We start from the raw sequence: 72,089 nt of genomic DNA, 5'->3' as shown, positions 1-72,089 counted from the left end.
GGTGAAGCATATGAACAGACACTTCTCAAAAGAAGACATTTATGGAGCCAAAAGACACATGAAAAAATGCTCATCATCACTGGCCATCAGAGAAATGCAAATCAAAACCACAAGGAGATACCTTCTCACACCAGTTGGAATGGCGATCATTAAAAAGTCAGGAAACAACAGGTGCTGGAGAGGATGTGGAGAAATAGGAACACTTTTACATTGTTGGTGGGACTGTAAACTAGTTCAACCATTGTGGAAGTCAGTGTGGTGATTCCTCAGGGATCTAGAACTAGAAATACCATTTGACCCAGCCATCCCATTACTGGGTACATACCCAAAGGATTATACATCATGCTGCTATAAAGACATATGTACACGAATGTTTATTGCAGCACTATTCACAATAGCAAAGACTTGGAACCAACCCAAATGTCCAACAATGATAGACTGGATTAAGAAAATGTGGCACATATACACCATGGAATACTATGCAGCCATAAAAAATGATGAGTTCATGTCCTTTGTAGGGACATGGATGAAGCTGGAAACCATCATTCTCAGCAAACTATCGCAAGGACAGAAACCAAACACCACATGTTCTCACTCATAGGTGGGAATTGAACAATGAGAACACATGGACACAGGAAGGGGAATATCACACACCGGGGCCTGTTGTGGAGTGGGGGAGCAGGGAGGGATAGCATTAGGAGATATACCTAATGTTAAATGACGAGTTACTGGGTGCAGCACACCAACATGACACATGTATACATATGTAACTAACCTGCACATTGTGCACATGTACCCTAAAACTTAAAGTATAAAAAAAAAAAAAAAAAAGACCAATGGTAACATCAATGACTAAAGTTTTGGTCAATCTCTCAAAATTGAGAAAATGACCAAAAGGGGAAATTGTTAATCTGTATTAACATAAAGCTGCCTCTGTACATATTTAAGCTCAGCCTAAAGGTTTTGTTGTACTATAACAAGTGGAGGTGTAAACTGACCATAGCTCACACCCATGCCAATCACTGAATTTTGTCCAATTAAATGTAGCCAACTACTTGAACTGTATTCAAATAACACAAATGCCAAGCTGTAACCAATCCAGTTGTTTCTGTACCTCACTTCCAATTTCTGTACATCATTTCCTTTGTGTTTTTTTTTTTCTGTAAATCTTCTCCCAACATGCGGCAGCACTGGAGTCTCTCTGAATCCACTATGATTCTGGGGTCTGTTGGATTTGTGAATTGTTCATTGCTCAGTTAAATATTAAACTCTTCTAAATTTAATTCAGCAGAAGTTTTTTTTTTTTTCAACACTAGTCTGTTCTGTTAGTTTAGGTCTCTGTTTTAATGTTAACACTGGTCAGCTGTGCCAGAATTCCAATGAGAGGAAGGCATAATGAGGCATGTTCAACCACCTATTCCCATCATGGCCTGAACTAGTGTTTCAGGTTTACTTTAGAATGCCTGTGGCCAAGAGGAGGAGTTCATTCAGTTGGCTGTGAGGCTTAGAATTTTGTTCTTGGATTACACACTCATAGACTTGTATTTGGATCTACAAAAAAATGCTTAACCCAGTGCCTAACACAAGTTAAGCTATCAAAAATTATACTTATAAAATAGAAATTAAAAATAAATTAGAATATCAAGTGACTGTACTCTTATAACTTTTTGTGTGTTGTTAAACAACACCTCTCCACCTTTCCCCGTCACTCGTCATACACAAATTAAAATACTTTATCAACTGTTTCCAGCAGCCTAAGGCCACATTTTTAGGACAACCCAGCCTCCTTTTTGAGTTACTGTCTGGGAAAGCTCAGGAATGTCAACAAAATTTATTGCTTGTTCTTATGAACACCTGATAATAGGCCCCTGATCCGCTTTTCCAGAGCATTTACTAAAAAGGTTTTAGTAAATTGTGAATCCTTCTTCTGTCCCTCCGAAATGTATACACAACTCTTAAAACTCAAGAATGTCTTTCTCAAGAACCTGAAAAACCATTCATTTGATGTTTAATCATTAGGAAGGATGGGGCTGCCAGTTCCCGGTCTCTGTGGGAGAACAGAATCCTAACTTTGATAATTACCTGCTGGCAGACACAACTGGACAAATTGCATTTAGATATGAACCAATACTTTGTAATTTTTCACTTGACTACTGAGCTCCTGCTCACACTCCTCCCTACTCCCCTTATTCTCTCTTGGAAATGCCTAGTCACCACTGTAAACATTGAAGTTGAGTTCAGTTCATATTGGACCATCTTCTCTCTTGCAATAATGTATTACTGAATGAAATCTCTTCTTATCAGTTTAACTAGTGTTTGTTTTCATTTGTCTTTGACAATTGTCTTCTCTTTTCTATTTTATAATTGAGTAAATTCAGATAATTTAAGAAGTCTTTTAAAAAGGTACTATTATTCCTTTTTACAGATGAGAAAACTGAAGCAGAGAATAATCAGTAATTTGTCAAAGGTGATACAGTTAGTAGGAGATAAACATTACAGAAACTCGTTTGTATCTAATTGCATGATGTGGGACTGGATGATGAGGTTATGGAAAAAGTATAACCTAATGAATTACGTCCACAGGCACAGGTCGTAATGAATTACAACCCAGACTGCCAGGGTCAGCTCTTCTAATTTTGCTTGTTAGCTGACTAATCTTGGGCAAGTTACTTAACTGTTTTGATTCGATTTCATCATCTTTAAAAGGTAATATTAACAATTCCTATCTCATAAGATTGTGTAAAACTCCAGGGCTTATTTATATAAATCACTTAGAAAAATATTTACCATATGATACGATTTGGCTCTGTGTCTCCACTCAAATCTTATCTCAAACTCTAATCCCCACATGTCAAGGGAGGGGTCTGGTGGGAGGTGATTCGAACATGGGGGAGCTTTCCCCCATGCTGTTCTCATAATGCTGAAGGAGTTCTCAAGAGATCTGGTTGTTTGATAAGTGCCTGGTATTTCCTCTGTACATTTCTCTCTCCTGCTGCCATGTAACACATGCCTTGATTCCCCTTTGCCTTCTGCCTTGACTTTAAGTTTCCTGGTGCCTCCTCAGCCATGCAGAAGTATGAGTCAATTCAACCTCTTTTCTTTGTAAATTACACAGTCTCAGGTAGTATCTTTACAGTAGTGTGAGAATGGACAAATAAACCATACATGTGTACTCAATGTATTAACATTTTTACACCATTGCCACTATTGTTATCCTACCACATTGTTATTTTATCATTATTTTTTCTCTCTTTCTAGTTTGTGGTAAAACAAATGAATCAGTTTAAAAATTACTTACAAAACAGCTTCATTATTATGTAGAGTAAGAGGGTAATTAATCTGGACATTTTCAAGATTCTGAACTTTGGTAACTGGCAAAGGTAACTGGAACTTGTGTTATTTGAAGTTTTGACTGATGTAGGAATGCCACTAGATGAAAAGATGATTAATATTTCAGAGATAAGAATAACAAAGTTTCCAAATAAACTCTAGAATTTCAAGACCAAGGGAATAGAGAGAAAGCAATCTTATAGAAAACGCTTTTTAGCATTCTTAAGGCAAAGTCCTAATATATCAATAGGCATAGCAGAATACAGGTCAGCATAAAATATTTATTTACTTGAGATTTTTCCTATACTGGCACTCATGGGGTATTCTTCAGAGTAAGTGAATGCTTACTCTCTCACTGTGTAGAGAGAGTGAAAAGGAGAGACAAATAAGTAGAAATAAACAATAGACAAATAAATAGAAATCAGTAGTGTCTCAAAGACCTGGTGAAGATCCTCTTCCTAAATCACAGGGAAGTTCCTTATGGTGGTGTCTAAAGGAGGCTCAGACAGTCCTTGTTGCTTTCTGTAAGACTATGCACATTCCCCTGAATTGGAAGAGAAGCAATCACTATAGCTAAGCTCAGGGTCACCGTGGTTCCTTGGTCTCCCAGTTTAGATATTGGCTGTCAGGGAGATGTCACATGCTTTTAGACAGCCTTGTAGTTATAATGAGGAGAACCTGCATACCAGAGGGCAAATGGAGACAAGTTTGTCTAAGTGCACATGATAATAGGAACTTGAAGCCACCTCCAATGATATCAGTAGTACTAAGAGATTAGATGATCGAAGGTTAATCCAAAGGACTGTCCACCTCAATGAGAAGTCTACAGTGAGAATAATGAAGGGTCGTGACCCTCTTTTTAGTTCACAATGCCATATAACTGAATCTATTCCAGGGAAAAAAAAAGAATGGGCAAAACCTATACATGACAGAGTTCAACTTTGAATTTATAGATAAATCATAAATTTCACATAATTTACTTTTGTCATGATAGAATTCTGTCTTCATTAATTAAGCTCAAGAGATAAATAAAATTTAGTAATAGAAAATTTAAATAAATTGAATTGTCGAGAACCTTGATTTGTGGTTAGAAATGCCTCCTTTGCTTACTTATAATCACAAATAAATCGTGTCTTCACCGTTTTCATCCCAACTACTCAACTGATGTGATTGGCCATCTCTGCAGGGAAATATGCTCTACTTGATCACAGAATGCCATAAGCTGCTCAGTTAAATCACTTTGAACTAACAGTATTTTCCTCACAATATAATATATTCTTCCTGTGCTGTGACTTCCTGGTGCTGGTTTTCTACTTAACATCATGAAAGCGTGGTCATGTTAGCCGACTTCCTGTTTAATCTTTAGAGATATTGTGTGTTATTATAACTGACAGTAGTCTAAACACGTATTATTACATTAGGAATGAAAAAAAAGAATAACATTTATTGAGTTATTTCTTACAAGTTCTTATTATAAACTTTTCACCTACTATGAAAGGCAAGTACTTTTATCTTATTCTACCAACGAAGAAGCTAAACTCAGCAACATTAGTCTTGCTAGCCTATGAAGTAGAGTTAATTTCAAACCTATGTTTCCATAATCATGTTAGGCATTATTTACACTACAGACTAACTTCATAAGTAGCTGGGGACTGACCTTGATCCACATTCTCCTCAGGGAGAATCTGTCCTTGTTTCCCTTATACAATATTGAAATCAAGCATGGAGTAGATTCCTGGGCCCCAAATCAGGCCTATTGAATCAGATTAAGTGGCCACAAGGCCTGTGGATCTGCATTTTGTTCACACCTCAGGGAATTATTTGTGGGTAAGTTTTTAACATTGCATATTGTTCTTTAACAGATAATTTGAGATGAAAAATGGATGAGAGAAATTAAAATTTGTGAAGCTTTTATATTTTCCAAAATAAGACCCCATTTATTCTTAAAATAATTACTAAAATGTTATTTCTGCCACTACAGAATTCACGATCAATAACTAATATTTTAAGGTTGAAGCAAACAAAAAAGAAAACTACCAGAAGTTCTTGAAGGAGGCCACAAACTGTGAAATTTTTGCCACTACTCCAGCTCTTTTGGTGTTACGGTACTTTGAGATGTATTACACCATTACTATTTAATCAACTTTTAGAACTTTTGCAAGCCTAGTGTGGAAAGATTAAAGGTGGTTTTTATCAGAGAAAAAAATGCACCTTTAGCAAATGTGAAATATTCACATAAGAATTCATTAAATTAAACTTTTTTCATTATCTCAGCTATAGAAACTTCTTCCTGTACTTGATCAATAAATCTGTTATTTAAAATTTAATGATTATCTTTTGACTTTTCTCTACAAAATATCATTCTGATTAATAATTATTAACTTATCTCCCTCTCCAGCATCACTTGTTATTTGACTCTACCATTAGCAAATCTGGTATATAATTATTTTTATAGCTACTTACTCCCAATGGATTCTCCTAAGCTATTTTTTTACATTAAGAATATTTCTTACATAGAAATAGAAGTGGATAATTATCATGTATTTACAGATTAAGTTAATTCTCTGAAATTTGATTATTATGTGAAAATACTTCTGCCTTTATTATAAGTTGATGACTATAACTATTTATATATAATCAGAAAGCTTAGATATAATAGAGAAAGTCATATATAAATGTTGCTATTTATTAATATTTTCTCTCTTTATCAAAGTTATATGAGATACTTATAAATAATTTCACTAGCAGTCAGGAGAAGAAAAGTGCTGTTAGTTTGATTTAGGGAAAAAAGGAAGCCTCATGAAAAGTACAGTTTCAACTTGACAAGTACAGAAGGGGATAAATGTTGTTTTACAAAAAATAAAAATAAACTGTAGGATGAAAGCAAACAGATGAACAGTTACAAATGAGCAATCATTGGTTATTTATTTATCTGAAACACAGTGGCAGAAGAAAACAGTGAGAAATTATACAGGAAATATAGATTGAAGTCAGAGAATAACTTTCTAAGGAATTTGTATTTGACTCTTCAGATCAACATTACCACTAATTGAGCACCTATGGAGTCTGCCTTTGTGATAAGCACATTCTGTGTATGAAATAATGTCCTCAAATATCAGAGGTCATCTGCCTATTAATCCAAGACTTTGCAATTAATCCTTTTTATTCTTTCAGAGTAAATGGAGAGTAAGAATATTTTTGAAAATAATTACACATCGATTTCTCATTGTTTATCATTGCAACATTCTAATTTTATTGCATAATCAAAATTATTCAATAAGTATTTTTGTTATATATAAATGATGTGATTGGGTATACATATTTTTATATATATATATAATACATATTTGTTTTATATACCTATTTAATATGGTTTGGCTCTGTGTCCCCACCCAAATCTCACCTCGAATTGTAATAATCCTCACATATCAAGAGCAGGGCCAGATGGTGATAATTCATTCATGAGACAGTTTCTCCCATACTGTTCTCATGATAGTGAATAAATCTCATGAGATTTATTCTTGTGAGTAAATGGGGTTCCCCTGCACAAGCTCTCTTGCCTGCTGCCACCATGTAAGATGTGACTTTGCTCCTCATTCACCTTCCATCATGATTATGAGGCCTCCCCAGCCATGTGGAACTGTGAGTCAATTAAACTGCTTTTCTTTATAAATTACCCAGTCTCGGGTATGTCTTTATTAGCAGCATGAGAACAGACTAATACAGTATTATACATGTTTACATAACTATTTTATATATGTATATATATATACATATAATATACGTGTGTGTGTGTGTGTGTGTGTGTGTTATGAGATCAACTTTTTGTAGTCAAAATTAGTCGCAGTACTGTTCAAATCTTGAGGGTCCAGAAAGATCAATTGGCTATGAAAAATTAAGCAACTAGTTAGTATTAGTGCTGAGATTAGTTCTGAGATCTTCTGACACCTAATTCCAGGTTGTTGTTGTTTTTTTTTCTGTATTACTCTTTAGAACATGCTCATTAATACTGCTAATTTAGAATTGCTGGGTGAAGATCTATTTGCATTTTTAAAAGGCTGCACTATATTGTTGATGCAATTTATTATCATGAAGAATAACTCTAACCAGGTTAATGAAGTTTGCAATGTAGATTTAATTGCCAAAAGTAAATATTATAAGTGTTAAATTAATGGCTTACTTGAAAATACATATTCGAAAGGTCTTTGATGTCAACTAAATAAGTGTTAGTTAATCTTGTTTTTTTGCTCATTTAAATAGAAAAAGTATTAATACATTGAATAGGTTTTCATGGCTTTAGCTCATATTATCAATATTTTCAAATGTAATGAGCCATACTAAAAAAGAGGGTTTTTATTCTTTAGATACAGTGGAAAAACATTTTTCTACTAGGAAGCTGAACAAATATTTCAATCTAGGGAAATTTTACTCTTCCAACCATCACATTCCATGACATGAATTTATAGTATCTGGAGCAGCTTAGAAATCTTAATTAGAGTTATACAGTGTTCTTGAGAATAATAAAGCAATGTAATAAGCACTCACTCATGACACAGGTTAAAGATACAATTGTATTCTCAAAAGCCAACCTGAAGTAGATAAATACAAGTTTTGATTTAAATAAAATCTGTCAAACCAGTTGGCCTCCTTCTCAGAAAAGTATATATTTTACATTTCAAAACACGTGGGGAATAGTATATCTATCTCATGGAGCACCTAAATTAGCAATAGTAGTAAATATGAATATGTATCTTCATATTCCTAGGAATATATGCACCATATTCCTATGAAAAGATGAATTGTTCTGTATCATGACAACACTCATTGCAGTTTTAACGTGCCTAATCAGTAAGTAGGAGTTTTATTTTTATGATAAGTAGCCACTGGAATGATTTTTAATGCAGTTTAATCAATAAGTAACAATAACTCACCTCAATGAACATGCTTTTGCCTTCCAGCCAATCAATGAGGGCTCCTCGCTTCTAAAAGTCAAGCAATTAAAAACGGACTATCTTATGAATGCCAACCACTCAACAGCAGTCTCACTCTATACAAATGATGTCAAGTCACTCACCTCTAAAATTCTACCAATCATTGGATTCCAGGCTTTTAAAAAATTCTACAAAAAAATTAACACTGTTCTATTTGGAGATACTGTGCTTGACCAGCAAAACTCTTTCTAATTGCCTTAAATAGTACATTTAGGTTAAGTTGCTATCTTAGATATCAAATAGGATTTCACTCTTTGACAGTTTTGAAGGTTACACTGAGATCACTTTGAAGACCTTTGCTTGGCAGCTTTTTAGGGAACCCTTGAATCAAGAGGCATGCACACTGGGTTCTTTTTGCCCAATTTCCATTTTGCTTCAAGATTTATTTTTTGAAGAGTCAGTCTCAACAACAGTTTGAGCTCTGTCTTGTTATTTCGGAATTTTTAGACCAATATGTCTTAGTATAATGTCCTTAGGCCTAGAATTTTACATAAAGTAATTAGATCTTTTTATCTAAGATTTCACATGTCCCCGTTTTCTGCTGTATATCACTGCTTGTAAAATTATGTGGTTAAAATTCAAATGTGTTAAATTTTTAGTTTTTGAAGCTCTCTGTGGCTTAGCCCCTCTATTTGTGACATGATGATAATATTCTCTACTTCACAAGAGTGTTGGAAAACTTAAATGAGATACAAAAGAAACCACTTAAATTGTTACTCAGTAATAACTTTCTATGGAATTTGGGTAATAGTCTGATTTCATATAGCAATAAATTTTAGCCACATGTCCCTCTAAAATGCTGTTGTATTGGTGTCCTATCCTGCATCTGTAACTCTAGGCAAGGTTAAGGAAGACTGCACTTCTTTCATTTTTAGATAACATGTTTACACATAAAAATTGGACATTTTAAAGTTTCTCATTCTTATTTTTTTGGATTTTATTATCTTTTTTCCATATTCATTGCTCAGGCAATACACAATATATTGAGACTTAGAACTTTTATATATATATAATATATATAGTTTTATATATTTATTTATATATGTATTATATATATATATTTATATAGTTTTATATATATAGCCAAAAAAGGTGAACCTGTTAGTTAAAAATGTAGAATGCAGAAGAGGTGGTGGAAATTACATATCTAAGTTCTCAATAGATTTTTCTCAAAATGGAATGATGTTTATTTACTTAAAGTGAATAATCAAAATAAAGAACATATAGCCTTTTTTACATTTTTTTTTTTTTTGAGATAGGGTCTCCCTCTATTGCCCAGACCATGGTGCAGTGGCATGATCACAGTTCACAGCAGCCTTGACCTCCTGGGCTCAAGAGATCCTTCCACCTCAGCCTCCCAAGTACCTGGGATTGGAGGAATGAACCTCCATACCCGGCTGTTGTTTTTACTTTTGAAGAGTATTTTTGCTTTTGAATTCTATGATGGCTAAACAGGAGAATAAAAATAAATTAGTGTAATATAAGTCAAATCCATTTGTATTTACCTTGAACTATATCTTAGTTTGTAACAATTTCTTAACAATGTTTATATGAGTATTTTTGCCAATAAAGCACAAAGGAATGAGCCTATAAAATTTTGGGGCATATTACTATATCTGAAGACTGAAGTCTGGCAATGTCCTTAAGCAAAACACTCAAATATCATAAAGAAAATTATAAATTCCAAAGAATTTTCATTGTCAGAAGATGAGAATTGATATTAGATTTTCAAGTGTTTATATCAGCACTAGAAATGCTGAATTCATGCAAATTTCAAGGGGAAAGAATCACTATAAAATATATATTTTAATTTATTATGTTACCATACTATTATATAATAGTTATGCTAATTGCACATAATTTGATGTAGTATGACTTTCAAGGTAAAGTTTTACCAAGTCATTTTCCAAAGTAGCAAGTAGATGGCATTATATTACTATTCTTAATACATATGCCTAATAATAAAATTCAAGAAGAAATAGTTCTACTAAACCTTTTACTTTCAAACTCATAAGAAGAGTAAATATATCTGTTCTTATTCAATAATCTATTCACTTGAGTCCACCTGAATCTAAAGGTATTGCACGTTTAGTGATTTTTGTGAAATAATTGCTTTGTTAAGTAAAACTAATTACTTTGAGAAAACTACTTAACGTGTCAAGTAAACTCCTCAACATGAAATCAAGTTCTCTTTATTTTATGACATTTAAGACTCTTTAATGTTTTCCAGTTTATAATGAAATGTTAATCTATACTGCAATGTTCTCCTCTCACCCGAAACCATGATAAATGAACAAAGTAATTAAAACAAGAAAGGCAAATAATGGCAGTCCTTACTTCAAAGAAAGAATGCTCTTCAAACCATAACCACATTCTTTCAAAAGCATTCACAAGGGAAAAAGACAATCAAGGATTCTAGGAATCCATGTGTAGCTCTTACCCAGATATAGACAGAAAAAGAAGCAACAACTACGTAAACCTAATTAATATTTACATGCTTTAAAAGCTCCATATATTATGCATGCCCTCCCAAGAAAAGTTACAGGATCTTCTGGAGTATATTTACCAGAGAAGGGGCAATATGCCAGGGTTTTGTATTTTGCTATTCATGTTAGAAGAAATCTTAAGATGCCAAAAATATTCTGTCATGATTACCAAGAGGCACTTTCAACAATAACAAAATCTTAATAAAAAGGAAAAAAAGGCAATTAAAAAATTAAAAAAAAACCAGACGTGTGTTTCACTGAGCCTGCTGATTACTGATAACCTAAAGAGGAGAGCCACTCATTGGAAATTCAAATTTAAGTCCTCATTTTTTGTACCATTCAACATTTGAAAGTTATGCCTATTTTCTACTTTCTATTTCTAGGAGAAAAGTTAGTGACAAAAGTTGTAAAGATTTTGGTAAATTGTGGAGAATAAATGTTTTTTATTTTGTTTTTCTTTCAAGCACAATGGATCCAAAGTATCATCTGAGTTAAGAAAATAATCCAAATTCTAATGGTATAGGCTATCAAAATGCTAACAAAATTTATATATTTGTGTATACGTGTATCTGTATCTATGTATCTATATATATTTAGAGATGTTACTCTATGTACATATCTCCATATGTTTAGACATATTATCTATATAAATGGATGTTATAGAATTCAGAGGAAAAATCCAAATGCATTAAAGCAAATAGACATAATATAAACAAAAGGAAAAGAGCACTAAAAAATGATGATGAAAATGTTTAAAGTTAGGGTGGAATACATTTCCTTGGGTGAAGAAAAATATTAATTTGTAAGGTTGAAGGTTAATTTTTATTTCTTGAAAATTTTATACCTAGTTATCAAGTTGTTAAATATTCTGGTAAGGTTTTATAAATTCAAAAAAGATAATTTTTCAGTCATTCAAGCATGAAAACTTAATTGCCCATGATAAGTGTGTGTTGTATGTGTGGGAAGGCATCACTCATAACTAGCTCATGCTACCTTTGAATGTCTAGATGGTATAGCATCTGACCAGAGGATGGAAGTGTGGCAATGGCCTCATGATTATGGAATTCACTCACTGTAACATCCAGATGCAGCTGGCCTCACAAAAGCCTGGAAAACCTTTCAAAAGACACATCTACAGCAGAAGCTTGGAAGCAACACTCCAGTAGGATTGCGGGGGAAGAGCTATCTTTCAGGATGTAGTACATATGTTGAGTAAGAAGCCCTGATGTGGTGTTGTGTACACAAAAGAAGAAATGGTTTTTCCCCCAGAAAAGAAATGTGTGGGTCCAGGATTCAAATGACAGAAGCAGCAGTAGGCCAAATTTCTATCATTCCCATGACCCTTGGAAACACTTTGTGCCTTCTATTCTCACGGTTTTGGATTCTGCAGGGTTGGAGGTACTATGAGTCTAAGGAGATGCTTTCTTGTCAGGGTCCTATTTAACTGCATGCTGCTGGTAGCTACCTTCTTTGAAATCCTTGTACCCAGGGACCAGGGACCTGCTAGGGAACAAAGAGTCACCACACATACAGAGGTATTGGATGCTGATAAAAAGCAGGAGGAAAAGTTACTTTTACTAAAGTAGCTGAGGGAGAGATAAATTTGGAACAAAAGCAATCTGCTTGTGTGTTTCCTAGTATCACCTTAAATAAGTGTGAATGTACAAGTGTAGCAATCTGAGCCTGAGGTATAAGTATCAAAAATTCAGACCCCTCAGGAATGAAGGTTTGATTCACACTGCCAGATGAACCACCAAGATCTGCCCCGATTGTAGTTGAGGGTGTGGAAATTTAAAAGTCACGTTTTGGAAGGAAGATGATTAGTGCTAGTGTAGCACCAAAATCAAATGCAGCAGTTAAAGACTATAGTTCACCCCATAAACTTCTCTTGTCTTAGGTACCCTCCAAAAGAAAAGTCCAATATAGAAGCTTCTCTTTAACATGGGTTGGAGAAGGGTAGGTTGCGGTGATCATGAAAATATGTGTCTCTGATCTTATGCTTCAGGAACCATATGGACAGATAGCCTCAGTTTCTGCACTCAGAATCTACCATCATAATAGCTCAGAACCCTTGCTTTTCATGGAGTGCTTCCAAAGAATGATTAGGTGTGGCAGGGATAGGAAAACAGGCTCATTCCTGTGAGGTTGTGGAATTCTAGGGGTGAAATTGGCTTGAGAATGTCCCATACATAGGTCTGACCACAACCTTCTTTGAACTCCCTCTCAGTGTGAGATTCTTCCTACTTAACTTTCTTCCTTCCCTTTCTCCTTCACAAAATTCACATGTTTACCCTGCATTCTCTGACTCCCTTCACCCTGCCTACTTGCATATATAATAGTATATATTATACTACACACTTTTTCCCTACCCCCCCACTACCCTTCTTAGTCTTTGGGTACAAAAAAAAAATAGCAAGAATGTATAAGATCTAGTACTTGATAGCACAACAATGTGCCTATAGTGAATAATAATTTAATTGCACATTTAAAAATAACTGAAAAACTGAAATAATAGAATTGGATTGTTTGTAACACAAACTATAAATGCTTGAGGTAACGGATACCCCATTTACCCTGATGTGATTATTATACATTGTATGCTGGCATCAAGATATCTGGGGTTTTTTTGGTTTGTTTGTTTGTTTGTTTGTTTTCTTTTGAGACGGAGTCTCTGTTGCCTGGGCTGGAGTGCAGTGGCACAATTTCGGTTCACTGCAAACTTCACCTCCCGGGTTCAAGCGATCCTGCTGCCTCAGCCTCTGGAATAGCTGGGACTACAGGCTAATTTTTGTATATTTAGTAAAGACGAGGTTTCACCGTGTTTACCAGGCTGGTCTCAATCTCCTGATCTCAAGTAATCTGCCCGCCTCCGCCTCCCAAGGTGCTGGGATTATAGGCGTGAACCACTGTGCCCGGCCAAGTATCAAAATATCTTATGTACTCCAAGAATATACACACCTACTACGTATCCACAGAAATTAAAAATTACAAAAAAAAGAACTAAATCTTTTTTTTAAAAAAACGGGAGTAATTATGGTTATAATGCTATATAGCATACATCTTTTTCAACATATATTACAAACTTAGTGTAAAAATAATATACATAAAAAAGTCACATTTTCATAGTGTCACTAAATGTTTAAAATTGCTACAGAAATTTTCAAAAGAGTGTTTTAATAACATTCGAGATGACCCTAAAAATGTAAGTTGGAGATTGAAAATCGTTTATGTGTTCAGTAATATAATGATGATGATGATGATGATGATAATTTTGATATGATTATGGTCACAGTTCTTGGAATGTGTGCTTAATGATTAATATTTTATATGCCTTTATAAATAAAGTGTTGGCATAGTTTTGAAATTAATACTTACAAAAAAACTCAGAAGATAATTTCTAGTATTTCTCAAAGCTAGTCAATGACAAAGGTCCATTTTAGAATTTTTACAATGATTACCAGGACTAGCGAGACCTTGTCCGTTGTCTTAACTTATTCAACCTTATGAAAAACTCAGTGGATGTACAGTTTTCAGTATTTGTGATTATAACTGTGTATATAATAAAGGACACTGATTGTATTAGGTAATGATGAAAAGTTAAAATCTACCTTTCTGAAAACCCAGAATAAATTTTTGAGCATGCCAATAAAAAAGACTTAATTTCTAACATTTATTTATGATAGAGAAGAAATAGGAATTTTTTAGTCTCAGGGAAACATATGGAGACACAGGGCTTGTTTTTGAAACAACAGACAGAACTGTGATTGTATTAAATTTAATTCCATTTATCCTTTCAATTAATAGATACATATATGAAAATGCCTAAACAAAGTTTTTGCCTCTAAAATATGTTGTTTTAATATCAAAAATACTGGACAAATTGTACATTCTTTCTATTCAAACAGAAATAATGATTATCCAGCCTAGTAAGGAAAGGGCGCACTTCATCTGAGTTGAATGGTTACAAATCAGCTCTTTAAATGTATTCTAATGACACCAATATATGAGCCTGATATTCTAATTTATATTCTAGTTCTGTTGTTGCTGTATTCAAATAGTAAACTTACTTGGGTTTTTCATCATTTAAACATTTATTTTTATTTTTAATTATTATGGGCACAAAAGAATTGTACATTTTTTGGGATACATGTGATGTTTTGATACAGGTATACAATCTATAATAATCAAATCAGGGTAATTGGGGTTATCCATCACATCAAGTATTTATTATTTCTTTGTATTAAGTTTATTGCAGCATTATTCATAATAGCAAAGACATGGAATCAACCCAAATGCCTTTAATGATAAACTGAATAAAGAAAATGTGATACATGTATACCATGGAATACTATGCAGCCATATAAAGGAATGAGATCATGTTCTTTGAAGGGATATGGATGAAGCTGGAAGCCATTGTCCTTAGCAAACTAATGCAGGAACAGAACACAAAACACTTATGTTCTCACTTATAGGTGGGAGATGAGCAATGAGAACACATGGACATGGGGAGAGGAACAACACTCACTGGGGTCTGTCTGGGGAGGGTGGGTGCAGGGAGAGCATCAGAAAAAATAGCTAATGCATGCTGGGCTTATTACCTAGGTGATGGGTTGATAGGTGCAGCATACCACCATGGCACATGTTTACTTATGTAACAAACCTGCACATTCTGCACGTGTACCCCAAAACTTAAAATAAAATAAAATTTAAATAGAATAAAAAAGAACATTCCAATTCATTTTTAGTTATTTGAAAAGGTGCAGCAACTTATTTTAACTATAGTCACCCTATTGTTCTAGTGAATACTAGATATTATTCATTCTACCTGTATTTTTGCAGTCATTAACCACCCTCACTTTATTCTCACTGCCCACTTCTCTGTTGCCCTTCCCAGCCTCATTCTACTCTACTCTTTATCTCCACGAGTTCAATTTTCTCTCTCGCTCTCTTTTTAGCTTTCAAATATGGGTAAAAATATGCAATATTTGTCTTTGTTTGCTTCCCTTATTTCACTTAAAATAATGACCTCCAATTCTACTCATGTTATAGCAAATGCCAAGGTTTCATTTTTTTTTTTGGCTGCATAATATTTCTTTGTGTATATATGCCACATTTTCTTTATGCAATTTTCCTTTGATGGACACTTAGGTTGATTCCATATCTAGGCTACTGTGAATAGTGCTGCAATAAATATGAGAGTGCAGATGTTTCTTTGATATACCTATTTCTTTTCTTTTGGATATATATCCAACTGACAAGAGATTAATAGCCAGAATGTGTGAGGAACTCACGCAACTCCATAGAGAAAAAATAAATACTATGATTAAAAAATAGGGAAAATATCTAAATAGAAGTTTCTAAAAAGATGTACAGATGACCACCAGATATATGAAAATAATGTTCAGCGTCACTAATCATTAGAGAAATGCTAATCAAAACTACAATAAGATATCATCTCACCCCAGTTAAAATGGCTTCTGTCCCCAAAACAGACAATAAGAAATCTTGCTGAGGATATAAAAAAAGACAACCCTTATGCTCAGTTCATGGGAATGTAAATTCACACATTTTTATTTACTCTTCACTATGAAGTACAGTATGGAGATTCCTCAAAAAACTAAAAGAACTACCATATGATCTAGCAATCCCACTGCTAGGTATATATCCAGAATTTTTTAAATCATTCTAATGAGCAATAATATGCTTATGATATTTGTCATCTCATTTTAATTTTTACAGTCCATTATAGAAATTGGTAGATCCTTATAATATTGACCCTCTATAGTCTAAAGTTTGATTTAAAATATCAAAATAGAATTTGCTAGTAAATTCACTTGAGCTTAGTAAGATAATTTTGTTTTATTCTTCAATTCCTGCTCAACAGATTGAATACTCTGCAACATCAGGGAACTGTTACAACTGGTCATTGTGGGTAAAAGCCATCTCACAGGAAACAACGAAGGGGAAAATCCAGACGTGATTCTTCGGCAAGAATACAGACAAGGAGCTTATCTGATGTTCATTTCATTGATTAAGGTTTTGTTTCACAAAGTTATAATGATTTACCACTTTTCCTATATGAAGGACCTAATAATTTATCACATAGAGGAAGACAAATGTAGATGAATGTGTTGACGATGTGGGAAGTGCAAGATGTACACTTTGTATTATACAGATATGTGATCTCTTTTGAAATTCACTTAGCTAATGGGATCTTCTGTGTCTGGAATCTGTGCAAGAAGCAAATAGAAAGTGAAAAAAGGAATTCTATGATTGAAAATAGCTATCATTTTTATTATTGTAAATTCTACCCTCTCCCTCCAAATATGTGGATAGCTATATTACAGGAAAACTGTTTTTTTAAATTTTTTAAAAATAAATATTAAGTAATAAATCATGGCACAAAAACTGTGCTGATACTTCTTAGAACTTCCCAGTTTATAAAGTTGCCATGCATAACAAAAATGTTTAAAGTGTCATGCTTTTAAAGATATTTTATTTGTTTATCTAAAACATAGTTTCCATAGACCACAAAGAAAACTATGTTTTTAATAAATTAATAAAATATTGTCCACTGAGTACTGGAAATTGAGAAAGCACATTGACAACAAACAAGAAGCCAGCATGACATATACATTCTTACAAACAAACAAATAAATAAGATAATTTCAGATAACCATTATGTTCCAAGCACAAAAATGATACTGTGAGACAGACTAACTTTATTAGGATGTTCTTTAATATAAAGGGATCAAGGAAAACCTCTTAGATTTTACATGTTTTGACCTCTGAATTAAAACCTAAACAAGTGGTAGTAATCCATGAAAAAACTTGTGTATACTGAATTCTGAGATAGTTCTCTTTCAATTAGATCAGTTTGTTTAAAAATATAAATATGGATATATGTACTTATTTATTATAATCATGTACTTAATGATTAAACATATTTTTAAAGTATTAGATTAAAATGAATCATTTTTTCAATAGCTTGTAGATGAGAGCTTAAAATATCATTTCTACGATTTAAGGCATCACAATACACATGTGATGTGAAATTCATTGTTAACAACAGTGGTTATAAATACATATTTAAAATTGTTTCCATGGGGATTTCTAAATTAATGACTGACATCAAATCTAAATACATTATTATTATGTATTTAGACATAAATGCATAAAAATACCTCGCTGTGTGCCTGAAGCACTTGTACAAGTGTCGTAGCTGGTGTCAGATCACCTTATTTTTCTTTCTCACCTCTGATTGTTTTTTTCAGATGCATTCAATTTGCAGTTTCTTTGAGGGAAGTTTTTCTTACCCGTATGCCTATTTTGTGAGAGTTAGTTTAGTTAAAACTTGATAGTATACTTTCCAAATCTACTTAGCCAGGCATAGGAAACCCTCAATACAGTGTAACACAAGTCAAGGCCGAGAAACGGAGAGGTTGCTGCTGTCAAGCCTCCAGTTCCCCAGAACTTCCACCCCTACTTCTTGGTACGTCACACAGCCCACATGACATGTGAGATACCAGGCACAGACCAAGTGAACGCCTCAAGGACAACCTGTATATTAAGTATAGTAAAGGTTTATTTATTTTAATTTTTAAATTCTGGATTTAAAAATAGAAATATAAATTCTATTATCTATTTATCTCAATGGATCATTTTGAACACTCCCTGAGCTGCGCGTGTGTACCTCGGAAAGATCTGTTCACTTCATATTTGAACTGGAGTGGGGAGCTAAGGCAGCTTTCAGACTAATGGATATTTTTACTGAAGAAAATGCCTTGTCTCAAAGTAGCTACATTTTTTTATTGCATCCTTTATCACAATACAGCTGAAAAACCCAGGTTAAAGATGCTGTGACATTCTTGGTCAGCCAGAATATATTTAATAATGATGGATTAAGGAACTGCTAAAAGAAAGAACAGATAATTGAAGTGTCTGTTAGGTAGATAAAAGCATTAATTCTGATAAATATCAGTTACATTTTAGTTCCTATCCACATAACTTAATGGTAAGTAGTATGATACATAAAGAAACTTTTTTTCTAAAAGTAAACTTTTACCATCCAAGATTTAAATGCAGAGTATTTTACATTATTCTTGCAGTAAACAAGGGCTAACTTAAAAAAAAAGTCCTTTAAAGGTTTAAGTGATCAAAATGATCATAACTGTTCACATTTCTATAGTATATTTCCCTGAGAGAAACTTCTTTCTTTAGGTAATATTACTATTATGATGGTGACATGTCATTAAATTCACATAGATGCTATGCCTTTCATTTGTGGAATCCCTCCTTATAATTAACATAGAGGAAAGAAAAGAGAAGAGGCCCCCTTAATCACAGGTTAGTTCTGTAGTAACTACATTATTGTAACATCAAGGAATCATTCAGAACACTGAAAGCCAAATAGCAAATAATCATATTTTAATCCTCAGCTACTAATTCCCAAGTATTAATAAATATTCTCTGCCCTGTAGTTGTCCTCCCTTCTTTCTATCCCCAAAATGCTGAGTGGACAACATTTTTTCCTAATGCATTGACAGATCTTATCACATCCTTTAATTTATTTATTTTTTTTATGGGAGTAGGGTGCCAAAATCCAGTTATATAAGAGTTTTGCATCACAAAATACACAATCCATCTATAAATCATGGCATGGACTATAATCCCTTGTTAACAGAATAGGAAGAAATAAGACCAAAATATGTGAAATACAGAGAAATATAAAATATAAATTTTAAAAATGCAGTCATGAGCAAAATATATGACTGTGTAAGATAGTCAAGTGTATTCAACACAGTTTTTCAAAAATTGCCTCTAATACATGTAAAATGTAAATGATATGCTGAATTAGGTACTTGCTAAGTTTATTACTATTGTTTTACTGGTTTTAGTATAAATTATTAATTTTAACCCCTTCTTTCTCACCTGCATTTATTTAGAGCACAATGCAAGTCAAAGCTATAATTCACTCTGATTAATACATAGCTCTATATTTTTATGCTGGGACTCTGTTATATTAATATTCTTCTTGCATTGCATAGAGACTTTCAGGCATTTCATCAATAACATATTGTTTTGACTTCCTATATAAAAAATAAGGTAAACTCAGGAGGACTATTTTCCTATTCCTATTCACTTTGGATTGATATGGGTAAATTATCATTTTTAAAGTACTATTTGCTTATCCTAGCAATGCTTTTCTTGATGTTAAATGTTAGCAATATTAGAATTTCATAAAAATTAGAATTTTATTAAAATGAAGTAGCCTATTAAATTAAATATATAATTTTGCATTTAAGTGCCATAGCAATACTCTTTCCACATGTACACAAAGAAACAGAAGGTTGATGAACTTTTAAAAAATTTTCATTCATGGTTAATTTAAATATAGTCTATGTTGCTTTGCATGATAATAGACACACTTGTTATGACAAAGTACCAGGGTTCAATAATTTTAAATTGATTAATATTTCATACAGTCACATTTCTATTAAGACAGTTTTTAAAGGTAATTATACAGGACCTAATTATAGTATATATATATATATATATATATATACACACACACACACACACACACACAAACACACACTTATCTGTATTCAGTAAGAAATAAAGAATTTGGGGTTGATTTATTTCTTAGATTACTGAAACTCATCTTCATTGAAGGCCAAATTTTATTCTTTATTAATTAAGAAAGTGAGATTAATCACTTTAATTGCAACTAGGGTTTAAAAAAACAGCCTACCAGAAGTCCAAACACTAGGGCAGAATAAACTTTATAGTCAGAATAGATGTCAGGTTTTTATAAAAGGAAATTTCTACATCATGAAAAATCTCTTCCTAGCTCTACATGTGAGAGCTTTACAGTTTTTAACAGAGTCAGCATTCTTACTAGATAACATTGCTTGAGCCTTAAAGTGCTAACATTCTTGAAAAAAAATTGACCTGTATTTATGAAAATGTAAGAATAATCGACATATCTGTTATTGTGATCACAAGGTATTGATGCAAGTTTTTAAAGGCATAACTGCAGGAACTGGAAAGGCCCTTAAAAAAAAAAAAAGACTGGATAAAACAAGACTGTGTAATGAACATATTTGCCCTATCCTTAACCCTGACACAGTGGTGCTGAAGGGGTGAATGGAGCTAGGGGAAATGAACTATACAGAAAACCAGAATGAGTTTAAGATAACAATACATATTACATCAAGAATTTAAGTAACTTGTAAGTTAAAAATAAATCATATGGCTCTGTTAGAGGATGGAAAAAAGAAAATTATCAACTTAAATTTTCTGATTATTCTTTCAGTATCACACAGTTTCCTCGTGGACTTTATTTTCTCTTTGTTTCACAGATTTTATTAGTCATTACTTGGGAAGTAACTCTTTATCTCATAATGATTATTAGCAAGATCAATGTAGTATTTATTTCTGTTTTACGCCTTGAGTTTTAGGAAATTGACAGATTTTGTGAATAACACTAGCTTATATTCCCCAGGGCTCTCTGTATGTTTCTGTATATTTATGTGTAATACATCTGTTGCAGTATGCAGCTCCTCTCAGAACCATTTTCTAGTTTCTGCTCAGCAAAAGGGTGAAAGGAAAACAACTTAGAAGACAAAAATGAAATTGTTGCCAGGCTGCAGCTCTGAATGAGACTTGGAGGCTCCTTCAGTTTTTTGAAGCAGCATGTGTCAAACTTGTGATGAATCAGATTTTTATATTCAGAATCAGAATCAGTTGACACAGCTGATGTCAATGCTTTGAGGGTACAGTGCAAGATTCTTGCGCTGAAACACTGAGCACTTCCATTGGAAATTTATTTACTTAAAACAATTGCCTCACCTGCAATTGAATGCTGGGGTGCAGATATCCAGGAAACCTGCATTCTTTCTTAGAACAAAGGCAGTGAAAAATGTGATGTGACCTTTTTTCTTTCTACGAATTGCCTCTGAGAGCATATGTACCTATTAGTTTGCTGCCACCTTTCTATGTCATCAAGTCTAGCTGCTCAAAGCCCCATGTACATCCATTTTATTAGATAAAATAATTCTTGAAATAGAACACCATGTTAAACTATAACATTTTTCTGGGGGGATTAGGTGAGGGATTTTAAAAAATTTATTTAAAAGGGCTTACATTGAGGAGTGTGTATGTCCTCTTCTATTTGAAAGAAAATCGATCATATTCAAGGGTTTCTGTGGTAAAATTTATTCACGGCTGGGCAAGGTGGCTCAGGCCTGTAATCCCAGCACTTAAGGAGGCCAAGGTGGACGGATTGCCTCAGCTCAGGATTTCGAGACAAGCCTAAGCAACAAGCCTAAACCCCATCTCTACCAAAAATACAAAAATTTAGATGAGCGTGGTGGTGCGTGCCTGTAGTTTCAGAGCTACTTGTGGGGTTGAGGTGGGAGGATCACCTGAGCCTGGGAGGCGGAGGTTGTAGCGAGCCTAAATCTCACCACTGCATTCCAACTTGGGTGACAAAGACCCCGTCTCAGAAAAAAAAAAGAAAAAAGAAACATTATACAGCAATGTGCTAAGCAGGGCTATGTTATTGTCTAACCATGTTATTCTGAAGGTTTTTCTATGGAATTGTTCAAGTATATAATGAAATTGGAGTTTCTCATGTGTATTATAAACAGACATACCTATATGAATCATTTAAAAAATAACTTTATTATCATGCTTCTATAGTACCCTAAATTGCCAAGGAAATTCTCATTTGTAGTTTGTGTTCGGCAGTTAAAAATCTCTGATTTAAAGAAATTCTGACTCTTGCCCACAGATTTAAAGGAATAACTTGAACTTAAAGTGATTTTTTATTCTAGATTGAAATTATACTTAACCATAATACAGGTATACATGGTAAATACCGTTTTTCAATAATAAATTATAATGTGTAAGTAAATAATAAAATCGGCTGAATACACACACACATGAATGTACATGCAAGGAACTTCATCTTCTAAGCCATCAGTTTCAAGCAAAGTAAGTGATAATAGTTTAAACTTACAGTTTTACAGTACTATACTTTTAAAAAATAATTTAACCATTTTAAACCCACAAAGCACACAATACCTTTATATATTTAAAAATTGTTCATCTTTATTTCCTTTAGTTAGTAATTACCATTGTTTGTAATTCTTTAAGTAATAATATGTCAGTAATTTCCATTAACATTGAAAACTGAGTCAAAATGAACTTCAGAAATATGGCAATAACATAGTACCTATACTTAATATTTATATCCTAAGAAAAGAGAAATAGGGCCGTTAATTTAGATTAGAATATTCTAAAATATTAACAGTTAATGTAAACTATATGCTATATCATTACCGTTTTAGTAACTATGATAAGACACTATGGTGTGGGGTTTTACCAAGGAATTCTAAATGAAATGAAGAAAATGTTAAGAAATAAAGATCAAACTGGACAATGGATCTCAAGGAATTTTTAATTTATTAAAAATTGAACAATAATTATTGATAACCTGACTAATATTAAATAATTATTAGTTAAAATATCTTCCCAAGTTATTCTTTATCACATCACCTGGTTCATTTACTACTTATTATAATAAAAATATTTCGTATATTCTGAAATAACGATATTTTGTTTTTTAGAGTTTTTATATCTTACTGTTTGCCTCCACATGGGAAATAAGTTGCATCATGCATATTTCTGTTTTATTTATATACTTTTGAATCAATGGCACTTGATTCATGGTCAGACACAGAATAGGTAGTCAAATATTGTAATGAAATAATTAATGACTGCATTAATTATGTAAAGTTCCCTGAACATGCTCTTGGAAAATAATGCAACTTTGTTTTTAGTGTAAGAGAATTTCAATTGCCTGCCTTTAATATAATCTGGATTTGTAACATATATGGCAGATATGTATATCTTAACTTTGGTATTCTACCTGTATTTATTTCATTTTCTTCTCATGTTCAAGCCAGGCTATTGTTTTCATTCTTTTTTCTTGTTCAGGCATTTTGCCATGCCTCTATTTTCTTTTTTTGAGGTGATTTGTGTTTTTAGGATTTCTATTTCTAAATGCAAAGTGCAATTGGGTTGGGGAAGACTAGTTTTTAAGAGAAAGACAGAGTTATCAAGAGAAAGATCTACTATAAATTCATGGATGCTGTGATACTCAGAGATACTCTTCAGAAATAAGATTTATTGTTCAGTCCTCTACTCTCAGCACTCTTTAGGAATTGTTTCAGTTGAAGAGAGTCATCTGTCCCAGGGCCTTAGCCTCTCCATACTATTTGTGGAACTCTTCACATGGTTTTATGAGGTTTCCTTTAAGATCACTTGATTTGTCTCTTTGTCCATTCATTTTTTCTTCCTCTCCATTCTAGAGGAATTAATTCAAGCACACTCCAAAATATAACGACTATATGCAAAACTTCATTTTACAGTCTGCTTGCAGGGGAAACCAACTTGGAAATGTTAACACAGAATTTTTGTCAGAAAGAAAACACTTAGGTGAGATTTTGAACTGGATTAAATACCTCCCATCTGGAAATGAGGATTCCATAAGCATGGTGTGGAGCAGAGAGAGCTCCCAACAAAGGTAGCAGTGCAATTGTTAACATGCTCACCTGTGATAAACTGGGATGATATAATTGGTGGGGATATGCGAGCTAGGTATTCCATCAGTCCTTGGAGAACTATAGGGGAAATAATAACATTGAGTACAATAGAATTGCTCAGTTTAATTACTTTGGGAAAAATAACAAAAAACAGAGCAATTAATTGGCAACTAATGCTAACTGTAAAGGTAAAACCAAGTCTTCTTATTATTGTACAAAGTAGATCTCATCTTCTACATTGGGTAGGAAGAGAAAGCTGAGGACCAGGCCCCTGCTTAATTGTAAGAACACTTGACCTCTAAAGAAAGTCCCGTGGTTAAATATTCACACAGAAACTCTGGGAGATGGGGCAGAAACACTGGTAGAATGGCTTCTAGAAATATGAAAATGTAATAACATATACAGACTGTAGTAAGCAGAATAATGTCCACTAAAAATATTCTAAGATCCTAAACCTTTAGTATGTTTGGCTATATTGAAAAGGAGAATTAATATTTCAGACAAGATTAAGATTGTTAATAAGTTGACCTCTAAATGAGAGGTTATCTTAAATTACCTTGGTAGGCATAATGTAATCACAAGAGACCTTAAAAGTGAAAGAAGAAAAGCAACAGGAAGATTTCTTAAAATGCTTCCAGTTCAAGTTAGAATTAAGATGAACATTAGGTCCCACCAGCTTTACAGAGCTGTAGATGTTTTGCTGTTGTTCCTTCAAAAAAGAAGAATCTACAATAAACATGTTCATTTGAGAAAAATAGTGTGTTTGTTAACTTTTTCTAGCCATCCCCAAGTTACTTTAAACTTTGTATGTTGTTCAAGAACAGAGTATATCCTGGTTAGGATGTGTTCGTAGCTGAAGCATCTCCAAAAAATTTATCACGAAGGCGGCTAGCTTCTGAACATCTTCAATCGTGACAGCGTTATACAGACAGGCCAGGATGCCTCCCACAGACTTATGCCCTTTCAAGGACAACATATTGAGTTCAAGAGCTTTATCAAGAAATCTTTTTTCTAAAGCATCATCTCCTTTGGCATTGCCAATGCAGAATGGAATATTCATCTTGCTTCTATTTTGGGGCCCCACTGGACATACGTAGAATCCTTGAGAATTATCAATAATCTCATAAATCATTTGAGATTTGATGGAGCTAAGCTTCTCCATGGCCATGACACCTCCATTGTTTTTAATCCACTTCAGGACCAAGCCCATGACGTAGATGCTGAAACATGGAGGCATATTGTACAAGGAGATGTTTCCAGCCTGCACCTTGTATTCCAGGACTGAGGGGCACTCTCAGAGGGCAAATCCCAGCAGGTCATCATGGACAATCTCCACGGTGACCCCAGCAGAGCCAACATTCTTCTGGGCACCAGCAAAATGCCTTTACTGCTGCTTTTTCTAGTTAGATTTCAAACTTCCCTGTGGACTTAATAATGTAAGTTGCAATTAATTGTTTCTGGAGTCATGGGAACACACAGCATACAGGGTAGGTGGGGCCCTCTAGGTGCTGAATCTAGACATCTGTGGGGTCTCCTTGGTTCAGCGGCTGTTGACTCAAGGTCAACATTGCCCATTGGAGGAGTGGTTTAAAAGTACCAGGCAAAGGGCAAACTGTAGATCGATCTTTATACTGTTATTACAAGAGAAGTGACATACTTTATGTATGTTTATATTAGCAAGGTCTGTTTTTAATATCATACACTTTATATTTCTATACATTTATATTTCTAATAATACAGTTCACACTGATACATGTAGACACTTTTAGAATTTATTAAATCCTTGACCTTGTGCGTTATTCCATTAGCAACAGTTGCACTCCCTCCCCAGTCTTCCCCTTCCTCTTTTTAAGCTGTTTTATGAAAAAGATCTAGAAGTTCTTGATTCATTTTTACCATTCTTTCCATAGGTAGAAGAGAAAGTTGATTGGTTGGTTGTTTTTCAATTATGACATTAAATTAAACATTTCTGTTAAATTACCTTATCCTTTGTTCTCTTGACTGTTTTCTTTGTAATGTTTGACGACGAGAGTGATAGTTTGTTGAAAAGTCTTTCCCCTATTGTTTATCTATTGTCAATATTTTATGTTGAATATGTAAAGAACATTAAAGTCCTAAAACATCTAAAAAAAAAAAAAAGGTGAAAGAAGAAAGAACAACACAGATGGCAACATGGGAATTTGGGCAATGGTGCTGCTGAGTTATAAGCCAAGACATGCAAGCTTGCTCTTGAAGTTGGAAAATGCAAGAAAACGTATTTTACTAGAGCCTGCAGAAGAATGCAACCTTGCCAACACCCTGGTTGTAGCCCAGTGAGACCCTTCTCAGACTTCTGACCTCTAGAACTGTAAGATAAATTTGCATTGTTTTAAGACCCCAAAATATGTGTAACTTGTTATAGTAGCAGTAGGAAACTAATACACTTACTGAGGTGCCAAGGTTGCTGTGGCAGATGTGGCAGAAGGAATTAAAAAGCAACAATTTGTTTGCAATGATATTCTATGTAAGATATCAGGAGTTTGGTGTGAGACTCTTGCAATAAAGTGAATATCAAAATAAGGCCAGTCACAAACAGCATTTTGATTTTTAAGTGCATATAAAAGTTATGCTGAGTAGGTACACATGGACACAAAGATAGAAACAGCAGACACTTGGACTCCTATAGTTTGGAGGTTAGGGGAAAGTGAGTGTTGAAAAACTATCTTTTGGGTACAATGATAACTATCTGGGTGACGGGTACACTAGAAGCATGAACTTCACCACTATACCAGTATATTCATGTAACGAAGCTGCACGTGTATTCTCTGACCCTAAAGTTTAAAAAAAGAAAAAAAAAAGGTTAGGTTTATACTACACTGTAGTTTAAGTGTGCAATGATATTATGTGTAAATTATGTGCATATCTTAATTAAATTTCATTGCTGAAAGATGCTAACAATAATCTGAGTCTTCAGCATATCCTAATATTTTTGATGCTGACTGATCAGGGTGATTGTGCTGAAAGTTGAAGCGATTGTGGCAATTTCTTAAAATAAAATAATGATATTTGCAAAATTGATTTACTCTTCCATTCATGAAAGTTTTCTCTGTAACAGGTAATACTATTTGACAGCATTTTACCCACAGTAGAATTTTTCAAAATTAAAGTCAATCCTCTCAAATCTGCTTTATCAACTAATTTGAGGTAATAATATTTTTAATTCTTTGTTGTTGTTTCAATAACGTTCACAGCATTTTTACTAGGAGTATATTCCGTCTCAATAAACCACATTCTTTGCTCATCTATGAGAAGTAACTTCTCATGGGTTCAACTTTTATGATGAAATAGAAAAAAGTTTAGCCATATATTCAGGCTCTGCTTTTAGTCCTAATTCTCTTGCTATTTTCACCACATCTGCAGATATTTCCTCCACTTGAACTGCTCAAAGTCATCCATGAGGATTGGAATCAACTTCTTCCAAACTCATGTTGATGTGGATATTTTGATCTCCTCCTATGAATGAATCGCCAAAGTTATTAATGGTACCTACAAAGGTGAATCCTTCCAGAAGGTTTTCAGTTTCCTTTGTCCATGTTCATTGAAGGAATCATTTCTTAAATAATAAGATTTAAAAGTTGAAATTACTCCTCAATTCAAGTGCTGCACAATGGATATTGTGTTGGCAGGCATGAAACAACATTAATCTCCTTGTGCGTCTCCATTAGAGCTCTTGGGTGACGAGTCACATTGTCAATAAATAAGTACTCTTTTAAAAAGAATCTAATCTAAAGGAGCAATAGAACTCAACAATGGGTTTAAAATATTCAGTAAACCATGCTGTAAATAAATTAAACATCATCCAGGCTTTTTTGTTCCATTTACAGAGCAGAGGCAGAGTAGAGTTATCAGAATTCTCAAGCACCCTAGACTTTTCAGAAAGGTAAATGAACACCGGTTTTAACTTCAAGTCACCAGCTGCATTACCATGAAGCAAGAGTTAGCCCCTCTCTTTGATGCTTTGAAGATAGGTATTGACTTCTTAGTTATGAAAGCCCAAGATGTCATCTTTTTCCAATAAAAGACTAATTCATTTACATTAAAAACCTGTTGACTTTTGTAGCCACCTTTATTAATTATCTTAGCTAGATCTTCTGGATAACTTGTTGCAGCTTCCATATCAGGACTTGCTGCTTAACCTTGAATTTTATTTGATGGAGATTGCTTCTTCTCTACTACCTTATGAGCCAAACTCTGTTTTCTTCAAAGGTTTCTTTGGGCAGCTTCCTTACATTTCTCTGCCTTCACAGAATTTAAGAGAGTTAAGGCCTTGCTCTGGATTAAGTTTTGGCTTAAGTGAATGTTGTAGCTGATTTGATCTTCCATTCATACCACTACACTTTTTTTACCATATCAGTAATAATGTTGTTTTTCTTTCTTATCATTAATGTGTTCACTGGAGTAGCACATTTAATTTCCTTCAAGAATGTTTCCTTTGTATTCACAACTTAGCTAGCTGGCAAAAGAGGCCTACAGCCTATCTCAGTTTTCAACATGCCTTCCTCACTAAGCTTAATCATTTGTAGCCTTTGATTTATTGGGAGAGAAATGCAACTCTTCCTTTCACTTGAACACTTAGAGGTTATTGTGGAATCACTAATTGGCCTAATTTCAATATTATTGTGTCTTAGGGAGTAGGGAGGTCCAAGGAAAGGGAAACAGACTGGGCTATGGCTAGTCTATGGAGCAGTCAGAACACATTCAATATTTACTGATTAAGTTTTCTGTCTTACATAGGTGCGGTTCATGACATATCAAAACAATTACAATAATAGCATCAAATATCACTGACCACAGATCATCTTAACAGGTAATAATAATAAAAACTTTGATATATTGCAAAATTACCAAAATGTGACACAGAGACACAAGTGAGCCTAGGCTGTTGAAAAAATGGTGCCTATAGATGTGCTTGATGCAAGATTGCCATAAACTTTCAATTTATAAAAAATGCAGTGTTTGTGAAGCACAGACAAGGTCTACTTATATGTTAATGAGAAAGTAGCATCCTTACTAACAAGTTCACTAATTGCTTTTTTTAACATCAGGAAATAACTTGGCTCTCTGAGAGCAAAGATTAAGTGCCATCATTTGACCAAAAAACAAAAAACAAAAAACAAAACAAATAAGTTATCTGGTATCTGGTGGTATTCAAACATCAGAAGTCAGGCTGCCTCAATTATTGTTATTGGAAGCAACATCACAGTGGCAGCCATAGGAGCCTAAGTTGCATAGAGTTATAATTTTTTTTTTTTAAATAAAAGACCGTTTTCCTAACGGCAAGATAGATGAGCAGCCAGTGAGATTATGACTGTTCATACTTTATAATCAAGAAAGAAATAAGAACTTTTATGAATGAAAAAGGTAGATATTTCAAAAGACAGCCATGATTTCATCACAAAGACTCCAGAACTCAGACAGTTTTGGGATCCAAAACACATTAACTGAAGGGTCAGTCAGAACCCCAGGAGGAAGGACTGACAATACCACAGCCATTGTGCACAGTGATGGTTCCTCAGTCCTTTCTGGAAGAGACCAATGGTCAATTTACTTGCCTGGTTATACACTGAGAAAACGGACAACATAAAATCTTTTCAAAACCATTAGACAAGGGCTTGAGCTAATATTGATAGCCAGCATTCAAGCTGTCATTGTGACTTCTCGGTCAGAGTGGAGACAAATGTGAGTGAGGTGATGAGTAGAGTCTGGCCTAGGTCCTCACAGTGGGTCCAGAGCTTCTAAGGCCACAATCCAACGGTCATTTCCCTGGTTGCTAAATGTATAGTTGGAACTAACATAATTGATACTTCCACATTTCCTACATTTGCTATTTGGCCTATGTGGGGTGAGAGCTGTCTTAGCGTGAAAGGACAACTGAAAGTTTTTAAACTGTTCTTCTATAATATAAGATAGTAAATATAAAAATATCACATCCTAAAATAGGTAGCAGAAATAAGTGCTATTTCTGAAGAGTCTAAACTAAAGAATACAAGTGAAGTGTCCTCATTTTATCACCTGTTAATTCACCAGCCTGGCCTGTGCAAAGACCAGCTGAATTCAAGGATGACAGCAGACTCCTTTAATCTCAAGCAAGTAATAAACTCAACTCAGCTGTAGCTGTTCTGCCAGATGATAGATAATCTGTAGAACAGATTAACATAGGCTAATATACATGATATGAGCCATTGACCTGGTAAATATGTTTGCATCACCTTTGTCCAAAAACAGTTTGCTTTGACTTAGATTAAAAGCAGTTTGCAGTCACGTGAAAAGGTCAATGGTATACATTTATAGCCTTCACTCAGGGCCATGATAACTCTTCTTTCCTTTGTTATAATCTGAAGGACCTAGAACTACTGGATGTTTTACTGAATTTTGTCCTGTGTCTCTATATCAATTGCATTAAGCTAATAATCCCAGATGAGAAAGAAATGCTAGTACATTAGTGGCCTTTGTGGAAACATGCCCTCCAAGGCACGTGCATGCCTTATAGCAGAGAGCATAATAAAGCTGCACAATGCCTAGTAGGCCTATCTGGGTTCTGAAGACAGCATACTCTACACTAGGAATACTATTCGGATCAATAGGCAGGATGAATACCAACTTTAAATGGAGTCTAGATGTTGTATAGCATGAGCAGGTTATGGTACAAAACACCCAGCTACTTTGAGCAATATGATGCAATATGACCCTATCGTATTAGAGCATCAATAAAGGAATTCCAATGAATCCCACTAGAGTTCTGGAATGGAACTGTGTTATGTGTATCAGAAAATTACAAAACTTTCAGAAAACTACTGGCATTCTCTTGGACCTTGGTAAATACAGAGAGTCTAACCATGGTATAATAAATGACCATGTGGCCAGAGCTGCCCATAATGAGCTGGTTAATGTCAGATCCACCAAGTCACAGGACATGCAGACCAGCAACAGTTGAACAATCCATTGTAAGGTAGCAGTGGTATATCCTGGATATCACCTGAGCAGTACCAGAAGGCATAAGAAAGCTATATGTGCAGGTGGGGCAGGACAATCACATCAATCACCTCTGTAGTTAATCTCTGCGGGTGCTCACATTTATGCCACAGGGAGGCTCCCTATGACCAGCTAATAGAAGAGGAAGAATTCATAGCTTGGTCATAAATGTGTTGGTTTAGTGCGTGGGGTGGCTTTGAAATACTATGGCAAGAAGAAATTTTCCCAAAGGGGAAAACCTTGGATATTGACTAGTCATGCACTTTGAATAGAAAGAAAACTTGAATTTAGAATAGTCATTGAGTCACAATGCTATTCCTATTAAACTACCATAGACATTCTTCACATAACTAGAAAAAACTGTTTTGAAATTTGTTTATTTATTTTTTTTGAGATGGGGTCTCCCTCTGTCACCCAGCCTGGAGTACAGTGGTACAATCTCAGTTCACTGCAACCTCCGCCCCCAGGTTCAAGCGATTCTCCTGTCTCAGCCTCCTGAGTAACTGGTATTACAGGCCAAAAGAGAGCCCAAATACCCAAGGCAATCCTAAGCAAAAAGTACAAAGCTGGAGGCATCATGCTACCTGACTTCAAATTATGCTACAGGGTTATAGTAACCAAAACAGCATGGAACTGGTACAAAAACAGACGCATGGACCAATGGGACAGAATAGAGAACCCAGAAATAAGACCACACACCTACAACTATCTGATCTTCAACAAACTTGAAGAAAACAAGCCGTGGGGAAAGGATTTCCTATTCAATAAATAGTGCTGGAATAACCGGCTCGCCATATGTATAAGATTAAAACTGGACCCCTTATTTTTAGTATATGCAAAAATTAACTCAAGATGAATTGAAGAGTTAAATGTAAAACCAAAAACTATAAAAACTCTGGTAGGCAACCTGGGCAATATCATTCAGGGTATAGGCATGGGCCAAGATATCATGAAAAAGATGTCAAAAGCAATTGCAACAAAAGCAAAAGTTGACAAATGGGATACAATTAAACTAAAGAGCTTCTACACAGCAAAAGAATCAACAAAGTAAACAGACAATCTACAGAATGAGATACATTTTTATTGCAATCTATTCCTCTGACAAAGGTCTAATATCCAGCATTTGTAAGGAACTTAAACAAATTTAAAGAATAAAAAAAAACCTGATTAAAAAGTGGGCAAAGGACATGAAAAGACACTTTTCAAAAGAAGACATATGTGCAGCCAACAAACATACGAAAAAAGCTCAACGTCACTGATCATTAGAGAAATGCAAATCAAAACCACAGTGAAGCTGGGTGCTGTGGCTCATGCTGTAATCCCAGCAATTTGAGAGGCCGAGGTGGGTGGATTACCTGAGGTCAGGAGTTTGAGACCAGCCTGGACAACATAGTGAAAGCCCATCTCCACTAAAAATACAAAAATTATCCGGGCATGGTGGTGCACACCTGTAGTTCCAGCTACTCAGGAGGCTGAGGCAGGAGAATCACTTGAACCCAGGAGGCAGAGGTTGCCGTGAGCCAAGATCATGCCACTGCACTCCAACCTGTGCAACAGAGCAAGACTCTGTCTCAAAAGAAAAAAAAAAAAAAAGAGATATCATCTCACACCAGTCAGAATGGCTATTACTGAAAAGTCAAAAAACAACAGATCAGATGCTGGTGAGGTTTTGGAGAAAAAGGAACCATTTTACACTGTTGGTTGCACCGTAAACCAGTTTAGCCATTGTGGAAGACACTGTGTCAATTTCTCAAAGACCTAAAAACAGACATACCATTTGACCCAGCAATCCCATTACTGGGTATACAACCAAAGGAGTATAACTCATTCTATTATAAAGACACGTACACCTATATGTTCATTGCTGAACTATTCACAATAAAAAAGACAAGGAATCAACCTACATGCCCATCAATGATAGGCTGGATTAAAAAAATGTGGTACATATACACCATGAAATACTAGGCAGCCATAAAAACGAATGAGATCATGTCCTTTGCAGAGACATGGATGGACCTGGAAGCCATTATCCTTAGCAAACTAATGGAGAAATAAAAACCAAATACCACATGTTATCACTTATAAGTGGGAGCTAAATGATGAAAACACATGGACACATAGAAGGGAACAACACACACTGGAAACTTTAAGAAGATGGAGGGTGGGAGGAGGGACAGGATCAGGAAAAATAACTAAAGGGTACTAGGCTTAATACCTGAGTGATGAAATAATCAGTACAGCAAACCCCCATGACACAAGTTTGCCTATGTAACAAACCTGCACTTGTACCCCTGAACTTTAAATAAAAGTAAAAAAAAAAAAGAATATGCATTGAATCATGAGCAGTGGCGAATGTTTTGGCTGGTTGGTCAAGGCCTAGAAGGAGACCTTATAAGACTGAAGGAAGGTGATCTCTAGTAGAGACATATGGATGGACTTGTATTTCTTGTTTACAATAACTCAGAATTTAAGAGGGATAGGTAGTAGAAGATAATACCATAATGGGAAAAAATATATATGGTTTAATGGAGGTAACTTATCAATAGGAGGGAGTATTTACTTCTTATTTCGAAGAGGAATAGTTTTTTGGAGGAAAAGACTAAAGGTGGTGAAATGAGCATCCATTTTTGTAGCTGTATCAGCTGCATCTAGAATATGCCTGGCATACAACAGGTACTTAGTAAATACTTGTTAAAATACTTGTTGAATAATATAAACATACAAAATATATCACCAAGAGGGAAGTATATGGAATAAAATTATGTAAAATTTCAAAAAAAATAGGTAACAATGTTCAATTGATGATTAAAATGATGGGTTACTGGCAGTTTGTAATTGAGTCAACTTAAAGAAGTTAAGTTACTTAATGTCACCAAGATTCTATTTCTTTAGTTTATTTTATGAAATGTAATTATTGATTATATTCACCTCATATATTTTTTGATATAAATGTGTGATTGCATCTAAATGCATCTAAGCCTACTAGTGTTGATTTAGTAAATGCTTAAGAACATTTAACCATTTAATAAAGCTATTCATGAAATTATTGCAAACAAATTGTAATTTATACATAAGAAAAATATCAGTGTCTCAGTGTTTATTCTCTGTATTTGCCAATATATAGCAGCATGCTTTCACTCAGCAGGAAAAAGATGCATCAAATGACTGTCTCTATTTAAAGATTAAGTGAAAACTGGGAGGGTGAAGAGCTAATTTCATAGTCAGTTGATTGTATTTTTTCACTTTAAAATATGCTTATTGCTTATTGCCTCTAGTACACTTGAGCATGTAAATCTGTTCATTATATTTACACACTGATTCAAGAGCTAAAAGACAGATGACAGAGATTTAAACAAAGTGAGTGAAAAACCAAATTCTCCTGTGCTGATGCATGCTTTTTCTCACAGAAATGCCTAAATGCATTAGCTGAAGTGAGGCTGGGAGGATCTTTATTAATACTTACATCTGTTGTTGCAGATGTAGATAAAATGCCTTTTTTTTAATTTTAGAAAAAGACTGGTAAATGATGTACTTAAAAAAATCTTCATTTTGAAATACTTTTCTGCATTTCTCTACATTTTTATATTCACTGTTAAATATATACATATTTAAATGTACAAATTACTACATGCCACAGTTTTTAAAAGCATTTCAACAGTTAATATAAGAAAGAAAACAGCGAAGTTTTTGTTTAAAATATAAAATAATCAATTCATATTGATCTGAGTAATCTCAAGCTTTTAAAGAATAATTTATCTACTTCTTTCCTTGACAAAGCAAAGATTTGTTCTCTTAATTCAGTTCTCCAACCTTTTCTTCATTAAAAAGTGTCAAAAAATTAAAAAAAGGAATGTGTATATGTCCATTTTATGATGAGTTGTCTTAAGCCAGTGTGTGACAATGTTACAACCATTATTATTTTTAAAAGGACTCTGATTGTGTACACTTGAATTTCCTGATTTCAAATCATTCCTACATTTTAGAATAATGTGTAGGTCATTTAAGATTTCTTATTAAATTATTAAGGCACATACAAGCTCAAAAATATTATGAATGTTAGTAATCAAATTCCTAAAATACACATTAATACAGCAATTTCTAATTAGTAAATCATTTCTTTTTATAGAAAATATTTTTGCTGTGCATTTCAAATCAGCCTATGAGGGATGGAGAAGGAGAAATAATTTTCATTCCAGGTGATTCGGCAGCTCTTAAAAGAGTCAGCATGTCTGAGAATTCGTTTCTACTGCAGCCAACATCTACTGACAATCTTTTACTTGACAGCATTTCTAACAAGCCAATTCTTTCCAAATACGTGTTCTGCTTAAATGCTAGTCATACTCTGCAGCCAGGATGTTATGAAAGATGACTTTTTAGCATGTCTTTATCTACAGTGAGAATGAGTTTGTTTTATTTTTAATTCAGTTTTAAATTTGTGAAAGTTGAGTATGCAAATTGGGTCATTCTTTCCATACTCAATTAAATCTGAGGTGAGAGGCCAGGGAAAATGCACTCGGGATATAAAGCACAGCTTCAGGAATTGAATTCTTTGCAAGCCCGGCATCGGAAACTACCTGCTGTAACCCTGAGGCCAGTTTGACCTAGTGACTGCTAACATGACCTGCCGTGACTCTTAGTTTTACCTACCACCGTCACTAGACAATCAGAGCTTGCCAGCACCCAAAAGTTTATCTAGTGACAATAAGCTTTGTTGTAAAACCATACGTAACATTTCTCTGCCTCCAAACTTTTCTTTGTTCTTCAGACACACAAAAGACCACCAAGTCTGTGTGTGTGCCTGAAATGTAATTCTTTAAGTCCTGAATAAAATGTTAAGTTTAGAGATGTATTCTCTCATTTTATTTTGACATCAACAAATTATTCATTTGAGGAAAGGTTATTTAGAATGCGTGAGAATCAGGTGGGGTTGAAAATTAAATGTTAAAGGTTATCGATCATCACATAGGTAAATGACTTTGCTCTGGAAGGCAGAACACAAAAAGAAGTTTTACTCTTTTTTTGACCTTAAAGAAATTGGGGGTAAAAGTTATTAGGTTGGTAATTGCAGTAATTGCATTAAAAGTAATGGCAAAACTGCAATTGCTTTTGCACCGACCTAATAAATACCTAGAAATTCTCAGTAAGTAAGGCCTGAAATGGAAAGAGGTTAAGCTGTGCACAAGGATTTAGCTGAACTGCTTGGAGAGGAATCCTGGCTCTAAGTGGTAGATGCTTCTTCTACTGAATTGGCCCAGAAGTGGCAAGGCCTTCAGAAATCAAGTTAGAATAGTAGTGAAGCAAAGTTTGACACCAGAGGATACAGTCTGGTGTCTACTTCTAGGAAACAAAATGAAAAACAGGTCTCCAAGAAATTGAGACTCTTACCAGTAGAATCCACATTTTCTACCTGAAACCATCCTATATTAGCTACATAAGTAAGTTAATCTCTCTTATAAAACAGAGGCATTTGTGGAGGAAAGAAATATAAAACTATATTTAGTAAGACAAGGCAAATAGTAAACATCTCAAACTAAAATATCTAAGCATCATTAATACATAATTTCACTAAATGAATATTTATATTATCTTTACTAGATGAGGATATCCTTACTGATACCCTTATCAGATATCATGAAGAATGCTGGGGACCTGGTGGTAAACAAAAATATTCTGACCTTTCCTTGGGTAGCTTATATTATAGTGAGGGACAAAATTGAACAATTGTATAAATAAGATTGTTCCAAAATGTGCTATGTTTTGTAAACAGAATAAATAGGATGAGTTAATAGTGACCCTGGGAATAAAGCAGCCAAGGGCAAAACTGAGAAAGAGCATCCAAAGAAGACGAAAGCTAGTGCAAAATCACAAGACGTAAAAGCTATTGCAGGATCCTGGAGAAGGACTGTGTAGTTGGAATATAGTCAGTGAGTGGATATTTCTGTACCTTTAGCTGAAGGCATCAGCAGGAAATGAATGTAAGAGAATCTTGTAGGTCCTGGTAATCAGTTTAGATTTAATTTGACAAGCAATGGAGAAACCTCTAAATACTTTTTAAAGGAAACTCATTTAATATTATATTTTAAAAATAAGTTCTCTAACTTCTGTGTGAATGCAATTTAGGGAATGGTGATGAGAAGATTATTCTATTGAAACCAACTGTGGGGATAATACAGTTATCCAGATGATATCTGGTTAAGGGTAGGGCCATGGAGGTAGAGAGAAGTGGAAGGAATTTGAGATTTAGGAGAAAGAGCTTGTGAACTTGTTAATGAATTATACACGGGCTCCAGAAATGGGAGAATCAAGGATGATTCCTATATTTGTGACTTAAGAATTGGTAGATTGGCTTTGGAAATTAATACTTCTGGTTTGGAAATTTTTGGTTTGAAGTTATGATTAGACAACCTAGGGGAATTGTTAAGTAGTTACATATACCGATATGAAGCAACACTGGAGTCATTTACTTACATCTCTATGTTTATTCTTTTTGTTTTATTCTTCCTTAGTTTCTAAGTAAACTTTATTTTGAAAATTATAGTTCATCATTTCATAACAGAATGGAATGAAAAAAAGACAACTAAAAGAAAGGTTATTTTTTCCATACACCTATACCCGCAGAGCTAAAAATGTTAGAACACCTCTGGAGAGCAGTAATTACAATTTAAGCAACATTATCTTGAAATATGGTGGTGAAAACCTGATATCGTTTACAATGAGTTCCCTGAAGTCATATAGTGTTTGCATCATGATTACAGAGTGTATCTTATTATGGAGCTGGAATTTCCTCATTTACTTCTTTTCTAAACCATTATTAAACTGTCATTGCTATTAATATTTACTCACATTTACCCCATCTTCCACAAATAGAAATAGTAAATCTCCCTTGTACCCTCACTGTATGATAGTTTGGCTGTGTTCCCACCCAAATTTCATCTTGAATTATAGCTCCCATAATCCCCATGTGTCATGGGAGGGATCCAGTGGGAGATAATGTAATTATGGGGGGGGGATGATTTTCACATGCTGTTCTTGTGATAGTGAATAAGTATCATGACATCTGGTGGCTTTATAAAGGGCAGTTCCCCTGCACACACTCTTGTCAGCCACCATGTAAGATGTGCCTTTGCTCTTCCTTCACCTTCCTCCATGATTGTGAGGCCTCCTTAGCCATATGTAACTGTGAGTTCATTAAACCTACTTTCCTTAATAAATACCCAGTCTCAGGTATGTCTTTATTAGCAGTGTGAGAACAGACTAATACAGTAAATTGGTTCTGAAAGAGTGGAGTGCTGCTGTAAAGATACCTGGAAATGCAGAAGCGACTTTGAAACTAGGAAACAGGCAGAGGTTGGAAAGTTTGGAGGGTTCATAAAAAGATAGAAAACTGTGGAGAAGTTTGGAACTTCCTGGAGACTTGGAGGGCTCAGAAGACAGGAAGATGTGGGAAAGTTGGAACTTCTTAGAGATTTGTTGAACGGCTTTGACCAAAAGGCTGATAGTGATATGGACGATAAAGTCCAGGATGAGGTGATCTCAGATGGATATGAAGAACTTGTTGGGAACTGGAGCAAAGGTGACTTTTGTTATGTTTTAGCAAAGAGACTGCTGGTATTTTGCCCATGCCCTAGAGATCTGTGGAGCTTTGAACTTGAGAGAAAAGATTTAGGGTATCTGGCAGAAAAAATTTGTAAATGACAGTGTTCAAGAGGAAGCAGAGCACAAAAGTTTGGAAAATTTGCAGCCTGCTAATGCAATAGAAAAAAAAAAACTTTTTGGGGAGAAATTCAAGCCTGCTGCAGAAATTTACGTAAGTAACAAGGAGCTGAATGTTAATCAACAAGACAATGGGGAAAATGTCTCCGGCACATGTCAGACTTTCACAGCAGCCCTTCCCATTACAGACTCAGAGGCCTAGGAGGGACAAGTGGTCTCTTGGGCTGGGCCCAGGACACTCCTATCTGTGCAGCCTTAGGACATGGTGCCCTGCACCCCAGCTGCTTCAGCTCCAACGTGGCTAAAAGGGGTCAATGAACAGCTCAGGCTCTTGCTTCAGAAAGTGCAAACCCCAAGCTTTTGTGGCTTACTTGTGGTATTAGGCTTGCAGGTACGCAAAAGTAAAGTACTGAGGTTTGGAAATCTCCACCTAGATTTTAGAGGATGTATGGAAATGCCTGGAATTCCAGGCAGAAATTTGCTGCAGGGGTGGAGCCCTCATGGAGAACCTCTGTTAGGGCAGTGCAGCAGGGAAATGTGAGGTTGAAGCTCCCACACAGAGTCCCCACTGGAGTACTGCCTAGTAGAGCTATAAGAAGAGGGCCACCATTCTCTGGACCCTACAATAAGTAGATTCACTGACAGCTTGCATTGTGAGCCTGGAAAAGCCAGACCCTCAATGTCAGCCTGTGAAAGCAGTCAGAAGGAGGGCTGTACCCTGCAAAGCCACAGGGGTGGAGCCGCTCAAGGCTGTGGAAGCCCACCTCTTGCATCAGCATGACCTGGATGTGAGACATGAAGTCAAAGTAGATCATTTTTGAACTTTAAGGTTTAAAGACTGCCATACTGAATTTTGGACTTGCATGAAGCCTGTCCATTTTGGCCAATTTCTATCATTTGGAATGGGTATATTTACTCAATGCCTATGTCCCTCATTGTTTCTAGGAAGTAACTAACTTGCTTTCGATTTTACAGGCTCATAGGTGGAAGGGACTTGCTTTGTCTCAGATGAGACTTTGGACTATGGACTTTTGGGTTAATGCTTAAATGAGTTAAGACTTTGGGGGACTTTTGGGAAGGAAAGACTGGTTTTGAAATGTGAGAACATGAGATTTGGGAGGGTACAGGGGTGGAATTATATGTTTTGCCTCTGTCCTCATCCACATCTCATCTTGAATTGTATTGCCCATAATGCCCACATGTCATGGGAGGGACCCAGGGGGAGGTAATTGAATCATGGGGGTGGATTTTTCCCATGCTCTTCTCATGATAGTGAATAAGTCTCATGAGATCTGATGGTTTTATAAAGAGCAGTTTCCCTGCACATGCTGTCTTACGTGCAGCCATGTAAGATTTGCATTTGCTCCTCCTTTATCTTCTATCATGATTTTTGAGGCATCCCCAGCCATGTGGAAATGTGAGTTTATTAAACCTCTTTTCCTTTATAAATTATCCAATCTCAGGTATGTCTTTATTAGCAGTGGAAGAACAAAGTAATAGAGTGTATCACATGAACCTTTCTAACATGGCATCCAACATATTTTAGTTCCTTATTCTACTAGATTATTACCACATTGATATTGTGATGGTATCTTAATTTTCTGAATGAAGAAATACATGAGTGAGTGAACAATACTAATGTGGCAACACTAGGGAATAGCTCAATGGGATTACCCTTGAAAAGTTTTGCTTTTGGATCCTGCTTTGCTACAATTTGGTATTGATATCGGGTAGAAGTAGAAATGAAGGAAACATAAGATGAAATGTCCCTAAACAATGAAGAACTGAAACTCTTGATACATTCAATTATATTGCTTTTTACTACAGCACCTATAAATAAGCATCACTACCTTAAAGTGTAAGAGAGAAACTGCATGTTTCTAATACACACATGTCACACAAGCAAGAATTGTGTATGAGTTTCGCCTGTAATAAAACAAAATATAGATAGATTTAATTTACTATAAAATCCCTGTTAATGGAACTGAACTTAGCTTCTCCTACTAGCATATATTGTTCATTTTATGAAAAAGACACAAGAAGCCAAATTGGAGCAATAAAATGCTTTGTAAGCATAACATTGGAACAAGAAATATAAACTTTATGATTTAATGAATGAAGAACATAAAGCTAGGATAAATGATATATAATCATACAGACATATACAAGTGACTGGTATTTGTAAAGTCTACCTTAAATTATCAAAGCATCTAATCTGAACAGCCCTTACAGTGTTACTTCTAATAATTTACATTTAATTTCTACTCTCTGTACTTTGCCCTCCACTCTTCCATTGAAATATTAGTACCTATAATCTATCAGTATTTTGCTAGTTGATAGTAATAGAAACACAAACAAAACAAGATGAGGTAAATCTGTAAGCAAAAATAGAACGTGAGAAAGTACAAACAGAAATACGAAATAAGAGCAAGTTTCAGAGGAAGTATTACATAGGTAGTGATTAACAATGGAAGGAGATGCTCAAGCTCTTGGCTTTCCAAACAGAGCTATATTTAATGGAAACTTGAAAAATAGACAGGGCTTTAGCTGATAGATTGATGGTGAGAACTTTACACAAGAAGAAAGAGTATGCCTAAAGATACTTGATGGTGAGAAATTTCCAGAATAAGAAAGAATATATCTAAAGATACTAAGGATAAATAAATCTGCATAATGTGTTCAGGAACAACACATAATTGAGTACTGAGCATTGTTCTGTGAATTTGCCTCAAATTCTTACTGTTAAGAAACATAATACTGTTTGTTAAGACCAGTATTATGAGAGAAATATTTTGTTTTAGTTCATTTAAGTTTTATAATATATATTTTGTATTTTACATGAAAACATAGTCTTTCAGAATAAAAAAGATTTAATAGATTTATATGAATTTATAAAGCTGTCATAATATAAAAATTATATTATCCAATCAAATACAACTAAATGATAGAATTCCTTAATTTGATATTATAATGGTAATCACAGTGATGATTCAGAAAATTAAACTTTCTTCTCTATGTTGGAAGTGCTCTAAGACTGGCATAATGTTTGAAAGTGATGAAGATATACAGTTGTCATTTTAAAACAGATTTTATTTTAGACATTTATAGGGAAAAAGTATTTTTTCATTACTAGTTTTATAAGTTGTTTGCTCTTAGACTCCTAATGAGTCCTCTTTCATTATCTGTAGCTGTTCTGAAACATAAGCTCTCTACTGAATGCCATCCATGTCCACTAACACACGTTATACTGGGTCTAGATTCTGCAGAATATTTGAAGTGAGTCAGAAGATTGTAAATAATATGGAATTTTCTTCAAGTCTTAGGTCTACGGTGACCTCTTCTTGATAACTATTCCTGAGGGAAAGTGGTATTGGGTTTTCCAATTCTGTGATCCTGTATTAAATTTATGTATCTGTTTTAGAACTCATTACATAAAATTGCAATTATTTATTTACACATCAATCTATTTTTTATAACCTGGAAAGCCTTAGAGGCAGCAGTAGATTTAAGTACTTTTGATATCCCTGCACCTAAATAAATGCATGATAGTAGTCAGGGTAAATTTATTTTGTGTCTGATGGATTAAATTGAATTAAAATGTATGGAAAGAAAGGAAGTTATCTCAGATTGCAAAGTTTGTGGTGGTGTATTGAGGAATAACTTGCAAAATATATTTTGGGAGACTTTTAAATGTTATATAACAGCACATATTTTAATACTTAACTCAAAGATTACTCTTTCACTAAGCAGTCAGCATAAACACCTTAAATCACATGTTAGCTACAGCATTCCTCCCTAGACTACAAAAAGATGTGACATAATTCTGAAAAGGCAGGAATGAAAAATAAAAATTAATTGGAAAAGAATCACTCCACTCTCCCTCTGAAAGATTGCCATTGTCCAAAATTTCAGTTACTTTGAACAAGTAACTACTTTATAAAATGAAAATATTAATGAGAATTAAAATTAAAATGCAAATAGCTTAATCTTTCTTTGCTACTTTAAATTAAGTTTAGAATTTGACCGGGGGAAAAAAAAAAACAGAAGGAAATGAAGGTGTTAGCTTCAAAGCAGAGTTCATAAAGCAGACAGTCCTTGGGGGTTGAAGGTGAAATGATAGCATGAGTTCATTATAATGGATTGTTCCGCAAAGAGATGGAACTAATAGGCATCACCAAAAAGGATGACCCTGTAATGTACATGTTTAAGATGACATAATAGGATAAAATTTGAAGGCCACAGATCAATTGCTCAGAAGCTCAATAAGAGTAACTTTACAATTTGAAATAAGAAAGTTTAGAAAGCATTTAAATTATTCTATTACAATAATAAATTACATGTCCTTTTGTCTTGGAAATTTTGATTTCTATTTCATGCATTTTTTATTTCCCAAAGTAGTTTGATTAATAAAATATCATGCTTTTATTTATGAGCAACTATGACAGTGTAGTATGGGATGAACAATCAAGTAAATTTTTTCCTGCTTTAAGTTGCTGTTAAAAATGAAAATAATCCATGAGTTAATACAGGTTTTCAGGGTTTTTATACTGTATGGTCGGCATATGAATAGCTAGGAATCTTAAATAAACTGATGCTTTGTATTGAAAAGCAAAAAAACACAAAAAGTATTTTAAACTTCTATTTTGATTATATTGTCCCTGACCTAGTCTTAGGGAAGCAAGAGCTTGCCATTAAGGAATCTCTGTATAGCAATGTGGTTTTCCTGCTCATTTTGACATCTGCTGGGCAGCAGCAGGGTGAGACTTGCGAAGAAATGAAAAGGATGGAAGAGTTGAATGTGTGAGTTTTTTTTAGCTGATCACATTACTCTTCTATAGTCTTCATTATTCCATTGTCTGTTCCAAATTTTTCTTTCCCGTAAATTAAACCTCTCGATTTACTAGTGAATGCAGTATTTCTTAGAATTTGTTCTATAGAATCATAGTTTTATGAGCTATTATTTAGAAAACAAAAAAATGCTAGGGTAAAATAACTTTGAGAGAGAGTGCGAAACAAAGTTAAGCAGATTTCTTTACCACAGGTTTGTTTAGAGGATTTCTGATTCTAATGTATGTTATAAAACTCCATAAAAGGGATATTTTATGTGGGATGTTTTCCATATTTATTTGATGACTAGTAGGTTTGTATGAATACCTAAGCACATTAGACCAGGGGTTTAGCAAAGGAAGATTACCAGTGATGTGAGGGTCAGCATTTTTTTTTTTTTTTGAGATGGAGTCTCGCTCTGTTGCCCAGGCTGGAGTGCAGTGGCATGATCTCAGCTCACTGCAACCTCTGCCTCCCGGGTTCAAGTGATTCTCCTGCCTCCACCTCTGTGGTGGCTCACAACTGTAATCCCAGCACTTTGGGAGGCCGAGGCAGGCAGACCACCTGAGATCAGGAGTTTGGGACCAGTCTGGCCAACATGGTTAAACCCCGTCTCCATTAAAAATACACAAATTGGCCGGGTATGGTGGCTCCTGCCTGTAATTCCAGCTACTCAGGAGAGTCAGCATTCTGAACAGTCGCCCGAGAACAATTGAAAGTATTAAAGTATATTTAAGATATAAAGAATGATTATGAGGACACAAAAGGGGCATCCCTAATTTCAGTTGGTGTATCATTCAGATTACAGATGGGCAGTGACTGATTTAAAGGCAGTATTGACTCCAATCTTGCCCTAGAAAAACTAAATACTCTCCTTACCCCATTGCCATAGTCTTCCAGTTATTAAATTGGGAAAAAATAGAACAAGATGAAATAGCTACTCACTTCCAAAAATAAGGAAAGCATAATGTTGAAGGGCTAATATCCTTGCAATATAGAACAAAAGGAGACATATAAAGGTATTTAATTCACTGGTTTCTATTTACAGACTTCCAGGATGTTTGATAGCATACTTATCCTCAGGACACCTACAAGGGAACTGCTGAGGCAAGAGTAATCCAATATCCCATCTTAATCTGCCATTGGAAAGATAAGGCATCTACTGAAAATGTGTGAAGATGGGGAGGGAGTTGAGACTCATAATAAAAATTGGATGGACATTGCTCTGCTGGGGAGGATGGAACAATTCATAAGACATAACTGAGACAAAAACCAAGTTACCATCCCCTCCCAATAGATGGAATAATTTTTAAAATAAGTATTTCTAGCAGACATTTTTAAGAAAAATCCCTAAAGTATTTTTCAAAATCTTAGGCTTGCAAATTGAATTTTGGAAAGGGTTCATACATCAGAGAAACTAATGCTGCAAATGATTATACTTACCCATACCTACTTGCCCTGGCAATACATAAGTGGGACAGAGGAAGAGGGAGAAAAGGAGTCTAAAAAAAGTAACAAAATAATGATTACTGGAAGTAAGTAGGAACATTTAGGTCCATAATAAAACACCACTATAACCTGCCACCTAACATGGGAGCATTGCCAAACTCTAAGACCATGGATTCCTTTGAAGAGATGCAGAGAAAGTAAGTAAATAGATCCTTAATAGGTGAAAACATAAGCAAAGAGCCAGATGCCAGTCTGTGAGCCCACTTGTGAGCTTGATAGGCCAGAAGCTTCAAGTGACCAGAAGACCTAAGGAAGACTCCAGAGTGTCAGTGAGCATTAGAAGAAGCAAAAGCAATGATGGTAATACCCAGGGATCAAAGGCTAGGACACTATTATTTTTTCCTGGACTAGTTAAGTCTCAATATTCTTGTCAGTCTCAAGTAGGGAAGGTCTATATCTTATGAGGATAAAGAATAAGACATTTGTAACACAATGGAGGCAGACCTTTCTATTATTTTGAAAATGAAAGAAAAATAAAGAGGATATGATTGTTAATGAGAATAAAAAGGCATACAATTTTTTAAAAGTACTCATTTTCACCCATTTTTCTTAAAAGATGTTTATATATTGAAGGCTTGTCTGTTAAAATGAAATAGAATATCTTATCAATAATATTCTATAGTAATTTGTAGTAAAATAAAGGTGAATGATTTTTAAATCTATAACATTCTAAAGGGGATTTTGTGAACCTTGTGTTCCATAAAATGCATACTTTGGAACTAAGTCACTTTAGTCTAATACATTGATCTTTCTTGTTTTAAATCATGGTAAAATTTTGAGCTATCCTAAGAATCTATAGCCACATCTTTCAAAAAGTATCTACTATTTGCATATATTAACCATTGATATTTAAACACTGCTATTGGATTCCTTCGCAATTATAACATATGAAATTAATTAGCTTCTGTGTTTATATTTTAACAATATTTACATAGCTTTAATAGACAGTATCATTAACTTACATTTTTAATATTAAAAAAGTATTATGACTATATCTTGTTCCAAAATAAGAGAGCAATTAGGTTACAACATCTGTCACTTCATTGATTATTAAGTATTATTTAAGTCCTCTGACTTTCTAGGCAGATGTTCTTGTCCTCCCTCACAACTCCATGTGACTGTTTCCTGAATTGTCAAAGATTATATTTACTCTAACCAAATCATATAATTAGATCTAAGGATTTTCTAATTTTATATCACTTCATTAAACATTTTTTGAATGTTTATATTCAAGCATTGCATAATTTATTGATGGAAGGGGTGGAATAAAACTATCTGACTTTGTGGTCTGGTAGAAGACAGTCACAAATAATTAAATAACCTATCATGCAAGTTGAAAAAATATACAAAAATGAGTTAAAACAACAATATGCCTGTTGACTATTTTTAAAAATAGCAACTAATCTTAACAGAGTATTTTGTAAAAGCATAACAATTTCCTGAGTGACTTCTAAGGCCAATTTGTATTGTAATGGCTGGAAAAAGAAAGAGAAGGACAATCAGTTTGTGGTAAAAATATGAGAAAGGTAACAGAAGTTAAAACAAAAAGAGTAAATAGATTAGTTGAGGAATAGAAACAATTTCTATGTTACTGGGACGTAGGATGCCTGGGTAAAATTTTGACATGAGGCTGACAAAATCAGACCATAGAAGCCACTTGATGTTTCACTGAAGAATTTTACTTGGAAAACTCTAAAGGGTTTTGAGGAGAGTAGCTGGAATCAGAGAGACCAGTTCAAAGCTGAGAAATGTCAAGAATTCATGAAATTTGGCCTGGCATGGTGGCTCATGCCTGTAATTGCAGCACTTTGGGAGGCTGAGGAGGGTGAGTCTCTTGAGGCCAGGAGTTTGAGACCAGCCTGGTCAATAAGGTGAAGTCCAATCACCACTAAAAACACAAAATTTAGCTAGTCATGGGGGCGCATGCCTGTGGTCCCAACTACTTTGGAAAACTTATGAAGTCCCTACTGAGGAAAAAAAATGATTAAAATTATTGAAGATCGCTACTTAAAGTAACTCAAAGGATGATGAAGCCATTAAATACAAAGAAGGACCCAAGAGAAGGATCAATTTTTGAGAGCCAATAAAATTTGATTTTGAATACACTGGATATATAAAGTTGTCTAAAGACTCATGGCTCATATTCAGCCAAACCTTATATATAGGTTTGAAACGTATTGAGTCAGAGGTAGCATTTACAACTGACACATACTCATGTTGTCCAAAACTGTGGGAATAGATTAATCCAAGAGAAGTGCTCAGAGAGAAACTTGGAAAAGATCTAGTGCATATTGTTAAGCAATGAGTTCCTTAGGGTTAGAAGAACGTGAGCTGGCATGGGGACTGAAAATGTGCAGTTAGACCTGTAGAGAATCAAAAGAAAATAGACTTAGGGAAGCCAAAGACAGAGAGACTTTGAGGAGGAAGGGAGTAGTATAAGAACAAAAAGTGGATAAATAGGCATGACAACAGACCTCCAGCAGATTTTGCAAGATGAGAGCGAGCTACAGATTTCAAAGGATAAGGAGAAGATGGTGAGGAGGAAGACTAATCTTACGAGGATCTTAGTAATGAAAGTTATAAGAGAAATAAGATAACTCATAGGGAGATCACAGACTAGGGAAAATGTCTTCAGAATGAAAAAAAGCACAAACATGATTAAAAATCAACCTGAAGAAGCTAGTTGGGAGGAAAAGATAATTCAAATAGTTCTAATTGTTTCAGCCCTCTTTGCCAGGTAATCTTACATGTTTTACACATGTAAGTCAATCCTCACAATAATCTGTAATGTGGGTAAGGTCATTCCTATGGTACAGCACAGAGAACAGAGTCTTAGAAAGTTTAAGAAGGTTTCATAGTATGAGTGACAGAACCAGGAATCACATTAGTGCTATCTGAATCCAGAACCCATGTTCTTTTTATTACTCCATGTTGATTCATCAAGATTGATTCTGTAAAGCAATAGGCAAAGAATATTTGAAGACAGTTACAGGGTCCCCAAGTAAGTGAAATGTTGTTCTTTCCTTCAGTAACTAGTTGAAATCTTTTTCTTACCATAATTATTTCATATTTTTTCAGCCTCCTTCTGTAACAAATATTCTATATCCTCATTCTGCAAGTGTAAATGTAATTATCAGCCAGTTTAGCCTGAATTGTATTAGGTAGTTAAGGTCTTTCTAAGAAAGTTTCTTAGTACCTAACTCTGCATCTGAGGCAGCTCTTGCAGAGAAAACCTATCCTCTGTAAGTGCTACAGCCATAGAACTCACTTCCTGTTTTTCTTTACCTGATCCCTTTGACATCATCTTCCAGCACACCATCAGATAAAGTAGGATTTACAGTTCATAATATAATACGATATTTATAATATAATACAATATTTCACATACAAAAACATATGATATAGTAATCCTACTTTATTAATTATTGTTCTGTCTGATGTGTGTTCATCACATTGTATTTTACTCATTACACAGTTGTGTCAATCATACCAAGTGATTCAAGACAAAAAGGTAGCAAGGAGATAATCTACTTTTTAATATGAAATGAATTAAAATATAAGCTGGCTATTAAATGGTCAACTGTGTTTTAAAGTGAGTCCTGCAATGAAATGATAAGTAGTAAGTATCTATCCATTACCAAAGCGATTCCTTCAAAGTAGAACAGGAGGACGATTAAAATTCTGTTGATAGAATATTTATTCATAGTCATTATTCAACAACAGACACTTTGTGACCTCATAAAAATGCTATCACCCATTTTCTCATTCATATGTAACACCAGAAAAAATTAAACTGGCCCCAATCATAATTTATATGGGCAATACAATCCCTTACTTATACTTTAATGCCATTTCATCAAAGAACTCTCATATTTGTCACTAAATGACATACTAAAATTCACAACAAGCTGATATCTAAGTTTTACTCTTCATTTAAGGGTGCAGTTATTTGATATAACTGACCCACGAAATACAAATAGCATAGACAAATAGAAATCTCCAAATAATGTATTATGTTAGTTTTCACCAAGGATAATGTGTTACCTAGAATTTATTCATAAAGTATTCTAAGTTAAATTTGAAGCCAAGTTGTATTTTTTTCTTTTTCTTTCTTTTTGTTAAAACAAATAATACACACACCATATTGTGATAACTTTATTTTGCAGTAATTTTCAGGGTCCCACATTGTCTAATGAATACTTACATAATTCAGTTTGGTTTGGTAGGAAGAATAATGCCCTCACTCCTCCCAAATATGTGCATAATTTAATTTCCAGAACCTGTGAATTGCTGCTTTATAAGACAAAGGTGACTTTAAAAATGTGATTAAAGATCTTAACTCAAGATAGGTAGATTATCCTGGATTATGTAATCACAGGGATCCTTAAATACAGAAAAGGGAGGCAAGAGAGTCAAAGTTAGATTCTGACCTCCAGGGTTATAAGATAATAAATTAATGTTGTCTTAAGCCCTCATGTTTATAATAATTTGTCACACTTCCATACAGAAGCCTGAGTTCCCAAACCAATTAAAGATCTTTTAAATGAATGCCTTAAAAAGTACCTACCTAAAGTCAAGAAACCTGCAGACAAATGGAGCTTACATTGTTCCCAAAAGCTTTCTTTGTACTTGGAGGTACAAGGCATATTGGGAGTAAATATATTGAGTGTGTGCTATTTTGTGACACATTTATTTAATAGACCGTATTAGTCCAAGGCTTACCATATCATTATTATATGTGCATATATGGCAAAACAGATTATCACTGACAAAAATATGTACCCTTCTTGTAAATAAACAAATAATTCATCTGTATCTTTTATATTTGTAAATCAGAAAACTTTGTTGTTAAAAATGTTGTATTTAGGAAACAATTGTATTAAATATTTATTATGTCCTTTTATAGTCTCAAGAACTGTAGGGATAAAAAAGTTTGTACTTTATATATGAGGGTAAATTTTTCCTGAGCATTCGGTGGACCAAAATCAGGGACTCCCACAGGCGGTTCTAAAAGTGCATATTTCTGATCCCCATCTAAAAAATACTAAATCAGAAAGCGTTGTTGCTGTGATTCCTTTTGTCTGGTATTTTGCCTCAGGGATTTTTGTACACAATATAATTTGAGAGCATTTTGAGAGCATTGGTAGAGGATGAGGGAAGGGTATGCTATAAAGACATCATATTTTATATTCATTTTGTATTATTACTAACAGAAAGAAACAAAGCACTCAGAAGAAACTCAGCATTGAAGCGGCCCTATTTGCCTAGGGCTCAGGAAGGCAAATGACTTTATTGAACAAATGACCCTGTGTTAAGTTTTTGAGGGTAAAGTAGATGATAGGTAGAGGAAATAAATACAGAGACATATTCTTATGAAAGTTTGGAAATGCTGACATAATGATGAATTTAGATTTTATCAAAATTCCACAGTCTATATTTTCTATATGTATGTATATGTACATATGTATTTTCTATATGTATGTATATATGTATATATGTATTTTCTATATGTATGTATATATGTAGATATGTATTTTCTATATGTATGTATATATACATATGTATTTTCTATATGTATGTATATATACATATGTATTTTCTATATGTATGTATATATACATATGTATTTTCTATATGTATGTATATACATATTTTCTATATGTATGTGCATATATATAGATACATATAGAAAATATATGCATGTATACACACATGCACATATACTTACATGTAAATACAAATACATGAATCGACATACGTAAATTTTTGACAGCATGAGTCTTCACCTATACCCCCAAATCTAATCTAGCCCACAATGTTCCCTTTTTTATCTTTAACCTTCTTTCTGCTATGCTTTTGTAGTGAGAATCCTGGTTCATAACATCATCAACATATTCATTCATTTGTTGAATTCTATAATGCATATAAAATAGTTTAAAAATTGCTTCACCTATACCACCAAGGTAAGCAAACCACTTAAGAGAATATACATTGCTTGCAATTATTTGCTCCTGCTGCCCCTACCCAAGCCTAATGTTATAGAGTCATATATTGAATGCATGTGTTATTTCCCATTAACTATCTCTTTCTCTTCAGTATAAATATAATATCCATTGGTGACACGGGTTGGCTCTGTGTCCCCACCCAAATCTCATCTTGTAGATCCCATAATTCCTACATGTTGTGGGAGGGACACGGTGGGAGAAGATTGAATCATGGGGGCGGGTCTTTGCCCATGCTCTTCACATTATAGTAAATAAGTCTCTCAAGATCTAATGGTTTTAAAAAAAGGAAATTTCCCTGCACAAGCCCTCTCTTTGCCTGCTGCCATTCAGATAACACGTGACTTGTTCCTCCTTGCCTTCCGCCATGATCGTGAGGCTTCTTCAGCCACGTCGAGCTGTAAGTCCAATTAAACCTCTTTCTTTTGTAAATTGCCCAGTCTCCAGTATGTCTTTATCAACAGCATAAAAATGGACTAATAGAATTGGAAATACTATTAGGTTCACTGTTTTAAGTTTCTTTTCTGTACTACTAGTTTTCTCCACTTTTTATTCTTATTGCTTTAATTTTATTTTTAAATATATGGCACAAAAACATGCTTTGAAAAGACAAATGTATGCACAAAGATACTTGAATCTGCCTCCCAACACTTTTTTTTCCATATAAACTTTAAGATCAATTTGTCTAGCTCAATGTGAAAACTCACTGGAATTGGATTAAAATCACAAGTTAATTTTAGAGATCATACACATAAGTGCATATTTATGTGGATATATGCCATCCATTCCTTTTTTTCCCAGGAGTTATTAGAGTGAATATGTGCTGAATCTGATAAAAGTCTTTGTCAGCATCTAAAAATCTATGAAGATAATTTTATAAATTTTCCTATTTAGAGCTGTTATTTCGGTGAATCCTATCAGTAGATTTTCTAATACTGAAACATCCATACATTTCTTGTATAAACACGTTGCATAATGAGGAAGATAACTGGCAAATATTTCAAGTTCTTAGTAAGGAAACCCTAAATCATTAGAATTTCCCGAGTGATAGAAGTTCTTTGTTATAAGTGGTGGGTCCTGATAATTTATGCTAATGAGGTGATCCAGGGTGGTCCTCAGGTAGTTTATGCTAACAAAATGTCTCAGGATAATAGCAGGACACCCCAGCAAGACCAAGCACATGTTTAGAGAGATGGCTATTTTACTTGCCACCCTCCAAGGAAAGGGAAAGGGGATTAGAGATTAAGTTTAATTATATGACCAATGATTTAATTAAACATGCTTATGTAATAATATCCTAGTAAATGAGGGTGTAGCAAGGTGGAGGAATGAAAGGCTACTACATTCATACTTCACTTAGGAATACCAAATTTTAACAACGGTTATAAATAAATTTTCAGTGCCACAAAAGAAATAGCACTGGAGTATAAATTTAATTTTCTCATCAAGGTAATTTTTACTTCTATAGGAGGGTGCAACTCACGGATGGAGCAATGGTGAGAGCACACCTGAACAAGGAGTGGAAGGTCTTTTTATTCCTGATACAGGTAGCCTCTACTGCTGTGTTGTTCCCCTATTGGCTAGGGTTGGACCATACAGTCTAAGCTAATTCCGATTGGCTATTTTAAATAGAGCAGGGGTACGAGTCAGAGTGGTGGGGTGAGTAGTTTGGCAGGAAGGGCACTTACAGAACAGGTGACTCAGGATGACTCAGGTCAGAGCAAGTGAACAGGGTTGACTCAGGATGGAGCAGGTGACCAGGGGTGACTCAGGATGGAGCAGGTGATAGCGGATAGGAGGATTTTTTTTTCTGAAACTAGGGGCAAGGAGATGAAGAGAATGAGGAAGTTAAACTTTAAAATGAAGAAAAAAGAACAGGGGAGGTGAATATACTGATACATTGGTTCCTTGCAGAGGATCTTGGAACTCATTGTATTTTACAATTTACAGGCTAAAACCTTTGAAGAGGAATTTATTATATCCTACACAACTATCTGCACATGAAAAAGCACCCCCATGAGAATAAAAAATCAGGTGAGTAATCTCAGTACCTGATTTTAATTTCATATTGTTGAAACAGGCATTGAGGAGGGTCAGAAAGATAGTTTTGAATTTTTAATGCCACCATTCCCTCATCTCCCTCCCACCAGGGGCCATGCAGCATGAAGAGTCTGCACCGGGAGGAAGAAAAGTACAGTAACTGGAAAACATTACATTGATGTCAGTGCTGCCCTGTCAATAGTAGAGAAGAAAGCCATGCTGGGCTTAGCCAGTGCCTGTGCATGGAGGGAACGTTTGGACCAGAGCTAGCCATAAAAGAATCACCCATCCTACTGGTCAGAACTCGAGTTTCTTGGCAAGCCACACTGAGAGGACTTTTGGAAACTATACAAAGACATGGCAACTTAAACATATGCTCCTGAATGACCACCGGATCAGTGAAGAAATTAAAAAGGAAATTTAAAAATGTCTGGAAACAAATGAGAATGATATTTGGGACAACCAGCATAGTCAAAGTTATCCTGAGCAAAACAAGCAAAACTGGAAGAATTACATTGCTTGATTTCAAATTATACTACAGAGCTATAATAAGCAAAACAGCATGGTCCTGGCATAAAAGCAGACACATAAACAAATGGAATAGAATAGAAAACATGGAAACAAATCCATATACCTAAAGTGAGTTCATTTTCAAAAAAGATGACAAGAACATACATTAAAGAAAGGAGAGTCTCTTCAATAAATAGTGTTAGGAAAACTGGATATTCATATGTGGAATAATGAAACTTGACCTCTGTCTCTCTCCACATACAAAAGTCAAATCAAAATGTCTTAGTCTTAAATCTAAGATATCAAACTAGGAAATCACTACAAGAAAACATTGAAGAAACTCTAAAGGACATTGGGCTAGACAAAAATTTATTGAGCGATACCCCAAAAGCACAGGCAACCAAAGCAAAAATAGACAAATGAAATCACATCAACCTAAAAAGCTTCTGTACAACAAAGGAAACAAAGTGGAGAAGCAAGCCACAGAATAGATGAAAATATTTGCAAACTACATAACTGACATTGGATTAATATCCAGAACATATAGCTCAAACAACTCTATAGGAAAACATTTAATAATCTGATCAAAAATGGACAAAAGATTTTAAAGGATATTTCTCAAAAGAAGACACAAATGACATAAAAAAAAGGTGCTCAAAATCATTGCTCATTAGAGAAATGCAGGTGCAGACTCTCCATGCTGCATGGCCCCTGGTGGGAAATGCAAATCAAAACCACAATAGATACTATCTCACTACATTTAAGATGGCTTTTATTCAGAAGACAAGCAATACCAAATGCTGGAGAGGATGTGGAGAGAAGAGAACCCTCATACACTGTTGGTCGGAATATAAGTTAGTACAATCACTATGAAGAATAGTTTGGAAGTTCCTCAAAAACTAAAAATAGAACTACCATATGATACAGCAATCTCACTACTGAGTATATCCACAAAAGAAGGGAAATTAGTACATCAAAAAGATATCCATACTTCCATGTTTATTTCAGCACTGTTCACAATAGCTAAGATATGAAAGCAACCTAAATGACCATCAACAGACAAATAGATTAAAAAATGTGGTACTTATATACAATAGAGTAATATTCTACCATAAAAAAGAATGAGATCTAGTTATTTGCAACACCACGGATGAAAATGGAGGTCATTATGTTATGTAAAATAAGACAGGCACAGAAAAACAAACAGCATTATGTTATCACTTATTTGTGAGATCTAAAAATCAAAACAATTGAACTGAAGAAGATAGAGAGTAGAAGCATGGCTACCAGAGAGGTTGGAAAGGGTAGTTAGGGGTGGGGAGGAAATTGGGATGTTTAATAGGCACAATAAAAAGTAGAAATAATGAATATACTATTTGATAGCACAAAAGGGTGACTATATTCACTAATAATTTAATTGTATATTTCAAAGTAACTTAAAGAATATAATTGGATTATTGCTTGTAACAGAAAGGTTAAATGATTAAGTATATGGATGCTCAATTTTCTATGATGTAATTATTATGCATTGCATGACTGTATCAAAATATCTCATGTACCTCATAAATATATATGTATCTACTATGTCCCCACAAAAAATACAAAATTTTTTTATAAAGGAAATTCTAATAAAAACCTTGGACTCAAAGCTCATTCGAGCTTCATGGTTAATAAATATATTGATAGCTGAAGGGTGATACACTCTAATTCCTTAGGGAGAGGATAAAAATATCTGTGTCTAGGACCCTTTCAGACGTCTCTCTATGTGTGTCCTTTATATTAAAGCTGTCATCATAATTGTAGCACTTTCCCTGAGTTCTGTGAGTCAATTGAGTAAATTATTGAACCTATGAGCCTAATGGGAAATCTCTGAATTTATAGCTAGCTGGTCAAAAGTGCAGGTGGCCTGGGAACCAGTGAAGTGTGGCTGGCATCTTAACACTGTAGAGGACTTTGCCCTTAAACCTGTGGAGTCTGATGCTAACTACAGTTTTGTATCAAAATTGAGTTGTATATTGCTGTGTAGAAATTTTTTTGTTGTATGTAGTGTCACTTGTTTACTTTTGCTTTTGTTGCTTGTGCCTTTAATGTCATATTCAAGAAATCACTGCTAAAGCCAATGTCAAGAAGCTTTTTCTACTGTGTTTTCTTCTTTAAATTGTGATGTTTCTCGCCTTAGGCTTATGTCTTTAAAACATGTTGAGGCCGTTTTTATTTATGGTGTAAGGTAAGGGCCCAATTGTATTCTTTTGCATGTGGATATCCAATTTTTCCAACACTATTTGTTGAAAAGACTATCTTTTCTCCATTGTGTATTCTTAGCTACCTTGTCAAAGACCAGTTGACCATGTATGCCTTGGTGTATTTCTGGTCTCTCTATACTGTTCCATTGGTCTATGTGTCTATTCTTATGCAAGTGCCATACTGTCTTGATTATTGTCACTTTGTAATATATTTTAAACTCAGGTAGTATTATGCCTCCAGCTTTGTTCTTTTTGCTCAGAAATGTGTTGTTGGCTATTGAGGGTCTTTTGTAGTTTCACATGGATTTTCAATTTTTTTTCTATTTCTGTATAAATTGCAATTGGGATTTTGATAAGGATTGCATTAAATTTGCAGATCACATTGGGTAGTATAGACTTTTTTATTCTTAATTTTGTGGGTACATAGTAGGTATATATATTTATGAAGTACATGAGATGTTTTGATACAGCCTGCAATGTGAAATAAGCACCTCATGGGGAATTGGATATTCATTCCCTCAAGCATTTATCCTTTAAGTTACAAACAATCCAATTACACTCTTTAAGTTATTTCAAAATGTACAGTAAAATTATTATTGATTATAGACACCCTGTTGTGCTATTAAATAGTAGGTCTTATTCATTCTTTCTAACTATATTTTGTACTCATTATCCATCCCTACCTCCCCCACCCAGACCCCCAGTACACTTCCAAGCCTCTGGTAACCACCCTACTACTCTTTATGACCATCAGTTCAATTGTTTTAATTTTCATATTCCACAAATAAGTGAAAACATGCAATGTTTTTCTTTCTGTGCCAGGTGTATTTAACTCAACATAATGACCCCCAGTTTCATTCATGCTGTTGCAAATAACTAGTATTTTTTTAAATGGCTGAATAGAACTCCATGTGTATATGTGACACATTTTCTTTATCCATTCATCAGTTGATGATGGGCACTTAGGTTTCCAAATCTTAGCTGCTGTAAACAGTGCTGCAAACAAATATAGACATACAGATATCACTTTGATACACTGATTACCTTTCTTTTGGATATATAAATTGTTATACTGATTTTTTTAAATATTTTGAGCAGTGGGTTTGCTAAACCATACAGTAGCACAATTTTTAGTTTTTTGAGGAACCTCCAAACTATTCTCCATAGTGGTTGTACTAACTTATATTATGACCAACAGTGTATGATGGTTCTCTTTTCTCCACATCCTCTCTACCATTTGTTATTGCCTGTCTTTTGAATAAAAGTTATCTTAACTGAAGTGAAATAATATCTCATTGTGGTTTTAATTTACATTTCTCTGATCAGTGATTTTGAGCACCTTTTTGTATGCTTGTTTGCCATTTGTGTCTTCTTTTGAGACATGTCCTTTAAGATCTTTTGCCTGTTTTTGATCAGATTATTAGATTTTTTTCTATAGAGTTTTTTGAGCTGCTTATATATTCTGGTTAGTAATTCATTGTCATATAGGTAGTTTGCAAATATCTTCTTCCATTCTGTGGCTTGCCTTGCCACTTTGTTGATTGTTTCCTTTGTTGTGCAGAAGCTTTTTTAACTTGATGTGACCCCATTTGTCCATTTTTGTTTTGGTTGGCTAATTTGCAGAGTATTGCTTGAAAAAGGTTTGCCTAGACCAATGTCCTGGAGATTTTTCCCAAATTTTCTTGTAGAAGTTTCATGATTTGAGGCCTTAGATTTACATCTTTCAGACATTTTGATTTGATTTTTATATATGGTGAGAGATACAAGTCTAGTTTCATTCTTGGGCATATGGCTATTCAGTTTTCCTGGCACCATATACTGAAGAAACTTTTTCTCAGTGTATGTTCTTTGCACCTTTTTTGAAAATGAGTTCACTGTAGGTGTATGGGCTTGTTTCTGGGTTCATTATTCTGTTCCATTGGTATATGTGTCTGTTTTTATGCCAATACCATGCTATTTTGGTTATTACAGCTCTGTAATATAATTTGAAATCAGGTCATGTGATTACTACAGTTTTTTATTTTTGTTTTTTGTTGTTGTTGTTGTTGTTTTGTTTTGTTTGCTTAGGATATTGTTGGCTACTCTGGGCCTTTTGTGGGTCCATATAAATTTTAGAATTATTTTTCTATTTCTGTGTAGGATGCCATTGGTATACTGATAGGTATTGCATTGAATTTGTTAATTGCTCTGGGTAATGTGTACATTTTAACAACATTGATTCTTCCAGTCCATGAACTTGGAATATTTTTCTATTTTTTGGTGCCCACTTCAATTTCATTCATTAGTGTCTTCTAGTTTTTATTATACAGATCTTTTACTTCCTTGGTGAAATTAATTCCTAGGTATTTAATTTTACGGGTGGCTATTATAAATGGGATTACCTTTTTTTTTTTTTGAGTTGAAGTCCCACTTTGTCACCCAGGCTGAAGTGCAGTGCCATGATCTCAGCTCACCGCAACCTCTGCTTCCTTGGTTCAAGTTATTTTCCTGCCTCAGCCTCCCCAGTAGCTGGGATTAAAGGTGTGTGCCACAACACCTGGCTATTCTTTTTTTTTTTTTTTGGTATTTTTAGTACAGACAGGGGTTTTCCATGTTGGCCAGACTGGTCTTAAACTCCTGACCTCAAGTGATACACCCGCCTCAGCCTCCCAAAGTGCTGGGATTATAGACGTGAGCCACCATGCCCAGCTATAAATGGGATTACATTTTGGAGATAAGCATATCTTGGAGGAAAGCTTTTCAGTTTCTTCCAATTCAATATGATAGTCGATGTCGGAATATCATATATGTCTTTTATTGTGCTTAGTTGTGTTCATTCTATCCCCAGGTTTTTGAGCGTTTTTATCATGAACAAATGTTGAATTTTATCAAATGCTTATTCAGCATCAGTTGCAGTAATCATATGGTTGTTATCCTTCACTCTGTTGATATGATATATCACATTGTTTATTTGCACATGTTGAATCATCCATGCATCTCAGGGATAAATCTCACTTGGTCATGATAAATAATCTTTCTAATACATTGTTGAATTTTCTTGAGAATTTTTGATTCACTATTCATCAGAGATATTGACCTGTGGTTTCCTTTTCTTGATGTATCTTTGTCTGGTTTTGGTATCGGGGTAATACCGGCCTCATAAATTAAGTTTGGAAGCATTGCCTCCACTTATATTTTTTGGAATAGTTTGAGTAGGATTAGTATTAGCTTTTCATTAGATGTTTGGTAGAATTCGGCACTGAAGTCATTGGGTTCCAGGCTTTTCTTTAGGGGAGACATTTTATTATGACGTCAATCACATTACTTGATATTGATCTGTTCAGGTTTTAGATTTCTTCCTGGTCCTGGTTTAATCCTGGTAGTTTGTATGTGTCTGGAAATTTGTACATTTTTTCTAGATTTTCAACTTATTAACATACAGTTGCTCATAGTGACCACTAATGATCCTTTGAATTTCTGCAGTGTCAGTTGTAATGCCTCCTTTTTCACTCTCATTTTATTTATTTGTGTCTTTTCTCTTTTTTTTTCTTTTAGTTTCTTATAGTGATTTTGGGTTTGGTTTGCTCTTGCTTTTCTATTTTATTGAAAGCCTCATTAGATTGTTTACTTAAAGTTTTTTTGTTTGTTTCTTTCGATGGAGGGACTTAGAGCTATAAACTTTCCTCTGAGTACTGTTGTTGCTGTATCCCACAGGTTTGGGTATGTTGTGTTTCCATTATCATTTGGTTCAATAAATTTTTCAATTTTCTTCTTAATTTCTTCATTGAACAACTGTTCATTGAGGAGCACATTGTTTAATATCCATGTTTTTGTATAGTTTTCAAAATTTCTCTTCTTATTAATTTCTAGTTTTATTCCATTGTGTTTGAGAAGTTGTTTGATATTTCAATGTTTCTGAATGTTTTTAGATTTGTTTTGGGATCAAACATACGGTCTATCCTTGAGGATTATCCATGTGCTGGGTAAAAGAATGTGTGTCCTGCAACTCTTGAATAAAATGTTTCATAAATATCTAACAGATCTATTTGGTCGATAGAGCCAATTAAGGCTAATATCTGGATGATCTGTCAAATGCTGAAAGTGGGGTGCTGAACTCTTCAGCTATTATTATATCAGAGCCTGTATGTCTCTTTAGCTTTAATAGTATTTGCTTTATATATCTGTGTGCACCAGTTTTGGGTGCATATATATTTAAAATTGTTATACCTTCTTACTGTATTGACCCCTTTATCCTTATATAGTAACCTTCTGTGTCTCTTCTTATAGTTTTTGTCTTGAACTCTATTTTGTCTGATATAAGAATAGTGTGTCCTTCTCTTTTTAAATTTCCATTGGCATGGGATATATTTTTTCTAGCTCTTTATTTTCATTCTATGTGTGTCTTTACAGGTGAATAATGTTTCTTGTAAGCAACAGACTAATGGGTGCTGTTTTTTATTCATTCAGACACTCTATGTCTTTTGATTGGAGAGTTTAGTCCATTTACATTTAACGTTATTACTGATAAGTAAAATCTTACTCCTGCTATTTTGTCATTTATATAATGTTTACTTTGTTATCTTCTCTTCCTTCTTTCTTCCCCTCCTGTCTTCCTTTAGTGAAGGTACATTTCTCTGGTGATATTATTTAGTTTCTTGCTTTTTATTCTTTGTGTATCCATTTATGTGTTTTGGTTTGATGTTGCTACGAGGCTTGGAACTACTACCTTATAACCCATTATCTTAACTTGATAACAACTTAACACTGTTTGCATAAACAACCAACCAAAAAGTAAGCCAATAAAAACTCGATGCTTTATCTTTGTCTCTATGCTTTTTAACTTTTGGTTCTATTTATATCTTATTGTGCTAACCCTGTCTTGAAAAGTTGTTGTACATATTACTCTTTATTGCTTCATCATTTATTCTTTCTACTCAGAATAAAAGCAGTTTACACATGACAGTTACAGTGTTATAATAGTCTGTGTTTTTTTGTGTACTTACTATTACCAGTGAGATTTGTATCTTCAGATGATTTCTTATTGCTCATTAATATCTTTTTCTTTCTGATTGAAGTATTCCCTTTAACATTTCTTGTAGGAAAAGTCTGGTGTTGATGAAATCCTTCATATTTTGTTTGCCTGGGAAAGTCTTATTTTCCTGGGAAAGTCTTATTTTCCTTTATGTATGAAAGATATTTTTTCAAGATACACTATTCTAGGGTATTTTTTCCTTCAGCACTTTAAATATGTAATTCAACTCTCTCCTGGTCTGTAAGGTTTCCACTGAAAAGTTTGCAGCCAAACACATTGGAGCTCCATTGTATCTTATTTGTTTCTTTTCTGTTACTGCTTTTAGGATTCTTTCTTTATCCTTAAATTTTGGGAGTTTGATTATTAAGTGCCTTCAGGTATTCTTCATTGGCTTAAATCTGCTTGGTGTTCTATAACCTTCTTATATTTGAATATTGATATATTTCACTAGGTTTGTGAAGTTATTATCCCTCTGAATAAAATTTTTTAATCCTGTCTTTCTCTACCTCCCTTTAAGGCCAGTAAGTCTTAGATTTCTCCTGTTGAGCCTATTTTCTAGATCCTGTATGTGTGCTTCACTGTTTTTATTCTTGTTTATTTTGTCTCCTCTGACTGTATATTTTCAAATAGCATTGAAAATTGCTAAATTTCAAATTTCAAATTTTTCAAGTTCACCATTTCTTTCTTCTGCTTGATCAAATGTGCTATAAAAGAACCCCATTGCTTAATTCAGCATGCCAATTGCATTTTCAGCTCCAGAACTTAAGTGTAATTGTTTTTAATTATTTCAATCTCTTAAATTTATCTGACAAAATTGTGAATTCCTACTCTATGTTATCTTAAATTTATTTGAGTTTCATCAACAAAGCTATTTTGACTTATCCTTCAGGAAGGTTGCTGTTTCTCCAGGATTGGTCCTTGGTGTCTTATTTAGTTAATTGGGTAAAGTCATGTTTTTTCTTTTTTTGGATGGTGTTGATAGTAATAGATGTTCTTCAATGCCTTGGCATTGAAGTAGGGTATTGTTGTCTTCACTATTTGGGCTTATTTGTACTTGTCATTATTGGGAAGGCTTTCCAGACATTTGAAAGAACTTGAGTGTTGTGAACTAAGCCGTATCTGCTTTAGGAAGCACCAGAAGCCCATTAATGCTCTGGTTCTTGAGGACTCATGCAGGTACCACTTTGATGGTCTTGAACAAGATCCAGGAGAATTTTCTGGATTACCAGTCAGAGATTCTTGTTCTCTGCCCTTACTTTCTCTAAAATAAACAGAGTCTCTCTCTCTGTTCTTAGCCATGCAAAGCTTTGGGTAGAGTAATACACGCATCCTTTTGGCCCCCACCAGTGTGAATGCACTGGGTCAGACCTGAAGCCAGCACAGCACTGGGTCTTGCCCAATGTCTGCTATAATCACTCTCTGGATTTTGTCTATGTTCACTGCAGGCCCTGGGGCTCTACAGTCTGCCAGTGGCAAAAACATCTAGACCTGAGTTCTTCCCTTCAGGGCAGTGAGGTTCCCCAGTCCCTGGGTGAGTCCAGAGGTGGTGTCTGGGAATCAGGGGCTAGAATAAAAAATCTTGGAAGTTTACCTGGTGTTGTATTCTATTATGGCTGAGCTGGCAGTCAAACCACAAGATGCAGTCTTTCTCACTCTTTCCTCCCTTTCCCAACAGCAGAGGAGGCTCACTCGGTAGCCATAACCACTCCAGGCATCGAGGAATACTTCACAGATGTTCTGTTAAGAACCAAGGGCTCTTAAGTCAGTTTGTTGTGAATACTACCTGATCTGGGACTCACTCTTCAGGACAGTGGGCTCCCCTCTGGAGTAGGGCAGTTCCAGAAATGCCAACTAATAGTCAAGTCCTGGTATCACGGACCCCAAGAGCCCACTTGGTGTTCTACCCCTCTGTGGCTGTGCTGGTACTCATGGCCTAAGATAAAGTCCTATTTACTTTTCCCTCTACTTTTCTCAAACAGTATGAATTTTGACCTATAGCCACAATAGCTGGTTATGTGCTGAGTCTCCCCTGAAGCCAGCTCATCTCAGAGACTCAGTCAATGCCCTCTGTATAGTATTACCTGGGAATTACTGCCAGTTACTCAGGTCCAAGGGTTCTTAGGTTAGCAGGTGATGAATGCTTTCCACTCTGGGTCTTTTCCCTCAAGACATTCGGTTCCTTTCTGTTGGGTAATGGGGCCATATTCTTTATAAATGGCTTGGTGGTCTCCTCTCCATAATGAGTTCTGGCTCTAAGTTCACAGTGAGATTTGGTTGTTTAAAAAATGGTGGCATCTCCCTTTTTTCTCTCTCTGGTTCCCCCTCTTACCATGTGAGGCACCTGCTCCCCCTTCCCCTTCCACCATGACTGGAAGCTTCCTGAGGCCCTCACCAGGAGTAAATTCTGGTGCTATGTTTTCTGTTCAGCCTGTAGAACCATAAGCCAAAATAAACCTATTTTCTTTAAAAATTACTCAGCCTCAGATATTTCTTTATGGGAATGCAAAGGGATTAACACATTCACATTTATTGATTTGTATATGTTGAATCACCCTTGCATCCTAAGGATAAACCCTGCTTGCATATGCTATATGATTGTTTCAATGTGTTGTTGAATTCAGTTTGTCTAACATTTTATTTAGATTATTTCTTAGAGTTTTCATATGTCAGCTTACATTGTATGTCCTTGAATTTTGTCTACTATTTTCATTGGATGCCTGAATATACTAATTATAGTTTGGTATTATTGTGTGTCTAATGTAAAACTAATGCTTGCTTGTCTTTTCATACTATGTTTTTTTTCTGTTTTTTGTTTGTTTGTTTTGTTTTGTTTTTCTTTGCCTTTTATCCTCCTTTGTAAGTTTTTGCATTTTTTTTTTACATTTTTGTATTGTTGATAGCCAGGCATGATTTACTATATAATAGGCCCTGAGTATATATGGCTATAGTTTTTCTATAATTTAGAAATAAATTGGTCATAATTTCTTTTTAAGTTTTTCTGACACCTTTAGTCTTTCCTCCTCTGGTGCTTCAAATATATGTCAGAAGAATTGATGTTGTCTCAGATTTTATGCTGGCTTGTTTGTTTCTCTCTGAATTTCAGTTTGCATATTTTTATTGCTTTGTCTTCAAGTTCACTTCTCTTTTCTTCTACAGTATATACTCTGCTTCACTTCTATTTAATATTTTTACTTTTTATCATTAAAATTTATATTTTTCTTTGCTGTATGTATCTATTTATTTATATTTATTTATATGCATACTTCCTTTAAGTGTTTTGGCATATTAAGCATATACACAATAGCTTTTTTAACATCATTGTCTACATTGTCTACTAATTTTATCACTTGATAGATGTGAATCTGTTTCTATTGACTTATTTTCTTCTGGTTATAGGTTACTTCTTTTTTTTTTGTTAGCGCTAGCAATATTTTGAACTCTAGACATAATTACCATATGTTGGGTGTCTGTATTTTGTTTTCTTCTTCTCTGTCTTTAAGAAAAATATTTTTAAAAGCTTAATAAAAATGGGATTCACATACCTTAGGAGTTGTGTGTGTGTGTGTGTGTGTGTGTACACATATACATATGTCATATATATGCTCAATAACATTTGATATACTGACATTGTCAAGTAAAATTAGCTTCACAAAAGATATTCTTATTACTTTAAGTTATATTGAGTCTCCTGCTTTTTATCGATTCTTTTTATTTTATAGAAAAATATCATGCTTTAATGAAAATGTTGAATTGCATTTTTTATTCCTATAATAGGTTTACTTATAGTTTATTACCTCTTTTGAAAATATGCTCTTCTCTTTTTTTAGCCTTATTTTAAATGAATTATTAGATTCTTATAAGTTCCTAGAATATAAATTTTGAGTTGATTTAGATTAAAAAAACTGTAGCTATGTTAATACAATCTTGAACTTCAAAGAGTAAAGCTTGCAAAATATTAAAATAGAAGCCATAGTGAAAATTTATACACAAATTATTTTGCTGGAAACTACAACAGCATTAAAAACAACAACAAAAAATACTCATTGTGTGATATTTCTCGTCATGAAAAAAACCACTTTGAAAGATCCAAAAAAATAAATGTATGTAAAACATTTGAAAATAATTTTATCTGTTATGACTCACTAAGGTCTCCTATATCTACATTTGATTTGTTCCATTCTGATTATGGCACTTATAATATTCTGTATCTCTCTAAAAATTTTTACAGTGCTACTTGTGTTTATGCCTTATTTTCTCCACAACATTGTAAGCCCTTGAGGTCAGGGACTGTGTGTTATTTAGCTATATGTTTTCATTATCACCCAACACAATGTTTTGAACACTGCAAGACATAAATTAACATGTTTAATTCAATAAAGGTTCAAAGTCTCATGATAAATATTTTAAAATTTACATTAAAGTACATTTAAAATAATGTTATAAAATAGAGTATTTTAAAAAACAATTGCGAATATTGACGGCTTTCTTAAAAATGTTAATCAGTGTAAAAATACATAGATTTTCCAAAATACAGAACGCAAGTAGTTGCCACAGCTAGAAATCTAGATCTTGTAATTTTTTGACAAAAAATTGAGAGCCTGCATTAACAATAGACTTGCATCAAAAATTACTAACGTATGGTTTTCAAGGATAAGGAAAATGATCAAAAGATGTATTGTTGAGGGTGTAGGAAAGAATAAAGAGCACTAAATATGTGGGAAAATCTCAACAGAATAGACTGTATAGGTAATATAAAATGTCTTCTGGAACTTAAAACACATAATTGCATGCCATTTGAGAGATGAATAAAGGAAATTAAGTGTTTTAAGAAATCCAGTGTTCTAAGATTACCCAGAAATCATGAAACATGTATCAATTTACATTACATTTTGATAAATCAAGGAGGCAGTTTGTAAATTCTATGTGTTCACAAAAAGGACTTTATTTATTTATTTATTTATGATGGAGTCGTGCTCTGTCACCCAGGCTAGACTGCAGTGGCACGATCTCGGCTCACTGAAACCTCTGCCTACCGGTTCACATGATTCTCCTACCTCAGCCTCCCGAGTAGCTGGGATTACAGGTGCCCACCACCGTGCCAGGCTAATTTTTGTATTTTTAGTACAAACGGGGTTTCACCATGTTGGACAGGCTGGTCTCAAACTCCTGACCTTGTGATCCACCCGCCTTGGCCTCCCAAAGTTCTAGGATTACAGGTGTGAGCCACCATGCCCAGCCAAGGATATTATAACTTCTAAACACCAAAGGAGCAACAACAACAACAACAAAAATAGTAAAAAGCAACCATTTCTTTCTTCCTCTCTTCTGTCTTGAATAATTCCATCAAAGATTATTAAGTGGGGCCAAGTAAAGTGAGTTTCTGATTTTGCTTGTTGGGAGGATTGGGACAGGTGCCCACTAGGATGAGATACAGGAAAGAGCAGAGAGAAGACACAGAGGTTCCACATAACTTGGTTAGGTTAGTGATGTCCATATAGGAGTGAAGAGGGCATAGTGCAGGGTAACAGTGGTGATAACAGTGGCTGGCTAGGGCAGGATATTAAAACCTGAACTAAGTCAGGAAAGGATGCAACAATGGCAATAGAAGTTTGGCTTATAAAGGAATAATTGATTCAGTAAGTATTGAGATAACTTATTGAATACTGTTAGAGGAGTTACAATTGTGGAAAGAGAGAAAACTTGAATTAATGCTGTGTGTTAGATTGGATTTGGAAATATACTATTGATCTGATGATTTTTATTACACGTATCTGTATATACATATGTGTTTGTGAGTGTGTGTGTGTTTGTGTTCACCAGCTCTGTTGTCAACCAAGTGGACCAAGGAGCATCAACAGTCCAATAGTGATGATCACTCTTATGGACCAGATATTTTTTTCTACAAATAAGAGTCTTCAGAAAAGTGGAAAATGTCAAGGCTAGGAAAAAAAATTAAAACATGATACTGCAGAAGTAAGCAAAGAAAAATGAGGACATGTTGAAAGGTACAGAAAAAAGTTTAAAAGGTAACCCAGAGTCCAAATCTGGGGCAATTTAAACATCAGTTTAAATAATCATATTGAAGTATGTTATCCCATTAATTAAAATAGGAAATCATAAATTCATATTGACATAAATGAATAAGTTATTTCTTACATCACAATGGCTACTAATAAATGTAAAAGGAATAATTGAATTAAAAATTCATCCATAGTATTGATGCTAATTCAACCAAGTAACAGCAATAGATGCCACAACTACTCAGTGAAAGCTTGATGATGAGTGGGAAATTTACGTAGTCTCAATTTACTTTCCCACATAACACTAATTAACTACAAGAAAAAATTAGTAACTGTATGGTAGAGAAACAGGGATGATTTAATCAGGTGATTAAATTAATGTTTAAAGTAATGAGACACATTCAAAATAGTGGGACAAACGGAAATTGTGGGCCATCTGATAAAGTGCAATTCCTGCCAAATATGCTTCACCATAATGAGAAAGCATTCAATAAACATAAATTAAGAATCATTTAGAAAATAATTGGCTTATATGCTTTAAATATTTTATAGTCATGAAAGACAAAGAAATCTCAAGAACTCTTTCCAATTGATGTAGACTAAAGAAGTATGAAAACAAAATGCAATGTATAATCTTTCATTGATTCATGTTTTCCTAAAGCTGAAACACGAGTAGGCTCTATGAATCAGATGGTAGTATTGTACCACTGTTAACTTTTATTTTTTATTTTTGTTTTATTCTGATTACATGAGAGAATACCTTTTTTTTTTTTTTTTTTAAGACGGAGTCTTGCTCTGTCGCCCAGACTGGAATGCAGTGATGCGATCTCGGTTCACTGCAAGCTCCGCCTCCCGGGTTCACGCCATTCTCCTACCTCAGCCTCCCGAGTAGCTGGGAATACAGGCACCCGCCACCATGCCCAGCTAATTTTTTGTGTTTTTTTAGTAGAGACGGGGTTTCACCGTGTTAGCCAGGATGGTCTCAATCTCCTGACCTCGTGATCCACCCCCCAATACCTTTTTAAGAGAAATTATACACTAAAGTGCTTGAGGTAATGAGATACCTTGTTGTCACATTTCACATAACTTGGAAACAAAAATAAAACACTGTCTAGATTTCACTGTCTAGAATATCAGGGAACAAAGGGAGACTTCAGGGAAGAGAATGAAATATGGAGTCTGTGTTAACTATGAAATAAGTTTTCAAGAGTAACCTAGAAAGACTGTGGAGGGAGAAAGGCAATATGTTAATACAAGGTCAAAAAACAGGAGGCTATAAGAATGAGAGCTAAGGTAGAAAGGATAATCAGAAGAAAGTATATATCACGCAATACAGAGAACATCTGAGGCATCTATTATAGCATGGTGAATTTAGTCAGCCATAAGGTAGCAAGAAAATTAATCTTATCAGACTTTTAGTAAGTATATGGCATCTCAAACTTTTTAGAATTTAACTGTATTTAGGAAATGCTATATTTTCATGAGTGTTTAACCAATAAAGATTTAGGAGAGTACTTTCCTTGCACCACAAGTTATTACCTGGCTCATATTTGAGAGCTGAAGGAGAGGATAAAGCATTGCCTAAACTATGGCAAATAGACAAAAAGAGATTTTATAATTATAGTAGATATGTTGCTTACCAATAAGTATAATAAAAACTCTGACTTAGGTCTAGCTAATGGATAGACAAGTAACAAAATTATGAATTTTAGCCTTCTCCAGTTTCATGTAAAGCTCCTTGTTATGGTGAAATGAATCCTTGATATTTTGACATCTATAGTCCAATTGTTCATTCTTCTCATTTTTTATGCTGTCACAAATTATTTATCAGTAGACACATCTTTTTGAGATCCTACAACTGATGGTTTATCTGTAACATTTAAAACCATCTTCCCTCATCTTTCATGTCGGAAATAGATTTAACTATTTATTTGTATTCCTACTATGATTTGCATATAATTTGACTATACAATTAGTGTTTCAGTCATTTAACTCCAAGTAGGCTTCTTCAGACAGGGGCAATATGGTTTTATATTTGCCCATTTCAAATCTTTCACAGTACCAGAACAGTCTCAATTATTATTATTTTTATTGGTAGCTAATATTTGCCTGCCTTTATTGCTGCTCTCTCAATCAAAATATACTATTGGCAAGAGCAATAGGATAATGCATATTTCACATCTACCTTTATTATTATTATTATTAAATCAGAGTAGCTCTCCTTTTCATCTCTAAATTGCATTTCTTCCTACTCCATCCAATAATTTCTGTATGGCACTGTCGAGTTCTTATTTCGCTCTGCCCTCCTAAACAACTTGGTTGCCCTGGGAATAAGTGAAATGTAAGTGAGACTAGACCATTGAGTCCCTTCTCAGAGATTTTTCCACGTAGAAAATGAAATCTTCCATTAAAGATTATCACCTTTGCCTTGTAGAAAAGTTCTAAAAGTTCAAATAATAATAAGATTTAAATTCTATAGATATCATCTCTTGCAGTGTGGAGAATGATGGTCTTTTTTGAGAAAAAATGACACTGCAAAGCATGAAGAAATACTAACATTAAATTCAGGAAAAGTCAGAAACTTTCTGTACTCTTCCCTGATTTCAGATTTCCCTGAGCTTCTCCCAGCTATAGTTCTGTAAACCAAAAATAAAACTCTAAGCCCCCTTACCAACCTTCTGAATCCACCTCTCCTCTTGTCAAGGGAATTCCATAGCTAACCGGAAAAGCTAATTCAGGCTATGATGGGAAGGAAGGGGTTAGACATGCCTAATTACACCCTCCACCCTTTTGTAATTAAGGATAGAACAGAGTCTTCAAGTCTGAAACGATACATTTACAATCCATTCTCTCCAAAGCCTGCTACCTATAGGTTTCACCTGCAAAGTAAAACCTTTGTCTCCACAACTCCTTATCTTAACCCAGACAGTCTTAAGTCTTTAGAGAGTAACTTAACTCTTTCAACAAATTACAAATCAGAAAATCTTTGAGTCTACCTATGACCTGGAAGCAGATGCTTTCACTTGTCTTGCATTTCTGGACCAAACCAATGTACATTTTACATGTATTTGATTGAAGTCTCATGTGTCCCTTAAATGAATCAAACTAAGCTGTACCCCGACCACCTTGGAAACATGTTCTCAGGATCTCTGACAACTGTGTCACAGGCCATTGCTCACTTATATTTGGCTCAGAATAAATCTCCAAATACTTTACAGAGTTTGACATTTTTCATTAACAGTCTCATTTTTGGCTTCAGGAAATCACCAATATTCTTAGAACAAATTCTCCTTGGATACTATTTTTTATTGAATAGTAAATGGAGCCCAAAGAATCCTAATTTTATGCTATCTAGCTTTGATATTCGGGAAATATTTGGCTCATTCTTGAGTCTACAGCTACATTCTTTCCAGGTCCACCTATTTTCTTGCTTGGAAACCAATTTTATGTTATCTGTTGGTAAGTTAATTATCTGTTGCTAAAAAAAATCATAAAAGTAGTTGCTCTTTGAATTTTATGAGTCTATTTCATGCAATATGATTCTCCTAGGTATTATAAATGTAGTTATAAGTATATATATTTTTATTTCATTTGTACTATGGGAAGAACCTAAACTGGATCTTAAAAACAGGGCCAGTGTGAGATAGAAGATATGTCACTTTCTTGTTACAAATTTTTCAGGCACATTTTATTATTTTAGAATAAGTGCAGCATTGGCACTAAATGCAATGTATTTTATGTAATATAAAATGATTATTGTTAGAAACACACTCTTAAAAGCAAGGAAAATAGATTATCTTAGTAGAAAATTAGAAACGTAATCATATGTGAATATAAAAAAATAGGAGAAAAGTGAACAAACTATTATTCAGAATCAATAAGCAAGGAATGCATATTATTTTATCATTACTATTGAATAAATTTTTAAAGTCCTTAATCTGTAGTATACTATAACTTTATAAAGATATTATTCTATACATTCCGTATTCTATATGTGAAGTTGAAGTCTGCAAGGCACTAAAAAAACCCATGATGTAAAGAGGGAAACCAATTGGATCAAGATGCTCTGACCCAGGGGAGGAGCCAAGATGGCCGAATAGGAACAGCTCCAGTCTACAGCTCCCAGCGTGAGCGACGCAGAAGATGGGTGATTTCTGCATTTCCATCTGAGGTACCGGGTTCATCTCACTAGGGAGTGCCAGACAGTGGGCGCAGGCCAGTGGGTGTGCGCACCATGCGCGAGCCGAAGCAGGGCGAGGCATTGCCTCACCTGGGAAGCGCAAGGGGTCAGGGAGTTCCCTTTCCCAGTCAAAGAAAGGGGTGACGGACGCACCTGGAAAATCGGGTCACTCCCACCCAAATATTGCGCTTTTCAGACCGGCTTAAAAAACGGCGCCCCACGAGTCTATATCCCACACCTGGCTCGGAGGGTCCTACGCCCACGGAGTCTCGCTGATTGCTAGCACAGCAGTCTGAGATCAAACTGCAAGGCGGCAGCGAGGCTGAGGGAGGGGCGCCCCGTCATTGCCCAGGCTTGCTTAGGTAAACAAAGCAGCCAGGAAGCTCAAACTGGGTGGAGCCCACCACAGCTCAAGGAGGCCTGCCTGCCTCTGTAGGCTCCACTTCTGGGGGCAGGGCACAGACAAACAAAAAGACAGCAGTAACCTCTGCAGACTTAAATGTCCCTGTCTGACAGCTTTGAAGAGAGCAGTGGTTCTCCCAGCACGCAGCCGGAGATCTGAGAACGGGCAGACTCCCTCCTCAAGTGGGTCCCTGACCCCTG

General features: G+C 34.7%; 1 pseudogene; it reads right to left on the bottom strand.

Annotated features, from left to right (window-relative positions):
* Nucleotides 1-25,205: 25,205 nt before the first annotated feature.
* Nucleotides 25,206-51,851, bottom strand: LOC100976344 (phosphoserine aminotransferase-like; annotated as a pseudogene).
* Between the last annotated feature and the right edge of the window lie 20,238 nt (nucleotides 51,852-72,089).

This window comes from Pan paniscus, chromosome 2 (genome assembly GCF_029289425.2).
Source record: "Pan paniscus chromosome 2, NHGRI_mPanPan1-v2.0_pri, whole genome shotgun sequence".
In the NCBI taxonomy this organism is placed as follows: domain Eukaryota; kingdom Metazoa; phylum Chordata; class Mammalia; order Primates; family Hominidae; genus Pan; species Pan paniscus.
Note: the sequence above shows the minus strand (reverse complement) of the source record. Positions and strands in the feature narration are given on the sequence as shown.